General features: G+C 42.1%; 1 protein-coding gene across 1 annotated transcript; it reads left to right on the top strand.

The window, feature by feature from the left end:
- Positions 1–27054: 27054 nt before the first annotated feature.
- Positions 27055–56552, top strand: EGFL6 (EGF like domain multiple 6). Its single transcript, XM_059883899.1, is given in 11 exon segments — positions 27055–27304; positions 31030–31149; positions 33943–34062; positions 35659–35682; positions 35685–35792; positions 38069–38191; positions 45073–45384; positions 47359–47439; positions 49111–49215; positions 51263–51528; positions 55686–56552. Coding segments are annotated over 11 exon segments (1446 nt in total). The 5' UTR covers positions 27055–27213; the 3' UTR covers positions 55782–56552.
- The last annotated feature ends 15537 nt before the right edge of the window (positions 56553–72089 follow it).

The raw sequence follows: 72089 nt of genomic DNA, 5'->3' as shown, positions 1-72089 counted from the left end.
CCTACTACACTGTCAGTGGGAACATAAACTGGTACAGCCACTATGGAGAACAGTATCAGTTCAGTTCAGTCGCTCAGTCGTGTCCGACTCTTTGTGACCCCATGAATCACAGCACGCCAGGCCTCCCTGTCCATCACCAACTCCTGGAGTTCACTCAGACTCACGTCCATCGAGTCAGTGATGCCATCCAGGCATCTCATCCTCTGTCGACCCCTTCTCCTCCTGCCCCCAATCCCTCCCAGCATCAGAGTCTTTTCCAATGAGTCAACTCTTCACATGAGGTATGGAGGTTCCTTAAAAAACTAAAAATAGAGTTACCATATGATCCAGCAATCCCACTCCTGGGCATGTATCTGGAGAAAATTATAATTCAGAAAGATACATGCACCCCTGTGTTCATTGCAGCACTATTTACAATAGCCAAGACATGGAAACAACCTAAATGGCCACCAATAGAAAAATGGATAAAGCAGAAGTGGTACATATACACAATGGAATATTATTCAGCTATAAAAATGAATGAAATAATGCCATCTGCCACAACATGGAGAGATTTGCAGATTGTTATACTGAGTGAAGTGTCAGAGACAGACAAACACCATATGGCATCACTTATATGTGGAGTCTAAAAAAGGGGGAGTGGTAAAAATAAACTTATATACAAAATAGCAATAGAGTCACAGATGTAGAAAATAAACTTGTGGCTACCAGGGGGTAAAGAGGGGGTAAGAGTTTTATAGTATCCAGCCTTACATTTAAGTCTTTAATCCATTTTGAGTTTATTTTTGTGTATGGTGTTAGGGGGTGTTCTTATTTCATTCGTTTACATGTATCTGTCCAGTTTTCCCAACCGTGTGTACTTTCTTTTTATTAATCTGTCTTTTGTTTCTTAAGTTATTTTTATTAGAAAAATTAACATTGTCTGTTTTCAGGTGCACAATACTGATCTAGTACATCCCCAAGCCCCCAAGGAAGCCAGCTGTGCTTAACAACTCCCCCAGAGGAAACCCAGAAGACATGGCTGAGGAAGGCTTCTTGTAGCACAAATTGTTTCCATGCCTTGGCTATTGTAAGTAGTGTTGCTATGAACTAGCATATATCTTTTAGAATTATATTTTTGTCCAGATACATGCTCAGGAGTGGGACTGCTGGATCATATGGCAACTCTATTTTTAGTTTTTTTGAGAAATCATTTGAAATTTCATGTGTGCGTTCCCAAGGCTTTTTGTGCCCCGTCTCAGAGGTCTGATGGCTTAGGAGAACTTGTGCACATGCTTGTTGGGGCCTGGAGCTTTCTCTGAAGATAAGCCCTAGACTCTGCCCATTTCCCTTCTGTGTCATGTCCTTGCTACCAACAGGCTGAAATGGGATTTCTGCTTTAAACCATGACCTTGGATCCCAATCTTGGCAGGACCTTTAAGAATATAAGGTGACTGAGGAATCTGAGCACATTGGGGGCTCCCCATTATTAATCAGAGTGTGTGGGGTAATTCTTTGGAGAAAAGTTAATAAGTACATACACGGGCTTCTCCAGTGGCTTAGTGGTAAAGAATTTGCTTGTAACACAGGAGAGGTAGGAAACCCAGATTTGATCCCTGGGTTGGGAAGATCCCCTAGAGGAGGGCATGGAAACCCACTCCAGGATTCTTGCCTGGAGCATCCCATGGGCAGAGGAGCCTCGTGGGCTACAGTCCATGGGGTCACAGAGTCAGACACAACTGAGGGAGCATGCAGGAGTTGATGGTGCTACACAAATGCACTGATGTGCTCAGGGCAACAGAACTTTCTGGTGCTTTTTACTCTTCCTGTAGCATCCTCAGCTCACACTGACTTTCTAGTTGCAAGTGCCTTCATTTGTCACCTGTTGCCCACTCCCCTTTCCACAGGCCCAAATTAAGAGGATCCAAGTTCCCAGGGGGACAATGAATAATCCTGCTGAATCCAATATTTCTCATAGCACATTTCAGAGTGTGTGCTCTTCCAAGCACAGAGGCGAGGCTTTGTGAGAACCACGTTACATGTTCACGAGCTTTCTCTGAGGCTCTCATACAACTCATTGAACACGTGTGATTTTTGTTTTTGTTTTTTTTTTCTGGTTTCAAATATTTTTAAAAATCTTTATTGAAATATAGTTGATTTACAATGCTATGTTTCAGGTATATAGCGAAGTGATTGAGTTATATTTATTTTATATATATATATATATTTTTTTATCAGATTCTATTCTCTTATGTTATTACAAAACACTGAGTATAGTTCCCTGTGCTCTACAGTAGGGCTTTATTTATCTATTTGGTATATAGTAATTTGTATCTGCTAACCCCAAACTTCATTTTTTTTTTAAAAAAAGTAAAAGCATTTATTTTTATTTATTTATTTGGTTATGCAGGGTCTTAGTTGTGGCATGTGGAATCTAGTTCCCCGACCAGGGATCAAACCCAGGGCCCCAGCACTGAGAGCTCAGAGTCTTAGCCATTGACCACCAGGGGAGTCCCTAACCCCAAACTTCTAACTTGTTCCCTCCCTTCCCCTTTGGTAACTGTAATTTTGTTTTCTGTCTATCGATCTACCTCTGTTTTGTAAATAAGTTCACTGGTGTCAATTTTTTAGATTCCACATATATACAATATCACATAATATTTGTCTTTCTCTGTCTGACTTCCTTTTCTTAGTATGGTAATCTCTACACGTGGGTCATTTGTTACTTTGCTTTCCCCTATATACTAAGGACAGAGTGTTTACTAAAATGACAGTCATCTATTCTGGGTGTACAATGGGGAAAGCATCTTGACAGGAATTTGAACATTGCCCATGATGTCTGATGAGGCCCTCACTCTCAAAATGTTTAACACCCAGTTAAAAGTTTGAAATTGTCAGTTTGAATCACCTACTGTTCTGTCCCTGATTACCTTTCACAGCTAAATGTTCAAATGGTTTTAGACTTTCCGGTATCCTCATTCTCCAGAAACTCAGACGAATGACATGGTTACTCGTTTAAGTTTCAGTTTCCAAATATTTTTGTGTTCTGATTCTATTTGGGGTGGGGGAAGGGTGTATATTTGGAATGGTTTCATTAATTTCGGGAAAATAATCTTCCCTTCCAATCTGGAAACAAGATTGCTGGGAGAAATATCAATAACCTCAGATACGCAGATGACGCCACCCTTATGGAAGAAGGTGAAGAAGAACTAAAGAGCCTCTTGATGAAAGTGAAAGAGGAGAATGAAAAATTTGGCTTAAAACTCAGAATTCAGAAAACTAAGATCATGGCATCCAGTCCCATCACTTCATGGCAAATAAATGGGGAAACAACGGAAACAGTAAGAGACTTTACCTTGGGGGGCTCCCAAATCACTGCAGATGGTGACTGCAGCCATGAAATTAAAAGACACTTGCTCATTGGAATAAAAGCTATGACCAACCTAGAGAGCACAATAAAAAGCAGAGACATTATTTTGCCAACAAAGGTCCATCTAGTCAAAGCTATGGTTTTTCCAGTAGTCATGTATGGATGTGAGAGTTGGACTGTGAAGAAAGTTGAGCGCCAAAGAATTGATGCTTTTGAACTGTGGTGTTGGAGAAGACTCTTGAGAGTCCCTTGGACTGCAAAGAGATCCAACCAGTCCATCTTAAAGGAAATCAGTCCTGAATATTCATTGGAAGGACTGATGCTGAAGCTGAAACTCCAATACTTTGGCTACCTGATGCAAAGAACTGACTCATTGGAAAAGACCCTGATGCTGGGAAAGATTGAAGGCAGGAGGAGAAGGGGATAACAGAGGATGAGATGGTTGGAAGGCATCACTGACTCCATGGACATGAGTTTGAGTGAACTCTGGGAGGTGGTGATGGACAGGAGGCCTGGTGTGCTGAATTCTGTGGTGTCACAAAGTGTCGGACATGACTGAGCAACTGAACTGAACTGCACTGATTTACATTCCCATCAACAGTAGACAAAGGTTCCCTTTCCTGAGCATCTTGGCTAACACTTGTTATTTGTTGTCTTTTTGATAATAGCTATTCTGACAGGTATGAGGTGGTACCTCATTGTGGTTTTGATTTGCACATCCCTGATGATTACTGATGTTGAGCTTCTTTTCATGTACTTGTTGGCCATCTATATGTCTTCCTTTGAAAAATGTTTATTCAGATTCTCTTCTCATTTTTTAAACTGGGTTGTTTGCTTTTTTTGGGATGTTGAATTATATAATTATTTTTTTGTATATTTTGGACATTAATCCTTTATCAGGTATTTTGTGTATTGTTTACTTTGGTGTGCAAAAGCTTTTTAGTTTGATATAGTCCCATTTATTTATTTTTGCTTTTCTTTCCCTTGCCTGAAGAGACATATTGAAAGAAATATTAGAAGTCATGTCAAAGAGCTTATTGCCTATGTTCTTTTCTAGAAGTTTTATGGTTTCAGGTCTTACCATTTAAGTCTTTAAACCACTTTGAATTTCTTTTTGTGCATGGTGTGAGAGAGTAGTCCAGTTTGATTCTTTTGGCACATAGCTGTCCAGTTTTCCAAACACCATTTATTGAAGAGACTGTCTTTTCTCCATTGTATATTTGTGCCTCCTTTGTCATAGATTCATTGCCTGTATATGTGTGGGCTCATTTCTGGGTTCTCTATTCTGTTCCCTTGATCTATGTGTATGTTTTTATACCAGTACCATACTGTTTTGATGATTAGGTTTGAGGTATAGTTTGAAAACAGGGAGTGTGATATCTCCAGTTGTTTTGGCTATTTGAGATCTTTTCTGTTTCCATATTTACTTTAGAATTATTCGTTCTAGTTCTATGAAGAATACCATTGATAATTTGATAAGGATTTTGCATTGAATCTGTATATTGCCTTGGTCAGTATGAACTATTTTTTTAAGAAAAAGATAACATTTACTAGCTCCTTTAATTGATTAATTGAGAGGGAATCTTTCAGATGAGGCTTTATTCTAGGCTCTAACGATGTCTGTGACCCAGTTTTTGTTTTCATTTCCCCCCCATCTCCATTAAAAAAAATTTTTTTTTAAATTGGAGGCTAACTGCTTTACAATGTTGTGTTGGATTCTGCCATACAACAGCGTGAATCAGCTGTTAGTATACATATATCCTCTCCCTCTTGAATCTTCCTCCCAGCCCCCAGTATGGACTTTTTAACAATAATCATTCCTCCAGTCCTTAAATGGGTTTCCCTCATAGCTCAGTTTGTAAAGAATCTGCCTGCAATGCAGGAGACCCTGGTTTGATTCCTGGGTCTGGAAGATCCACTGGAGAAGGGATAGGCTACCTGTTCCTGTATTCTTGGGCTTTCCTGTGGCTCAGCTGGTAAAGAATTCACCTGGAATGTGGGATACCTGGGTTCAATCCCTGGGTTGGGAAGATCCCCTGGAGAAGGGAAAGTCTACCCACTCCAGTATTCTGGCCTGGAGAATTCCATGGACTGCATAGTCCATGGGGTTGCAAAGAGTCAGAGACAACTGAGCAACTTTCACTTTCCCTTTCCCTCTGTTTCTCTCATCCTTAATTTCTTTCATCAGTGTCTGATAGCTTTAGATTTAGTCCTAGGCATTATTCTTTTTGATGCTATATGATATATTAATTTTATTTTATTTTTGATATACTAATTTTAAAATTAAATTTTATTATCTCTATTTGAACAAATTTGAGTGGGAGAGATATTTTGTATTATTCAAATTTAAGAAATATATTTGAGTTAAGTGGAAATAAATTGTGACCAAGAAAACTGATTAGGGAATCTAAGTTGATAAAAGTAACATAGACTAGAACAACAGCAACTGGGAATGTTTTAGTTAATAAATCTATGCCTCACAAATAAAATAAAACTTAAATATATGTATACATATGTATGTTTGTATTATATCTCAAATATTTCAACTAATATGTCAGATAGCTCTTATTGTAAAGGCTAAGATTAATTAAAAGATAATTTTTTAAAAGGTGAAATGATAAAGATATAAACACATGTTAAAGATTTTCTTTAATTGCTGTGGGAGCTAGGGAGATATGACAACTAGTTCAAAGGAGAAACCAAAGAACAGACACATATAAATCAGAAATGTTGAAATGAGCTTGCAAATGGAACCAAAACTGTCCTCTTCCACCATGAGGGAGGGAAGTCACTTGAATCTCCAGAAGACAGGATGTACATGTCTGTAGATATGAATGACTTTGCATTGTTATATTAGTAACTTATAGCTTGCAACAAAACAGCTCAAAGACAATGAAAGGCTAGACTCAGAAAACCAGGAAGGGTATGATCTAAACAGTCTTTTCACTGAAGCATAAATGTTTCTCTACACCACCATGAGATAATACATGTTTTCCATTTACTATTTTTTAAATTGAAGTATAATTCATTTACAATGTTGTGTCAGTCTCTATTGTACAGCATAGTGATTCAGTTATATATATATTCAGTTTTGTATATATTTACATATATTCTTTTTCATATTCTTTTCCATTATTGTTTATTTTATTTTTTTTTATTTTTTAACTTTACAATATTGTATTGGTTTTGTCATATATCAAATTGAATCCGCCACAGGTATATATGTGTTCCCCATCCTGAACCCTCCTCCCTCCTCCCTCCCCATACCATCCCTCTGGGTCGTCCCAGTGCACCAGCCCCAAGCATCCAGTATCATGCATCAAGCCTGGACTGGCGACTCATTTCATATATGATATTATACATGTTTCAATGCCATTCTCCCAAATCATCCCACCCTCTCCCTCTCCCACAGAGTCCAAAAGACTGTTCTATACATCAGTGACTGTTTTGCTGTCTCGTATACAGGGTTATTGTTACCATGCTGCTGCTGAGTCACTTCAGTCATGTCCGACTCTGTGCGACTCCACAGACGGCAGCCCAGCAGGCTGCCCCGTCTCTGGGATTCTCCACACAAGAACACTGGAGTGGGTCGCCATTGCCTTCTCCAATGCATGCAAGTGAAAAGTGAAAGTGAGGTCGGTATCATAGGATATCCTTACCATAGGATACTGAATACAGCTCCCTGTGCTATAGAGTAGGACCTTGTTGTTTACTGTTTTATATATAGTAACTTGAGCTCTTTTATACCTGTTCCCCTCCCTTCCCCCTTTGGTAACTAGAAGTTTGTTTTCTATGCCTATAAGTCTCATTCTCTTTTGTAAATAAGTTCATTTATGTCATATTTTAAATTCCACATGAAGTGGTATAATATGATATTTGTATCTCTTTGTCTGACTTACTTCCCTTAGTACGATAACCTCTAGGTCCAGATGGCATTGTTTTGTTCTTTTTTATGGCTGAGTAATATCCCATTGTATTATGTACTGCACCTTCTTTATCCATTCACCTGACTTTGGACATTTAGGTTGCTTTCATGTCTTGACTAGTGTAAATATTGCTACTATGAACCTTAGGGTGTATGGATAGTACACACTTTTGGACTGAGTTTTCTTTTTTTAGAAATAACATTAAAAAAAAAGAAATAACATTTTTTATTTGTTTGTGTTTTGGCTGCAGTGGGTCTTTGTTGCTTTGCATGGGCTTTCTCTAGTTGCAGCAAGTGGTGGAATAGAACAATAATGGAAAAGAATATGAAAAAAAATATATGTAAATATATACAAAACCGAATATATATATATATATATATATATAAAACTGAATCACTATGCTGTACAATAGAGACTGACACAACATTGTAAATGAATTATACTTTGTTACAATGTGCTGACTTCTTATTACGGTGGGTTCTCTTGTTGCATAGCACAGGATCTTGGCACATGAACTCAGTAGTTGTGACATGCCTCCCCTAGAGCATGTGGGCTTCAGTAATTGCAGCTCACAGGTCTGGTAGTTGGGGCTTGTGGGTTCTAGAGAGCAGGCTGAGTGGTGTGGCATACAGGCTTCGTTGCTCCTCAGCATATGGAATCTTCCCAGACTGGGGATCAAACCCATGTCCCCTGCATTGGCAGGTAAATTCTTTTCCACTGTGCCACAAAGGAAGTCCTAGACTGAGTTTTTTATTGGCGTGATTGTGTTTAGGATCTAACATAGCTGAAGAATAAAGCTTTAGAGGATTTATTAGAGAAAATAGAAGGCTAAAGAAGACAACTTTTAAATAATCTTTTTATGTTAGAAAGCATTAGCAGAATTCTTACATTTAATATTGGTGTTGTATTTGTCATTATGCACAAAATTAGGTCTACCAAATACATACCTCTTTGGTGTCCAGTTCAGTCCCTCAGTCATGTCTGGCTCTTTGTGACCCCATGGACTGCAGCACACCAGGCCTCTCTGTCCATCACCAACTCCCATAGTTTACTCAAACTCATGTCCATCGAGTCAGTGATGCCTTCCAACCATCTCATTCTCTGTCATCCCCTTCTCCTCCTACCTTCAGTCTTTCTCAGCATCAGGGTCTTTTCCAATGAGTCAGTTCTTTGCATCAGGTGGCCAAAGTTTTGGAGTTTCAGCTTAGCATCAGTCCTTCCAATGAATATTCAGGACTCATCCCCTTTAGGATGGACTGGTTGGATCTCTTTGCAGTCCAAGGGACTCTCAAGAGTCTTCTCCAACACCACAGTTAAAAAGCATCCATTCTTTGGCGCTCAGCTTTCTTTATAGCCCAACTCTCACATCCATACATGACTACTGGAAAAACCATAGCTTTGACTAGATGGACCTTTGTTGGCAAAGTAATGTCTCTGTTTTTTATTATGCTGTCTAGGTTGGTCATAGCTTTTCTTCCAAGGGACAAGTGTCTTTTAATTTCATGGCTGCAATCACCATCTGCAGTGATTTTGGAGCCCAAGAAAATAAAGTCTGTCACTGTTTCCACTGTTTGTCCATCCGTTTGCCATGAAGTGATGGGACCAGATGCCATGATCTTAGTTTTCTGGATGTTGTGTTTTAAGCCAACGTTTTCACTCTCCTCTTTCACTTTCATCAAGAGGCTCTTTAGTTCTTCTTTGCTTTCTGCCATAAGTGTGGTATCATCTGCATATCTGAGGTTATTGATATTTCTACTGGCAGTCATGATTCCAGCTTGTTCTTCACCCAGTCCAGCATTTCTCATGATGTACTCTGCATATAAGTTAAATAAGCAAGGTGACAATATACAGCCTCTTTGGTATACTAATCAACAATATAACTGGGAGGTGAACTTCTGTTTAAGCCCCAAACTCCAAAACCAACATTAGTTTTATATTGTGGTGTTATGGAAAGAACTTTGGGCTGGGAGTCAGAAGTCCTGGCTGCCTTTCTCTAGTTGTGGGCCTTGGATACATCTCTTAAAAAACATTTCCAACCCCAATATCATCTAACACTGAGTGCGTGCTTGCCCTGTGCCAGGCACCATTCCAAGGGCTGTGTATGAGTGCTAAGTTGCTTCAGTTGTGTCTGACTTTGTGACCCTATGGACTGTTGCCCGCCAGGCTCCTCTGCCCTTGGGATTCTCCAGGCAAGAATATTGAAGTGGGTTTCATGCCCTTCTCCAGGGGATCTTCCCACCCAGGTTTTGAACTCGCGTCTCCTGCACCTTCTGCATTGCAGGCAGATTCTTTACCACTAAGCCACTGGAGAAGCCCATTCTAAGGGCTGAGTTTATATCAACTCATATAACTTCTCAATGACTTTGCAAAGTAGCTTCTTCCTGTTTCACAGTTACGGAAATTAAGAAAAAAACCAATGCATCCCATGCGATACAGTTAGTAAGAAGTGGGGCTTTAACCTCAGTTCCTTATTTGTGGAAGTGATCCAGATCGTGCACAAGGTGCCATCTAGCTCTGAAATTTTATGTCATAAAGTCAAAACAAAATAATGATGGAGGATAATCAGGCAAAATGAGGTCTACTTCTATAGAAGTTTATTTTCCAAAGTTTGTCTTAGAATTCATTATTTCTCATGTCCATGCCTTTATGGATAAGAGTGGAAACCAGAACTTCCAGCTGGCCTTGCATCAATTTGAGTAGGACAGAAAGGGAAAAGCACAAGAAGAGATTAAACCATGGATAGCAAACTTGGGGAACTTCCCAGGTGACTCAGTAGGTAAAGAACCTGCCTGCAATGCAGGAGACACAGGAGATACGAGTTCAATTCCTGGCTTGAGAAGATCCCTTGGAGAAGAGCATGGCAACCCACTCCAGTATTATTGTCTGGAGAATCCCATGGACAGAGAAGCCTGGTGGGCCCACAGTCCGCAGGTCACAGGAGTCGGACACAACTGAAGCAACTAAGCACAGCAGAGTACAGCAGACTTGTCACCTCCTTCAATGACAGTGTCTCATATCTATTTGCACTTACACTCAAATCAGAGTACAAAATTCCTAAATGTCAAACATCTAAGAGTACTCATTGACCCTCTAAACTGGTGAAGAAATACCATGATCAAACAATTCACTTTCATGAAGAATTAGTAGCGGCTTGAGATAGATCCCAGAAAAACATCTATTTCTGCTTTATTGACTATGCCAAAGCCTTTGACTTTGTGGATCACAATAAACAGTGGAAAATTATGAAAGAGATGGGAATACCAGAGCACCTGACCTGCCTCTTGAGAAACCTATATGCAGGTCAGGAAGCAACAGTTAGAACTGGACATGGAACAACAGACTGGTTCCAAATAGGAAAAGGAGTACGTCAAGGCTGTATATTGTCACCCTGCTTACTTAACTTATATGCAGAGAACATCATGAGAAACGCTGGACTGGAAGAAACACAAGCTGGAATCAAGATTGCCGGGAGAAATATCAATAACCTCAGATATGCAGATGACACCACCCTGATGGCAGAAAGTGAAGAGGAACTAAAAAAGCCTCTTGATGAAAGTGAAAGAGGAGAGTGAGGAAGTTGGCTTAAAGCTGAACATTCAGAAAATGAAGATCATGGCATCTGGTCCCATCACTTCATGGGAACTAGATGGGAAAACAGTGGAAACAGTATCAGACTTTATTTTTCTGGGCTCCAAAATCACTGCAGATGGTGACTGCAGCCATGAAATTAAAAGACGCTTACTCCTTGGAAGGAAAGTTATGTCCAACCTAGATAGCATATTGAAAAGCAGAGACATTACTTTTGCCAACAAAGGTCCATATAGTCAAGGCTATGGTTTTTCCTGTGGTCATGTATGGATGTGAGAGTTGGACTGTGAAGAAGGCTGAGCGCCCGAAGAATTGATGCTTTTGAACTGTGGTGTTGGAGAAGACTCTTGAGAGTCCCTTGGACTGCAAGGAGATCCAACCAGTGCATTCTGAAGGAGATCAGCCTTGGGATTTCTTTGGAGGGAATGATGCTGAAGCTGAAACTCCAATACTTTGGCCACCTCATGCGAAAAGTTGACTCATTGGAAAAGACTCTGATGCTGGAGGGGTTGGAGGCAGGAGAAGGGGATGACAGAGGATGAGATCGTTGGATGGCATCACCGACTCAATGGACATGAGTTTGGGTGTGCTCCGGGAGTTGGTATTGTACAGGGAGGCCTGGTGTGCCGCAGTTCATGGGGTCGCAAAGAGTTGGACATGACTGAGTGACTGAACTGAACTGAATTCTAAAGGCATTTGACCTTATTTGAGAAGTAGGAAGTCTTGTGCTGCTTTATTGCTGAAGTTTGCACTTTTATTATTTTCTCTGCATTTCCTGATGAATTATCCATGACCAGTTGGAACTTAGTAATGTTAAGCTTTGGACAGCTATTTTGCATGAGGTCCAAAGTCACATTTGAAAAGTACACATGCTGTGATTAATATCCCTCTCCGTGTCTCCAAAGGAGACCAAATGAATGTTTCGTTATTTTAAAAATCTTAATTAAAATGTTCCTTTGTAAGACAGGTTGTTTTTCTTCCCCCAACACCATGCAACATGTGCTGGTCTTAGTTCCTTGCCCAGGGATCAAACTCAGACGCCAGTATTGGAAGGGCAGAATCTTAACCACTGGGCCACCAGGGAAGTCCTTAAAGATGAGCTTTAAAAGCAGTTGCCATTTAAATAAATGATGTGTAAAGCCAAACAGAACTTAATGACTTGACTAATATCTCCAATTCTGTTTTCCTGTGATTTATAAAGCCAAATCAAGAGAGGGCCTTGGTATGTAACAAGATGTCCAGATTATTTAAAAATTTTCTACACCTAAAAGCACCTTATATTACTTGTGCATTTTTGTACTTGGTTTTAATTTTTATAGTTTTTTTAATGAAGTTTATTTGATTTATAGTGTGTATTAGCTTCTGGTATACAACAAAGTGATTTCAGTATTTTGGTAGATTATATTTCATTATAGGCTGTTACAAGATAATGGATATAATTCCTCATGCTTCACACTATATGCTTGTTGCTTATGTATGTATGTATTTGCATCTGCTAATCCCATATACCAAAGTTGTCACTTCTCCCCTTCTCTCTCCTCTTTGGTAACCACAAGTTTGTTTTCTATATTCTGTGAGTCTGTGTTCTGTTTTTGCATTATACATTCCTGTTATCCTTCAGATTCCACATATAGATAATATCGTTTGTATTGTGTTTTTCTCTGTCCAGCTTATTTCACTAAGCATAGTATTCTCTAGGTCCGGCCACATTGCAAATTGGTAATATTTTCGTTCTTTTTTATGGCTGAGTAGTATTCCATTGTGTGTATATATACACACACACAGACATATATATATATGTGTGTGTGTGTGTGTGTATATATATCAGTTTCAGTTCAGTCGCTCAGTTGTGTCCGACTCTTTTGCGACCCCATGTATCACAGCACGCCAGGCCTCCCTGTCCATCACCAACTCCCAGAGTTCACTCAAACTCACGTCCATTGAGTCGATGTTGCCATCCAGCCATCCTCATATACCTTGTGTGTGTGCTAAGTTTCTTCAGTGATGTCCAGCTCTATGTAGTCTTATGGACTGTAGCCCTCCAGGCTCCTCTGTCCATGGCGTTCTCCAGACAAGAATACTGGAGTGAGTGCCATGCCCTCCTCCTAGGGGATCTTCCTGACCCCAGGACTGAACTCGGGTCTCTTAAGTCTCCTGCATTGGCAGTGGAGTTTTTGCACTAGGGTTCACCTGGGAAGCATATATATATATACACTACATCTTCTAAACCTCATTGTCTGTTTATGGACACTTGGGTTGCTTCCATGTCTTGGCTATTTTAAATAATGCTGTTATGTATATTGGGGGGCATGTATGTTTTTCAAATTAGTATTTTTATCTTTCTGATATATACCAGAGTTGTATTGCTGAAATCATATGGTGCTCTACTTTTAGTTTTTAAAGAACTTTCATACTGCTTTCCAGACAGTGACTGGAATAGTGGCTGTGCCAAATTACATTCCTACCAATGAGTGATAGTATGGGAGGGTTCCCTTTTTCCACATCTTCTGCCAACATTTTTTCTTTGTCGACTTTTTGATGATAGCCATTCTGATGGGTGTGAGCTGATACCTCATTATGCGTTTTGATTTGTGTTTCCCTAAATGAACAATACTGAGAATCTTTTCATGTCCCTGTGGCCATCTGTATGCCTTTCTTTGGTGAAATGTCTGTTTATTTCTTCTTCCCATATTTGACTGAGTTGTTTGGGTTTTTTGATATTGAGTTGTATGAACTGTTTGTATATTTTGTATATTAACCCCTTGCCAGTCTCATCATTTGCAAATATTGTCTCCCAATCTGTAGGTTGTCTTTTCATTTCATTGATGGTTACTTTTGCTGTGCAAGAGTTTAATGAGGCCCCATTTATTTTTATTTCTTTTGCCTTAGTAGACTTACACAAGATAATATTGCTACGATTTGTGTCAGAGAGTGTTTCACCTATGTTCTGTTCTCAGGGTTTTGTGGTTTCAGGTCAGTTAGGTCTTTAAATCATTTTGAGTTTATTTTTGTATATGGTATGAGAAAATGTTCTAATTTCATTATTTTACATGTAGCTGTCCAGTTTTCCCAATACCACTTGTTGAATAGACTGTCTTTTCTCCATTGTATATTCTTGCCTCTTTTGTTGTAGATTTACTGTAGGTGTGTCAGTTTATTTCTAGGCTCTCCACTCTGTTCCATTAATATATCTGTCTCTTTTAATGGCAGTACCATGCTGTTTTGATTATTGTAGCTTTGTAATATTGTCTGAAGTCTGGGACGGTCATATCTTCAGCATTGCCCTTGTTTAAAATCAAGATTGCTTTGGCAATTTGGGTCTTTTTTGGTTCCATATAAATTTTAGGATTATTTGTTTTACTCATGGGTATTTTTGATAGGAATTGCATTAAATCTACAGATTGGCTTTGGGTAGTATGGCCAGTTTTAATAATTTTAATTCCTCCATTTGAAGGGCATGGGCTATCCTTGTATTTCTTGAAAATCATCAGTTTTCTTCATCAATGTTTTTAAGTCTTAAGAGTGTAGGTCTTGTACCTCCTTGATTAAATTTTATTCCTAGAGATTTGTCTGACTACTGTGGCTAGGACTTCTAATACTATGTTGAATAGAAGTGGTGAGAGTGGGCATCCTTGTCTTATTCCTGAATTTAGTGAGAAGGCTTACAGCTTTTTACTGTTGAATATTACATTGGCTGTGAGTTTGTTGGTAAATGACTTTTATTTATGTTAAAATTATGGTCCTGCTCTACCCATTTGGGGAGTTTTTAATCATGAATGAATATTGAGTCTTGTCAAATGCTTTCCTACTCCTGTTGAGATGATCTTGTGGTTTTTTGTCTTTTGTTGATGTTGTGTATCCACTGATTGATTTGCCTACGTTGAGCTATCCTTGTGACCTTGGAATAATGCAGCTTGATCATGGTGTATGATCTTTTTTAGGTATTGTTGGGTTTGGTTTGCTTTTATCTAATTGTTAATTGCCTGCTTTCCCTCATTATAAGGAAGCTCCCAGAGCAGGAATTTTCTCCTGTACCCTGCTTTGTCCCATGGATCTGTGCCATGTAAAGCTTTATTGACTGAAAGCAAACAGCATAGACTTTTTAACAGTAAACTCTAGGCACTGTCACATGTTTCCATCAGATCTATATTGTATTGTTAATTCTTGAGACTATGCAGTCATCTAAAATGTTTAGTAATTAAGTCATCTTAATGGAGCCTAGTAGCAAACATGGGATAAGCTTATTTTTATAATCTGAAGAGTAGTTAGCATCAAAAAAAATTACATATTCTTTCCTGTTTATCAAAGAAATATATAATAGCTGTCATATTGTGTTTATACCATATGCTTCTCATTACATAAATTCATGTCCCTGGCATCCAAGCAGTACCATGAGTTTGACAAAAGAAGGAAATACCAGAATTCACATATGTCATAAATCTGTCATTTAGGGAATTTATAGTGTACTTTGTTGCACTGAAAACAAAATTTAAAAGATGTGTTTTCTTCATTTTCACACCATACTAATTTTATACCATAGAGAAAATACCACATTCTTGTAAGTTCACTAAATGAAAGGTGTGTGACCAAACAATGAGTTTAGGATTAGACCCATGGGTTTTATTCCCTTGGTTATAATCAGACTAGAATAAATGAATGGATCATACCAAATGACCACTTTTCCATCTAAAGAAGAGCAAAACACCCCACTCTTCTCAAATTGGCCCTGGGGAGCCTCAGGGCTCACACATACAATATAATTTATGCTAGATGGAATTAAAAGGAGATTTGCTTCCAAAACTGCCATAAGACATAATTCAAAGTTTGAGTGGAAATTGTTTCTACCAGAATATATAAATGTCTTGTTTGGGGTTTCCTGGAGGCAAGAAGGTGAATGCAAGCAGGTATTTGGAAGGTGATTCCTGGAAACACTGGCAGGGGAGGGTAAAGTGAGACAAGGAAAAGAAGGAAGCCATGGGAGAGTAAGTTATGAAGCCTGTTTCCTCTCTGGGCCTCTGGACATCATTCCCACTGGGGATCGCTAAGGGAGCATGTATGATATGACTCAGTTTTCTCAAACAAGGGGTGAGGTGGCTGGGGTATTGACTCACCAAGTCCCTATCCATCATTGGTTTTGGGCTGCCACCAGTAACTAAGAAACTGTCAAAGAGTTGCAGGTGTTCACAATAAGAAGCCTTTGGCAATTAATGGATTCAGAAATCTCGGTGTCCTTAAACACACATATTTGATCATGTATCATGTTCAGTTCAGTTCAGTCACTCAGTCGTGTCCGACTCTTTGTGACCCTATGGACTGCAGCACACCAGGCCTTCCTGTCCATCACCAGCTCCTGGAGTTCACTCAAACTCACATCCATCGAGTCAGTGATGTCATCCAGCCATCTCATCCTCTGTCGTCCCCTTTTCCTCCTGCCCCCAATCCTTCCCAGCATCAGAGTCTCTTCCAATGAGTCAGCTCTTCGCATGAGGTGGCCAAAGTACTGGAGTTTCAGCTTTAGCATCATTCCTTCCAAAGAACACCCAGGGCTGATCTCCTTTAGGATGGACTGGTTGGATCTCCTTGCAGTCCAAGGGGCTCTCAAGAGACTTCTCCAACACCACAGTTCAAAAGCATCAATTCTTTGATGTTCAGCTTTCTTTGTAGTCCAACTCTCACATCCATACATGACTACAGGAAAAACCACAGCTTTAGTTGGCAACGTAACATCTTTGTTGGCAAAGTAATGTCTCTGTTTTTTATTATGCTGTCTAGGTTGGTCATAGCTTTTCTTCCAAGGGACAAGTGTCTTTTAATTTCATGGCTGCAATCACCATCTGCAGTGATTTTGGAACCCCCAAAATAAAGTCTGTCACTGTTTCCATTGTTTCCCCATCTATTTGCCATGAAGTGATGGGACCAGATGCCATGATTTTCTTTTTTTTTTTTTTTTTTTTTGGGAATATAGTATATTATTTATTTTTTTTTAAATTTTATTTTATTTTTAAACTTTACATAATTGTATTAGTTTTGCCAAATATCAAAATGAATCCATCACAGGTATACATGTGCTCCCCATCCTGAACCCTCCTCCCTCCTCCCTCCCCATACCATCCCTCTGGGTCATCCCAGTGCACTAGCCCCAAGCATCCAGTATCGTGCATTGAACCTGGACTGGCATCTCATTTCATACATGATATTTTACATGTTTCAATGCCATTCTCCCAAATCTTCCCACCCTCTCCCTCTCCCACAGAGTCCATAAGACTGTTCCATACATCAGTGTCTCTTTTGCTGTCTCGAACACAGGGTTATTGTTATCATCTTTCTAAATTCCATATATATGCGTTAGTATACTGTATTGGTGTTTTTCCTTCTGGCTTACTTCACTCTGCATAATAGGCTCCAGTTTCATCCACCTCATTAGAACTGATTCAAATGAATTCTTTTTAATGGCTGAGCAATACTCCATTGTGTATATGTACCACAGCTTTCTTATCCATTCATCTGCTGATGGGCATCTAGGTTGCTTCCATGTCCTGGCTATTATAAACAGTGCTGCGATGAACATTGGGGTACACATGTCTCTTTCCCTTCTGGTTTCCTCAGTGTGTATGCCCAGCAGTGGGATTGCTGGATCATAAGGCAGTTCTATTTCCAGTTTTTTAAGGAATCTCCACACTGTTCTCCATAGTGGCTGTACGAGTTTGCATTCCCACCAACAGTGTAAGAGGGTTCCCTTTTCTCCACACCCTCTCCAGCATTTATTATTTGTAGACTTTTTGGTCGCAGCCATTCTGACTGGTGTGAAATGATACCTCATAGTGGTCTTGATTTGCATTTCTCTGATAATGAGTGATGTTGAGCATCTTTTCATGTGTTTGTTAGCCATCTGTAAGTCTTCTTTGGAGAAATGTCTATTTAGTTCTTTGGCCCATTTTTTGATTGGGTCATTTATTTTTCTGGAGTTGAGCTTTAGGAGTTGCTTGTATATTTTTGAGATTAGTTGTTTGTCGGTTGCTTCATTTGCTAGTATTTTCTCCCATTCTGAAGGCTGTCTTTTCACCTTGCTGATAGTTTCCTTTGATGTGCAGAAGCTTTTAAGGTTAATTAGGTCCCATTTGTTTATTTTTGCTTTTATTTCCGATATTCTGGGAGGTGGGTCATAGAGGATCCCGCTGTGATGTATGTCAGAGAGTGTTTTGCCTATGTTCTCCTCTAGGAGTTTTATAGTTTCTGGTCTTACATTGAGATCTTTAATCCATTTTGAGTTTATTTTTGTGTATGGTGTTAGAAAGTGTTCTAGTTTCATTCTTTTACAAGTGGTTGACCAGTTTTCCCAGCACCACTTGTTAAAGAGATTGTCTTTAATCCATTGTATATTCTTGCCTCCTTTGTCAAAGATAAGGTGTCTATATGTGCGTGGATTAATCTCTGGGCTTTCTATTTTGTTCCATTGATCAATATTTCTGTCTTTGTGCCAGTACCATACTGTCTTGATAACTGTGGCTTTGTAATAGAGCCTGAAGTCAGGTAGGCTGATTCCTCCAGTTCTATTCTTCTTTCTCAAGATAGCTTTGGCTATTCGAGGTTTTTTGTATTTCCATACAAATTGTGAAATTATTTGTTCTAGCTCTGTGAAGAATACCATTGGTAGCTTGATAGGGATTGCATTGAATCTATAAATTGCTTTGGGTAGTATACTCATTTTCACTATATTGATTCTTCCAATCCATGAACATGGTATATTTCTCCATCTATTAGTGTCCTTTTTGATTTCTTTCACCAGTGTTTTATAGTTTTCTATATATAGGTCTTAAGTTTCTTTAGGTAGATATATTCCTAAGTATTTTATTCTTTCCGTTGCAATGGTGAATGGAATTGTTTCCTTAATTTCTCTTTCTGTTTTCTCATGTGAATGTTGAGTTTTAAGCCAACTTTTTCACTCTTCTCTTTCACTTTCATCAAGAGGCTCTTTAGTTCTTCTTTGCTTTCTGCCATAAGTGTGGTATCATCTGCATATCTGAGGTTATTGATATTTCTCCTGGCAATCTTGATTCCAGCTTGTGCTTCATCCAGCCCAGCATTTCTCATGATGTACTCTGCATAGAAGTTAAATAAGCAGGGTGACAATATACAGCCCTGACGTACTCCTTTCCCAATTTGGAACCAGTCTGTTGTTCCATGTCCAGTTCTAACTGTTGCTTCCTGACCTGCAGACAGATATATCATGAGGCAGGTCAGGTGGTCTGGTATTCCCATCTCTTGAAGAATTTTCCACAGTTTGTAGTGATCCACACAGTCAAAGGCTTTGGCATAGTTAATAAGCACAAGTAGATGTTTTTCTGGAACTCTCTTGCTTTTTCGATGATCCAACGGATGTTGGCATGTATCCTGTTAGTCCCTGTTTAAAGTCCCTCCATGGCTCCCAGAGCCCATAGGATGAAGTCCAAACCCTTCAGCCAGGCTCATGAAGCTCGTCAGCATGCTATGCCAGTGGTTCTCACCAGGACAGTGCCACTTTCATGAGGGTGTTTTGAAAATTCACAGTGGCTTTAAAGGTAAGCGTGATGACTGGGGGCACTAATGTCAGTTAAGCTAGACATCCTGAACTTTATATCACCAACACCAGGCATTGTGCCTGGCCCCAAATGGATACTCAACAAATTAATGTGTACATGTAACAGCTCTCACAGAATGTGGAATAAACTCTAGAAGCAAAGCAGGATGGATCTTAACCACAATGGATGAAAAAATCCAGTCATTTCTCTATCCATTGATTCTTGAGATCAAGATTCCTTTGCTGAAGTTAACCCAACTTTGCCATTTCACATATGGTCTCTGGGGACAGAGATGATTTTTTTTCCACCCTCCTCCAAAACAAAGTGTTTGAATCAGGCAACTTTGGAGAAAGACAGTGAAGGGTCCAGAATCCTTTTGTTGTTGTTTAGTCACTCAGTCATGTCCAACTCTTTTCTGACCCCTTGGACCATAGCCTGCAAGGTTCCTCTGTCCATGGAATTTTCCAGGCAAGAATACTGGAGTGGGTTGCCATTTCCTTCTCTAGGGGATCTTCCTGACCCAGGGATCAAACCTGCATCTCTTGCATTGCAGGCAGATTCTTTACTGTCTAAGCCACCTGGGACAGAGAAGGCAATGTCACCCCACTCCAGTGTTCTTGCCTGGAAATCCCAGAGACAGGGGAGCCTGGTGGGCTGCTATATATGGGGTTGCACAGAGTTGGACACGACTGAAGTGACTTAGCAGCAGCAGCAAGCAACCTAGGAAGCCCCCAGAATCCTTTGCAAGCACAATATAGATGTAGAAAGTGAGACCCAATCAGGCAGACTGGATTGAACTTGGCACTAAATTCTGATTCTTCTAATTTCTAGTTCCAGGCTTTTTTTTTTTTTTTTTTAACCAAATAGTGCCTCACTCAAGAATAGCAGAACTCCTGTGAGTCAGGACAGTGGGTTTGGGGCAAGTTATTATCTGAGTGAATACAGTTGTCAGGGTTTTCTATTTTCTAGAAATCTTGCCATCTAAAAATCATCTTATAAGACGACTCATGAATTCAGGGGGTCAAATAGGGACAAACATTTGCATGTAGAGAACACAAAGAATTTATCTTTCCCTTTTTTATTTCTGAGGGCTTTCCTTATGGCTCAGCTGGTAAGAAGCAGCCTGCAATAAGGAAGACCTGGGTTGGATCCCTGGGTTGGGAAGATCCCCTGGAGAAGGGAAAGGCTACCCACTCCAGTATTCTGGCCTGGAGAATTCCATGGACTGTATAGTCTATGGGGCTGCAAAAAGACACGACTGAGCGACTTTCACTTTTTTATTTCCACAACACCCTAAAGTACTTCTTTACAACTTAGGTTATTTATTCTAATAGTATATTTACATTTCTGTCACCTATGGGTAGGGTGTATGTCTTAGTCATGTTTATACCTCAGCCAAACACTGTCTAGCCCATGATGGCCAGAAGACATTAAATCTTTGTTAAAAGAATGAATAAATCTATAAACCATGTATGAGAACTTTTTGAAAATAGAGAGGTAAATATGTTTAAAAATTTTTTGTTTTAACAAATTTTCCTATTTTTACCTTTTTTTAAAAAAAGGTCACAAATGTAGTTCTAATCTTAGAATTCACAGAATATTTCTCAACCCAACTTTCCCAAATCAAGTTGGAGTGACTTTGAGTAAAAGCCTTTACTCTTAAGCCCTATCTAAACTGAGTTTCCTGGCTTTAGCTCTCAGAAATCATTCTATAGGGTTTACATAGGAAAAAGTAAATAGACAAGCCTGGTAGGTGTATGCCAAGTTATTATTACATTCAATTGTGAACAAGAAAATAGCAAAAGATGTTTACACATGGGACAGGAAGGAAGTGCTGAGGATGAACTCAAGCCATACCTTCCCCCAATAAAGAAAGAAAAGCCCCTGATGATTGAGTGCCTTAAGTTGGAAACATGAACTTGGTAAAAATCAAGGGAGCTCACATGCAGACAACAAGATTTTATTCACAGACAAGGGGATTTTTCTATATGGTAACCACATTTAAAGGGTCATCAGTTCAGTTCAGTTCAGTGCAGTCGCTCAGTTGTGTCTGCCTCTTTGCGACTCCATGAATCCCAGCACGCCAGGCCTCCCTGTGCACCACCAACTCCCGGAGTTCACTCAGACTCAGGTCCATCGAGTCAGTGATGCCATCCAGCCATCTCATCCTCTGTCGTCCCTTTCTCCTCTGGCCCCCAATCCTCCCAGCATCAGAGTCTTTTCCAATGAGTCAACTCTTCGCATGAGGTGGCCAAAGTACTGGAGTTTCAGCTTTAGCAGCATTCCTTCCAAAGAAATCCCAGGGCTGATCTCCTTCAGAATGGACTGGTTGGATCTCCTTGCAGTCCAAGAGACTCTCAAGAGTCTGCTCCAACACCACAGTTCAAAAGCATCAATTCTTCGGCACTCAGCCTTCTTCACAGTCCAACTCTCACATCCATACATGACCAGAGGAAAAACCATAGCCTTGACTAGACGGACCTTTGTTGGCAAAGTAATGTCTCTGTTTTTTAATATACTATCTAGGTTGGACATAACTTTCCTTCCAAGGAGTAAGCGTCTTTTAATTTCATGGCTGCAGTCACCATCTGCAGTGATTTTGGAGCCCCCCAAAAAAGTCTGACACTGTTTCCACTGTTTGCCCATCTATTTCCCATGAAGTGATGGGACCGGATGCCATGATCTTCATTTTCTGAATGTTGAGCTTTAAGCCAACTTTTTCACTCTCCACTTTCACTTTCATCAAGAGGCTTTTTAGTTCCTCTTCACTTTCTGCCATCAGGGTGGTGTCATCTGCATATCTGAGGTTATTGATATTTCTCCCAGCAATCTTGATTCCAGCTTGTGCTTCTTCCAGTCCAGCGTTTCTCATGATGTACTCTGCATATAAGTTAAATAAGCAGGGTGACAATATACAGCCTTGACGTACTCCTTTTCCTATTTGGAACCAGTCTTTTGTTCCATGTCCAGTTCTAACTGTTGCTTCCTGAGCTGCATACAGATTTCTCAAGAGGCAGATCAGGTGGTCTGGTATTCCCATCTTTTTCAGAATTTCCCGCAGTTTCTTGTGATCCACACAGTCAAAGGCTTTGGCATAGTCAATTAAGCACAAATAGATGTTTTTCTGGAACTCTCTTGCTTTTTCCATGATTCATCAGATGTTGGCAATTTGATCTCTCATTCCTCTGCCTTTTCTAAAACCAGCTTGAGCATTAGGAAGTTAACGGTTCACGTATTGCTGAAGCCTGGCTTGGAGAATTTTGATCATTACTTTACTAGCATATGAGATGAGTTCAATTGTGTGGTAGTTGAGCATTCTTTGGCATTGCCTTTCTTTGGGATTGGAATGAAAACTGACCTTTTCCAGTCCTGTGGCCACTGCTGAGTTTTCCAAATTTGCTGGCATATTGAGTGCAGCACTTTCACAGCATCATCTTTCAGGATTTGAAATAGCTCAACTGGAATTCCATCACCTCCACTAACTTTGTTCGTAGTGATGTTTTCTAAGGCCCACCTGACTTCACATTCCAGGATGTCTGCCTCTAGGTGAGTGATCACACCATTGTGATTGTATGGGTCGTGAAGATCTTTTTTTGTACAGTTCTTCTGTGTATTCTTGCCACTTCTTCTTGATATCTTCTGCTTCTGTTAGGTCCATACCATTTCTGTCCTTTATCGAGCCCATCTTTGCATGAAATGTTCCCTTGGTATCTCTAATTTTCTTGAAGAGATCTCTAGTCTTTCCCATTCTCTTGTTTTCCTGTATTTCTTTGCACTGATCACTGAGGAAGGCTTTCTTATCTCTTCTTGCTATTCTTTGGAACTCTGCATTCAGATGCTTATATCTTTCCTTTTCTCCTTTGCTTTTTGCTTTCTGGATTGCTGACCTCCAAACAGCAAGGGTATTAATATTCACAACTTCTCCTCTCTTCTCTTTGGCATTTATCCTGTGCTGTCCTGTCTGGGCTACATTGAAAATAACTTTCCAGGAAGCAATCAGAAGTCTTGGGGGCTTAAAAAAAAAGGTTTATTTTTCTAACATTTAGAGTTAAACCTGCATCTCCAAGAACGTAACCATAACAAAATAGACCCTGGAAATCCAATTCTATCTCGTTTGCCTCCAAAAGTAGAAGAACGTTGGTGGGAAGCGTGTTTTCCCCTTCCTTCTCTCACTTATGATCTACTTCAAGCATTGAAATATTTCCCTGTTTAAAGTTCTACACTTACTGTTTGTCATTCAAAACTATTTCAGTGTCTAACATGTTCACACTATTACATGCAGGAGGAGAAACAAAGGTGAGTGTTTATATCCCTGTTCTGAAAGCACTTAGCATCAGATAGTAGATAGAAGTCAAACACAGAGGCAAAATATCTGGCTAGTTCTTGAATCAGATGAAGATATCAGTTTCGTGGGAGAAGCCTGCCAGAGTTCTGTGGAGTTCTCAGAGATGAGCAGAAGTTCATGTGTGGTTGGAGAAATCTGTACAAGCTTCTGAAAGGAGGGGCCCTACAAGGTAGTCTTTGAAGGATTGTTAGGATATTAACCATTGGAGTGGTGGGGAGGGGTGCCGCAGGGTGGGGTAACAATAGAGAAGGGGTAAAAAGTGCAGAGTAGGTCAGAAGAGCAGGGAGTCTGGTTTGACCTCATCATTGCCTGGGTTCAGGGAACAGAGTAAGACTAAAAAAGGCAGAGGCCAGATCATGGTTATGACCTCTGTCCTGGATTCAGGACCCAGCAGAGATTATTTGATGACTTCTAGGCAATTAAATCGGTCCTGATTATTCGTTGAAAGGACTGACGCTGAAGCTGAAACTCCAATACTTTGGCCTCCTGATGCAAAGAACTGACTCCTTGGAAAAGACCCTGATGCTGGGAAAGATTGAAGGCTGGAAGAGAAGGGGACAACAGAGGATGAGATGGTTGGATGGCATCACTGACTTGATGGATGTGAGTTTGAGTAAGCTCCAGGAGTTGGTTATGGACAGGGAAGCCTGGTGTGCTGCAGTCCATGGGGTTGCAGAGTCAGCCACGACTGAGCCACTGAGCTGAACTGAACTAAACTGAGGCATCACATGGCATCATCAGAGATATATATCTGGAATATCTCTTATTGTCACATTGGACATCGATATCCTAGGAGCAGTACCTGTGAAGGTGATTCTTGCACAAATATCCTGTTGAGAGGCACTTGGGAGAAATCTGTAAGGGACTGAGGGAGCTGGGGAAGAAGCAAGGCAAAGATGTGACTTCAAGAGAAGTTTGGCTTCATCCTGATCCCACAGTGAGCTCTGGACTGTTAATTCCAATGGAGCATTTGTCCTGCCCAGAAACCAGGGGCTAGGCTGTTAGAGCCATGCATCAGCCAAGCCCCGGTCACAGACTTAGGTGAGGAAAGTGAAGAGAGAGAGGCATGCAACAAGTCTCCCAGACATCTATGAGCAAAGTGGTTCCCAGCAGCTGGATTAATATTGGCTTGGCCAAAAAGTTTGTTTGGGTTTTTCTGTAAGCAAGTGTAGAGAAACCCTAACACACTTTTTTGGCCAACCCAATACTTACTCAAGGAAATTGGTGGTAGAAACAGGGATAGAGGGGTAGGATACTCTGGGTGATTGTTTGGGGAACAAGAATAAATAGAGACAGCTGGGATTTTGAGTCCAGGTAGCTGGGAGGTGAATGGTGACGTTAGCAAAGGTAGGGTTGAGTCAAATGGGAGCAGGCTGGAGTCTTTAGGAACAAGCTTGCCTAGGGGTGGACCTTCTATGAGCCAGAGAATCAATGTGCAGAGAAGTAAGCAAGCATTTCTCGCAATTGCTGAGTCATCCTTTCATATGCTGGCTGTTTCTGGGACTCCTAGTAGATCCAGAAAATGTGAGAGTCCATGATTCCCTACCTGCCTAGTTTCTCTCTCATTCATTGCTTTTTCTCTCATTCCCATTCATGTCTTTGGGCTCTCCCATTTTCCTTTCTTCCTATCCACAGCGTTTTCTCCCTGTCTCCTCCTTATGAGCCAGACTCAAACTTTCCACCATCTTTGACTACGCTTTCTTGCCTAATGCAATCTGTTATCCATCCCATCCTTGTTTCTCCTGACACTTCAGGCATCCAACAAATATTTATTGAGTTCCTAGTTTGTGTCAGGTGTCTGGATACAGAAGTGGATAAAACAGAAAACGAAATCCTGCCTTTGGCATGCCTCTATGACCACCACTATCACCATCACCATCATGCTTGTGGTTCCCATCCTTGAGACCGGAGGCAGCGTCTCCCTGCCTCCAACCTGTGCTTTGTTCATTTTGGCTGATAACACACAGAATGTAAAACTTTTAATTATTCAAAAGAGAAATGGGGAAATAATACAGAAGAGAAAAAAAAAAAACAGTAGAAAGGGGGAGAAGGACCTTGGCCCAGTATAACTATGGAGTTTCTTCCAGCTCACAACTCATTTTCCTTTAGTTAAATCTTTTGTGTTTACATACAAAACTGGCTAATTGTGATGTAGGAGGCTTTTTTTTTTTTCTTTGAATGCCACTGGAGGTGTGGCAGTGCAAGGCAAAGTTACGGTCAACTTGTACTTGTGGGTGAAGGGGGTGAGGAGATGGGGGCTGGTGATGTCATTCAGAAGCGAAGTACTACTCAGTATTTTCAAGGTGAAAATAAACTGGAGAGGAAACAGATCACCCTCTGTATTGTATGTCACCATGGATTTCTCTGCCACACAAAAGGCGGCCAAGTTTAACATGTGTGCATTTCACTGGGCTGACTGTTTTTTAATTTGTTTATAGAAATATAGTTGACTTACAATGTTGTGTTGATTTCTGCTCCACAACAAAGTGATTCAGTTATACATATATATTTGTATTCCTTTTTAATATTCTTTTCTATTATGGTTTATCACAGAATATTGAATATAGTTCCCTGTGCTCTACTGTAGGACCTTATTGTTTATTCATCCTATATATACTAGCTTGCAGCTGCTACTCCCAAAGGCCCAGTCCTGCCCTCTCTCATCCTCCCTTCCTGTTGGCAACCACAAGTCTGTTGTCTATGTGTGTGAGTCCATTTCTGTTTTGCAGATAAGTTTATATGTCTCATATTTCAGATTCCACATGTAAGTGGTATCATAAGGTGTTTGTCTTTCTCTTCCTGACTTACTTTAATTAGTATGATAATCTGTCTAGGTCCTTCCATGTTGCTACAAATGGTATTATTGTATTCTTTTTCATGGCTGAGTAATAGTCCATTGTATATATCTATCATGTCTTTTTCACCTTTTACCTTTCAGTGGATATTTTGGTTATTTCCATGTCTTGGCCATTGTTGATAGTGCCTGTATGTATCCTTCCAAATTAAACTTTTGTTCAGATAAATGCCCAGTAGTGGATTGCAACTCTATTTTAGCTTTTTTGAGGAACTTCCATACTGTTCTCTCTAGTGGCTGCACCAATTTACATTCCCACCCACAGTGTAGGAGGGTTCCCCTTCCTATATACTCTTTCCAGCATTTATTATTTGTAGACTTTTTGATGATGGCCATTCTGCCTGGTGTGAGATGATACCTCATTGTAGTTTTGATTTGCCTTTCTTTGATAATTCTGATAAGTCTGAGTAAACTCCGGGAGTTGGTGATGGACAGCGAGTCCTGGCGTGCTGCGATTCATGGGGTTGCAAAGATTTGGACACGACTGAGTGACTGAACTGAACTGAACGGATAATTAGCCATGTTGAACATCTTCTCATATACTTATTGGCTCCTATTCTTTAATTGTCAAAATACCTTTTCTTTCAACAGCTATGTGTGAACCTGGATGCAAGTTTGGTGAGTGTGTGGGACTAAACAAATGTAGATGCTTTCCAGGATACACCGGGAAAACCTGCAGCCAAGGTCAGTACTATAGACCACGGTGGTGATACAGACCTACCCCAGGGCTTTCAGAATCAACTCAGGCAGTGCAGTCGTGTTTGGGACACAGTATAGCACTCAGGATTCTGTAGTATGTAACTCCGATCTTTAAACAAAAGTGTCTTCAGAATAAGATTTTTCAATCTCTTCTAAAAAACCTCAAAGTCATTCTGATGCTTTTGTTAGGATGCCAGATAAAAAACAGTATTTTCCCTCTGAACAAATAATGTTTATTGTTTTTTTTAAGCTAAGGAAGCAATGCATATATTTTATTTAAGAAAATCCAACAAAAAAAAAGGATATAAATTAAAAAGTGAGTGTGAACATCCACAGTCCATCCTCCACCCATAGCTAAGAGTTTGACCTCCATCTCTGCAGTTTATTTTCTGTTATAGTTACAAATATGGATATTTCTCATGGGCATTTTTGCATGTCAGCACAAAGAGAGCTGTCTCATACTTTTTAAGGCTGTATCCTAGTCCCTAGGGCAAATGTTTGTGTCATTTACGTAAATATACTTTAACCACTATTATAGAAGTTGCCCCCAATATTTTGCCACTACAAATAGCACTATATCAGTCATTATCCTATGCATATCCTTGCACCTTTGAGTATTTTTATAGGGTAAATAACTAAAAATGGAATTGTTGGGTTGAATGACATGCATATTTTTATTGTAGTTGATATATTTTAAAAGGCAATTTATGACTTTTGTCATAGGCTGTTTATCTGAAGATAATAAAGCAGTTATAATATTAAGAACAGTGGTTCTTAAGGTAGCCAGTTTTGTCCCCTAGGAAGACTTGCCAGATAAAATACGTATCCCTAGTTAGATTTAAATCTTATTTTCAAATGCAATTTCACATAAACAACAAATAATTTTATAGTGTATGTAGGTTGCAAATATTGTATGGGACATTTACCCGGGCATCCTGTATTTTTATTTGATAAATCTGGAAGTCTTACCCCCGAGGTCATCTGGCGGTGCCTGGAGACATTCAGAGGGGTTTCTACTGACATCTAGTGGGTAGAGCCCAGCTGAACATCTATAGTGCACAGGGCAGCCCCCCTGCTAAGGGTGATGTGGCCCCAGATGTCCACAGTGTGGAGGAGCCTAGGCACCAAGAAACCTGTGCTAATTAAGAAAGGGTCCCCAGTTCTATAACACAGTTAAGCAAAGAGCAGAAAATCCAGTTCAGCTGCCATTAGGAAAGATCCCTTCCAGGGTTCTAGAAGGGAGAATGGAATTCCAGAGGAAGCCAGGGGTCTGTCCCACTCTGTCCCCCTGCCCCCAGCTCACTGCCAAGGCCAGATGCTCACATAGCCTTTCTCTGTGCTGGCAGACCTGCAGGCTCAGGGAGGAGCCTCTAGCTCTCCTGTCCCGACCCCAGGACGGGAGCCAGCACCGCCAAGGGGCTCCTTAGAACTGTGTCCAGAAGGCTTGAGGGAAGTGCGGCAGGAGCCATGCTCTCAGAAGTAATAATTCAATCATGTCCCTTACCAGAGCTTTTCCCACCTGAAGACCTGGTTTTCCATATGTCTTGGATTCTGTACCAAGATACCTTCTCAAGAGAGTTGGAATGGAGAAGGTGTTTTTTCATGCTGCTTTTCAAGTCCTGGCAAAGTATTCACTTTGAGGGAGTGTCCAGTGGCTCAGATGTGGGGCTGTCTGGCTTTTCCCCACAGCCTCCCTGCCCCAGGGCCACCTGATCAAAGTCCATATATATCCACTGATGGCCACAGGCCTCAACCCAACTGATGTCTTTCCCCAAAGTGCTTCTTGCAAGAGACGCCTCTGACTTAGCTCCAAGTGATGGGATATCCCTGGCTTTCGTGTTATGTCCAACCAGCATTATTTAATTCATGCATTTGAAGCAGTTAGGATCCATACAGGAGATGGTAGTGTACAGGGGACTGGCAGTGGAGAAGGGGGTTCAAGTTTCCAGCTAATGTGCTGGAAAAATCTCCATGGAAGGTTCTTCTCAGAGGTGAAAGCAGCCACTTACTTAGTTTCCAGAATGGCCTTTGCCATTACTATGTTGAATTTTGGTCTTGATTGGAATTTGGTTCTTTTCTCCTTTCTATATCTGCCTTGGGAGAGATACGACATGTGGGACCCACATCACCATGTGCCCAAAGACGAAACCCATGATGGCTTTACAAGATTTTTCCTTATGTATCATTTTTTATTTTAATAAAAGCTACTTCATTCTTAATGTTTCATGTTTTAATCCCTGAAAAGCTCAGAGAAGAAAGCCCCTCTCAATCTTCCCAGGAGGTAACCATTATAAATGTATAGAGCCTGGTCTCCCAAGGTTTTTTTCCCCTGCCTGTGCCACATTGCTTGCAGGATCTTAGTTGTCCAACCAGGGATAGAATGCAGACCCCAGCTGTGAAAATGCTGAGTTTTAACCACTGGAATGCCAGGGAATTTCCCTAGGAAATTTTTCCTATGCCTATTTTAAAAATGTGGTATCTATATACATATTTTTGTAACCTTCTTGTGTAACAGCATCCTCTGAGCACCTTGATATGGGATTAAATATTGTCCTGTGACCTGACCACGAGTAATAGCTGCCTAGCAGGGCTCCCTCAGGAAAGGTGTGAGACAAGGCCATTTGTCCATCATGAGGCCGCTCAAAATAATAACTGAAAGGAGATTGTGCTGTTGGCATCTGTCACAGACTACCTGGAAGAGCTTTAAAGGCAGCAGTATCTAGATTATGTTTTAACTTTTTATTCAAGTAGGAAACACAAAATTGTACACCTGTCAACAATGTACAACTGCATGAATGCTAAAGAACACCCATGGAGCTGGCATTCAGATCAAGAAATGGAAACTTAGCCTCCCTGAAGACCCCTCATGCTCCCCTCCATCACTTGCCCCCAGCCCCCAACAAGGGACTGTACCTTGTCTCTCACACCAGAGTCACTGTGCCTGGATTGTTTTGTTTCTTTCACTCATGCCTGGTTTTCAGTGTGCGCATTTGTGTCCAGCTTCTCCCAGTCAGGATCATGTTTGTGAGTTTCATCCACAGTTGTTTGTACTTGTGGTTTGCTCAGCCTCACTGCTGTACAGTGTTCTATTGCATGAGTGTACAAGTCATTTATCCATCCTTTTCGGAGGAGAGATTTAGATTCTTTCTGGTTTGAGACAATTCAGAATAGTGCTACTGTGTTCATTTTAGCATGAGATTTATGGTGGTTTAGTTGCTCAGTCGTGTCCAACTCTTTGCGATAGCCTGCCAGGCTCCTCTGTCCATGGGATTCTCCAGGCAAGAATACTGGAGTGGGCTGCCATTCCTTTTCCAGGAGATCTTCCTGATCCAGGTATCGAACCCGGGTCTCCTGCATTGCAGGCGGATTCTTTACTGACTGAGCCACCAGGTAAGTCTGGTGGGCATGTACCCATGTTTCTGTTGGATATTTGCCCAGGAGTGGAATGGCTGGCTCACGAGTGTCTGTATCTAGCTGCCACACAGTTTTCCAGAGTGGTTGTGCCTATATTTGCATTCCCTTCAGCAGTGTTAGATGATTCAGTTTGGTCCACATTCTCACCAACACTTTAATGATGGTTGGAGAAGAGGCAAGTCACCACCCTTTGTACCTACCTCCATAGCTGGCGTCCAGGGAGGCCAATCCCATTCCACATCTGGGTGTTTCCTCCTTCAGTTCACCTTTCTTCATTTCCTGACTGCCCCCTGCAGATGTGAATGAGTGTGGATTCAAACCCCGTCTGTGCCAACACAAATGTGTGAATACACACGGTAGCTACAAGTGCTTTTGCCTCAGCGGCCACATGCTCCTGCCGAACGCCTCATGTTCCAGTAAGTTTCAGCAGCTGGCCTGCTGTCAGTCAATCCAGAGGCTTGACTTTTGGCATTTAATGCTTGGGACAAAGTTAAATTAAGTTATTGGAGTGGAAACACCCCCCCACCACCACAGAGACTATCACATCACCCTAGACTAAAACATCTTTGCGCACTTATTTTTTTCAATTTATTTATTTTTTAATTGAAGGATAATTGCTTTACAGAATTGTATTGATTTCTGCCAAACATCAACATATATGTGTGTGTGTGTGTGTGTGTGTATGTATATATATATATATATATATATACCCTCCCTTTGGGACTTATTTTTAATTGTAGTAAAATACGTATATTGTGCAATTCACCATTTTGACAATTTTAAGTGTACTTCAGGCATTTACACATTCACAATGTTGTGCAAACCATCACCGCTCTCCAGAATATCTCCATCACCTCAAAAGGAAACCCTGTCCCCATTAGCGGTCAGTCTCCACTCATCTTCTCCTCCACCCCAGCCCTGCATTCTGTCTCTCTGGATTTGCCTGTTCTGGCCTGGTCGTTTTTAAATAAAAAGACTAACTAAGGGGAAAGATACATTGAGTCTCTCTATATATACACAGATGAATTAGAATTCTTAATGAAAAAATATACATACTGAAAATATAAGCATATTGTTTCAGAAAGGTGATAAATCTCAGTTCCATCTCAGGACATCAGTTCTTCCCACCAGCTATCTTTCTCACGCCCCTTGCCCCATGCTCAAAGATTAGTGACTCTTGTTGGAAGTCCATTCCAGCTCACATTCCTGGAAAGAAAAGCCCTTCTCTGAGAAAGAGAACCCGTGTCCTGTGGGAGCCTAAATGTCTATATCCGTTCATTTATTGAGAAGGAAGGCTTTTCAGATTTTATGTTGCAGCTGAAAACCAAATCCATCTGCCCTGCCACCCCCAACAAGCCTGCAGCTTATGCCTTCTGCCAGCTTCCCATGGTTGCAGGGTCCTCTGACTCCCCAGCCTATCCTGGGCTCTCCCTCCATTGGTTGTAAAATCCAGGCTCCTGCATAGCTCACTTCCCCCACCCCTGCCTCACCCTTGAGCTGCTGGCTCCACTTGGCAAAATGCCCCAACACCACTAGAGTCTCCATTAGCAAGCATGTTTAAGAAATAAAGCAGGCATTCAGAGAGTTTTTTTTTTTTAATTTTGAGTATTTTAAAAAAATATTTATTATACATTAAACAGAAACCCCCAAGAAACAAATATGTAGCTTAATGAATTCTCATAAAGCCAGCATCCATGTAACCAGTACCAAATAGAACTTTGCCAGAACTACCCCCTTCACCCCCCAGCCCCTTGGGAACAACTGTCCAGGGTTTTCTAGTCATCACGTAACATTTTTAAAAAGATACATGCTAATGGATGTTTCTGAAACATTCCACAAAAGCCTTTTTAGTGCCAAAAAAGATATCTTTCTCCAAATGGAAGAATGAAATGAGGTAAATTTCGAAGATTAATTTTGAAAGGAGACAACTAAAGAGAAAAGGAATAAACTAGAAATATAACCATTGGTCAGTGTTTGCTACATTACCATGGTCTGTGTGTCTGTCCTGGTGCCCTCTTTGTCTATTACTATACATGTGAGGGTTGCCTCTGCCTCCCTGTTTATAGCTTCCAGTGGCCAGGTGGCCCTGAGTGTCTCTCACGGATGCTGATTTTACTTACCCAGCCCTTTGCAGTCTCCTTCGTCCAGCTGGTTGACTGGCATGTTATAGATGCGGGTGTATAAAGAGAGGATATTCACTGCGCTCCCCTGTTATAGGCACTTTTGATCCATATGTACTGGAACCCTACTCGGGATATGTGTTTTTGTGAGATATGGTCTATTTAGCAATGAGTGACAGAAAAATCGAACTAAATTGTCTTTACTTTTAAAAGCTGGAGGTAAGCAGTTCCAGAACAGGTCAGCAAGGACTCTTCAGGGTGAGATGGCCTCTGCCATCTTCAGGGTATTGATTTCATCCTCATGCTTGTGGCCTTGTGGTCACAATATGGCTGCCCTAGCTCCAGATATCACACACACATCAAAGGTAGGCAAGACAAAGGGAAAAGGAGAGATGCCAGGAAACAAACGCCTCTTTTGTGTCCATTGTCTAGTCATGCAGCAGGATCTTTTCCAGAAACTCCAACAGACTTATCTTAATATCTCTTTGGCTATAACTGAATCATATGGCCACTCCCTTGTTGTTGCATGGGAAGCTAGGAAAGAGATGTGTAACTGGCTTTTCAGCCTCAGTAATGGGAATGGCTTTTGGGTAGCTGATCAGCCTTATCTGCTGCGTGTTTTAATACATGCACCTAAAAGACAAGGTTTAATGATTTGAGTGACTCTCACAAAGGCTAGATATGAATGGAGAGGTGAGTAGAATTGGCATCTTTTTACCCTATTTATTCAAATGAATCATCTCTATCAGAGGTTGCATTTCAGCCAATAGTAGAGACCAGCCAGGTGACTTAAAGGAGCTTGTATAGGAAGAGAGAGAGAGGCCATCTTTGATGACTGAGGGGTGCATGCTCTGCCTAAAGACAGTCAGGTGCAATGCATTGGCCAACAGAATCAACCATGGGGCCAAAAAGACACCACTCCTGCACAGATTCCATTTGGATCTCGATCTGGGGCTCAGATGATGAAGCTTATCCTCTGATACCATTCCACGTGTTACATTTCATATCTCAGGGGTCAGGGATTGTTCCTTAGTGAGCATTTTTTTATCATCTCCTGGGGAAAAGGCTAACCCATGCCTCTTTTCACAGACTCTAGGACGTGTGCCATGACCAATTGCCAGTACAGCTGTAAAGACACGGAAGAGGGACCATGCTGTCTGTGTCCATCTCCAGGCCTCTGCTTGGCCCCCAATGGAAGAGCTTGTCTAGGTAGAGTATCTGGAGTTACCTGCTCCCCTGACTTCTCCCTTTACTCCATTCCTCCTTTTTCATCCTTCACAACCTACTTGTTGACTAGACATCGAAAGTTCCTGAAATGACAGATTTATGTCCATTTCCATGACATTTATAGCACGAATGTTCTAGATGCACTTTGCTGTGCTAGAGGAAACACTTTTCTATAATTTGTTGGGTTGCCTCATGCCATAATGGAAAAAGATACAAGTAATTTTATTTTTGTGTATTTACCCTGCACTTTTTACTTCAACTACCAAGTTGTATATACTCTTAGTGTATTTAACTATATTGCACTAAAGATAGATAATATTATGACCAAGTTAACACATAGCATTAATATGGGATGTCAGACCAAACAGAATGTTGAAAGAGTTGTTAATCTTTTTTGATGGAAACAAGCAAATAGCACTATGATTTCATATTCTAACTTCTGGACTACAATAGAAATATTTTTCAGTTGAGGTGGTTGGTGTTTATTTACCATAAATGTATTGATACATAACTTGATAAACCATATTTAGAAATCTCACTCAAATAGATCCTAAATCAGTTAACCACTTTAATAGAAGTCTGTATAAATTAACATTTTGGTTCTGCTTTTTGAGAGCAGGCAAATATTTAATCCAATTCACAGGGTTTAATGCTCTTCAGTAAAATCAGATTTATGTCAAGGCTAATTCTTGACCAAATGAATCCAAGTGTTCACCCACCTCTTTGATTTGTCGAGTGCCATTTGCATTGCAGGAGAAACTTGATGTACATGAAAGTGATCCCTGAAAAATAATTTTGGTCAATCCAACACTTACTCGTTAATTATATCAAGAATGCAAAAAGAACAATAAGCCAGCACCAAATTTCTTGTTTAACCACTGTTTCAAAATAATGATGGTTCCAAATTTACTTGATTTGACATCTGAGAGTTAAGGCAAAGTCTGAGTCTTAATGGTTTGGTCAGCATAGCTGTCAGCCCCTCTGTGATGTGACTTTCCATGGTAGCAAAGGAAGGAAGCCTCTTGTCTCCTAAGTTGCATCATGGCTTCATTCCACTTGACCCACAATTTATGTATCACTACATTCTTTAAAAACCGTGTTTCTATGATTTGGGACAATATGACAGGATTTGGAGGTGGTTGCTAATGAAATAATTCTTTCATAAAATGCAAGCTTTGAATGTTTGTGTATTAGGTTTGCCATGCAATATCCATAGCTGGAAGAATATTAATTCCTTCAGCAAAATGGAGCATCTGTGTACCAGGTGTTGCCGTATGTTCCCTGCCCCAGGAAAGGCAGGGCCTAATGAGAGAGAAAATGTGAATAGAAGTAATGCCATTACAGCAAGATAATACCTCTAAAATAAGCTGTACAAAGTGATAGAAATCCAGTGAATGTGCCTCGGGGATCCAGAACTCTTCCCGGGGGATAGGACGTTGGTAGCAGAATAATCAGAGTTTCCAGTGAAGAAACCACACGTGTGTGTGTGTGCTGTGTGCTCTGGGTGTGGGCACAAGAGTGTGTTGGAGAGAGGGTGCTTTCTTGGTGTGTCTGACGTGTCCTGGTTCTCCATCCTAGACATCGATGAATGTGTCTCTGATAAAGCCTCTGCCCCTACAATCGAAGATGTGTGAACACATTTGGAAGCTACTACTGCAAATGTCATGTTGGATTCAAACTGAAATATATCAGTGGCCAGTACGACTGTGTAGGTAAGAAGCCTAGAGACTTTCTAACAGGTATTTATACATCAGTTCAGTCTATTAGTTGCACCATCTACTGTACTGACCAGCTTAACAACACAAAGAAAGCTATATTTTTCTAAATTTTGTCATTTGGGAACTCTGATGACATGAATTACATGAAGCCAGGTTCATCAAAATTTAAAGTAAAGGATCGCAGTCTCTGTAGCTCTATTATGGAGATAAATAGCTTGAGATGATTTTTGTGGGTTTTTTGAAAAAAATTGATTGGTATCCTTTTGTTTATATTTTTGGTTCTATCTCCAGGTATAACTAAAAGTGCTGTTACTTCAGTTGTGTCCAACTCTTTGTGACCCTATGGACCGTGGCCCTCTAGGCTCCTCTGTCCATGGGATTCTCCAGGCAAAAATACTGGCATGGGTCACCATTTCCCCTTCCAGAGGATCTCCCCAACCCAGGGATCGAACCCACATCTCTTATGTCTCCTGCATTGGCAGGTGGCTTCTTTACCACTAGCACCACCTGGAAAGCCCTGAAAATGAGGACAGTGAAGCATATTTATATTTGATAAAAGAAGGAATAACAAGTCCTGCTTAATCTTGACCTCAGTGGCCCTTGCCTAAGTCTTCCTCAGGAGTGGCTTTAGAAAAATGAATGAAGGAGGTGCAATGTTCTCTTTCCTCACTCCTCCTTTAACCCTTCCATGGTTCCAGCTCTATGTCCCCTAAGATGTTCGCTTTCTGGGGTCATCAAGATGACTCTATGATAAGACTGAGGTATTTCTCAGCTCTCGGCCCGATACGGGTGAAATCAGAAATCCTGTCCCTTAGGGAAGGAATTCCAAGTCTCAATGAGCAAGTGAAGTGGGGTGTTTGGGGAGCCCTTGCACGGCTTCCCATTGCCCTTGATAGAGCGTGGATGGGGCTGGTCCTGCAGACATCTCGGCCCCCTGGGGATTCCTGTATACATAACGTGCCCATGACACACATGTGTGCATAACACGGAAAGCTGACAGCAGCAGGGAAAGTAGGGTTTCTTTCCACCCTAAGCTCAGAGCTGACCAGGACATGTCCTGTGTAATTGTGTTGGGGAAATATCCATTCCTGGGTTTTGAACACATTGTATGAAGCCTCCATAGCTCTTCCCTCAAGCCTAAAGGCCATCCTAATCCTGCTTGGAACATCCCCACTTCTTGTGAGCTGGGATCCTCCAAGATGCTCCAGAACCCACCATCTCTGGTGTCCATCTCCAGGCTGTGTCACAGAGTTGGAGCCTGTTTCCTGAGACCTAGAGGGAGATGCCACAGGACAGGGTGGGAGTCCACACGGGGAGCTGTCAAAGGAAGCAAATCTTTGTGATTTAACAAGTGATTAAGATCAGCATCTGAGCCCCCTTGTGGCTGAGGTAAAAACAATAGCCTAGGGGACCTCCCGGTGGTCCTGTGGTTAAGACTCTGCACTTCACGTGCAGGGTGGCACAGATTCAATCCCTGGTCAGCTAGCTAGGATCCCACATACCACATGGCATGGCCATAAAGAAATTAATTAATTAAACAAGCAAACAATAGCCTGTTTTGTGTGCATATTCCCCAGGCAAGAATACTGGAGTGGGTTGCCATTTCCTTCTCCAGGGATCTTCCCAACCCAAAAATCCAACCCATGTCTCCTGCATTGGCAGGTGGGTTGTTCACCATAAGTGCCCATGGGAAGCCCTGGAGAAGTATAGCAAAAAAGCAGGAGGGAAAAGAAGGCCAAGGAAGTTGTCACATGGGTGGAATTCAGTAAACTTTCTGAGTCTAAACCCAACAGATGAGCTCAGACCGGCCTAACCCCTGCTCCTGGCAGCCTGTGAACAAAAGGTTCACATTTTTCAGATGATGTCAGTGCTTCCTAGCCCGTCTTGTTCTTTGTGGGCAAGGAGTCCCAAGCCCTTCCATGTATAGAATTTACTTTCTGATATTGTTATTTAGTGGTAAGTTTGGCTGATGACAATGTTATGCAATCAAGCCTGAACAACTTAGAGATGTCAGGAGCCTTGATAAGCAGGAGAGGAGGTTTCTGTGGGGGAGGTGAGCTGCAGACACCCTCCCTCCATACCGGGCAGCAAGCAAAGCCAGGGCTTTGGGCCAAGGTGCCAGGCATCCTCGGCTCTTCTCAGCTCCCTGGCCACACAGGGTTCACTGGCTGAGTGGAGTGGTTGGCCCTGGAGTTACTCAAGTTCAGGGAATAGTCTTTCAGCAAGTGCTGTTACCACAAGATGATTCATGCGACTGTTCACATTTTCAGATATAAATGAATGTGCTGCGAATACCCACACGTGCAGCCTCCATGCCAATTGCCTCAATACCCAAGGATCCTTCAAGTACAAGTGCAAGCGGGGGTATAAAGGCAGCGGACTGCAGTGCGCCCGTAAGTACACTTGGTCACCACATCTTCGCTCTTCTCTATAAAGCATTTGCTCCTTGTCTCCTTCCTCCCTTCCTTCTCTCTGCTCCTTCCCCTCTGGTGTGTTGGGAGCAGAAGGGGAGCAGGATGCCTGCATATAGTGTTTGGAAACTTAACTCTGCCTCCGACTGGTCTTCTCAGCTAATCAGACCACACCTCCTGTTCTCACAGAAGTTGTAGGCGCTGCAATTAAAGCACCACAAGGATTCTGAAGGTTCTTCTGCTCACGACATGTTTTCAAATACTGAAAATAAAATTTGAGGACGATGACACTGAGCAAATGTATCAGTCAGGACAGGCTCGGTTATGGGGCAATACCAAACATTCCTGAAGAGTCAGTGGCTTAGAACCGGAGAAGGTTTTTAACCATGTGAGTCAGGACTTTTTTCAGAACGTATAACTGAAAAAAAAGTACAATGAAGTGAACCTCCCTTTGTCATCCTCCTCAAGCCTCTATTCACTTTTTTTTTTTTTTTAAAGTAGAGTCAAGTCTCATGGTTTTGGCTGATGAATTCTTTAATGCTCAGCTGGTAAACTCTGAAACAGTCAATGAAAACATCACTGCTGTCAGAAGCTGCACCAATAATCACAGTTTCTTTTGCCACTTGTGCTATACCCAGAGAGAGTTGTCAGGGAGTTTCTTGTCCACATTGTCACTTAGGAATGCAGGCTGACAGAGGTCCCACTGTCTTATGGTACCATGGTGTCAATCCGAGGCTGAGGGTTCAACACAGCAGTTAAAGAAGTGTGGACAATCATGATTAAGCTTGGAAGCAGGGGAAGAAATATATCTAATTCTGTCACGCTTCCTGAAAGAGAAGAAAACTAGAAATCATGGTGAGCACCCGGAATATCTTCCAAGACCAGCCAGCAAAGATTACAGGTTGGTCACGTGCATGACCAACCGTGTCCCACTCTGTTTAGTCACCTGGGCTTATCCTTTGATCATGTCCCTTTTAGCATTGGCTCATTGTGTGCCAAGACTTATTGGCCACCCTGACTCTACTCTCTCATAGATGCCTTAGGAGCATAGCCACATATTCCAATAAATATGGCTGTAAGTCGTCCCTTGACCTGTATCCCATCCTCTACCCCCACCTGGCTGTTACTCCTGATGACGACAGAGCTGAACTCAGTGATGGCAAAAATAAACAGCCCACACACCATGATGGACTCTGAGCACCACACTCATAAAAGATTCATCATACCCCAGCAGCACTGGATGAAATGATGTACACAAGAGTATAAGCAATGAAGATGAAGTATAAGCAATGAAGAAATCACATTCTGTGAAGAACTGCCAAAAGAACTGGGCAGCATTTAACCTGGAAGAAAAAAAAAAAAAAAGGTGTGGAAAAGCAGACACAGTGCCTGTCAATATTTTGAGGAATGTAAAGTAAAAAAGCCAACTCACTGGAAAAGACCCTGATTCTGGGAAAGATTAGAGGCAGGAGGAGAAGGGGACGACAGAGAATGCGGTGGATAGATGGCATCCCCGACTCAATGGACATGAGTTTGAGCAAACTCCAGGAGTTGGTGATGGAAGCGAGGCCTGGTGTGCTGCAGTCCATGGGGTCACAAGGAGTCGGACATGACTGAGCGACTGAACAACAACAAAAGTAAAAGTGCTTTCCCATAGCCGAAGTAGGCCAAGGGCGGGACTGCATTCTCTCTGACAAATTTCCCCATCAGGGATCTCAGAGTGAAGAGAACCTGTGGAGTGGGGACCATGGCCTCCAGGAGGGCCCCCGCTTTGGTTAGAGATGGGATTCAGCAACTCCTCGGTCTCCAGTAGCTTGTTGCTGTGGTTTCCATCCCTCTGTGTAGACGTGCCCATGGTGTCCTTCTGGAACTTTATTCAAAGAAAGGCTGAGAGACTGGCTTCCTGTGCAGGGATGTGCATGGGTAGGTGGGATGGCGGGAAAGATGCCATAATTTTGAAAGACCTGCAGAGAAGGGATGGAATCAGTAAACCTTCCACACAGTATCAGTGGTCAAGGGCTCCCTCACGCCACCAACTTTGCACATGTCCATTCTGGCCTCGCTGGTCTCAGGTCGTCTGGTCGACAGCCCAGCTTAGGGCTAGGAAGGCCTGAATTTGAATCTGAGCTGTACCCCGTGCTGCCTGTGGTCTTTGGCCAGGTGCTTCACCTCTCTAAACTCAGTGTCTTTCTATCTGAAATGGGCCCCGTGGTGGCCCTTTAGCGAGTCCTCAGAAGGGGCCAGGCCACCATCCCTTGGAGACCCCTGACTCCAGTGAGGTGGGGGACAGTTCTGTGCATGTCCCAAGCCCCAGTGCAGTGGACTCTGCCTGCATTTTGGCCTTGCGCCTTCCTCCCAGAGCTAAAGCCCCAAATTCTCACCCCCAAGGATAGTCAGTCCTCAAGCCGTGGGGGCCGAGGATCTACACCTCAATCCCCTAGCCTCCCCCGTGCAGCGGGACAGCTCTGAGGTGGGTTCTGTGCTGGTTCCCAGATGTCCCTCGACACCCACAGTGATTACCTGTCCATCGAGGCACCATTTTCAACTCTCCTCCCTTCCTGTCTCGCTGTCCCTCTTACCCCTCTTCTACCTTCTGGAATCACCTGTTAAGTAAACCACCTGCATCCAAATCCTTATCTTGGGTTATGTTTGGGGGCCCCCACATTCCTCCCAATACTTCTCTCATAGGTTCATTGAGACTTTAATGAGGTTGTATAGACAGAGAGCTTAGTTCAGCTGGACACATAGTAGATGCTCAATAAAATTAGCTCTGGCTCAGACTGTTATTAGCACAGTTTCAATCATATTCATTAAGGTCTAGCTCCTCCTGACTCTGAAATCCTGTAAAAGTAAATGAAGAAAAATGCTGTGCATAGAGAAAAAAGAAGCACTGGAAAAACACTTGTGTCAGTAAGGGAGCAACTCAACTCACCTCCACGTACTCATCCCTGTCCCCAGACCAAAGAATCACAGAGATTAGGAAGAACTGGCCAAAACAGACCTGGAGTGCTCTTCCTTCTTAATCACTGGCTCCCTCTTGAAACCACAGTGTGTCACCAACGTCCAAATGAAGGCACTGTTTGTAAGCGAGCAAGTGGGTAGCTGTTTGCAACCCGTGTTTTGTTATTGTAGCCCAGTGTTTAGAGATTTTAAATCCCCCATCAACCCAAACAGTTTTTTAATTTTAGTTTGTGTACAGTGTTGTATTAGTTGCAGGTGTACAGCAAAGTGACTCAGATATATATGTGTCTATATATATATATATATATATATATATATAGTAGTGAGTGTATGTTAATCCCAGCCTCCTAATTTATCCACCCCTCCACTTTTCCCCTTTGATAACCATAGATTTGTTTTTGAAATATGTGAGTCTGTTTCTATTTTGTAAATAAGGTCATTTGTATCACTTTTTAAAATTAGATTCCATGTATAAGTACTATCATATGAAATTTGTCTTCCCCTACCTGACTGACTTCACTTAGTATGATCATCTCTTGGTCCATCCATGTTGCTGCCAATGGCATTGCTGTGTTCTTTTTTGTGGCTGAGTAGTTTTCCATTGTATATATGTGCCACCTCTTCTTTATGCATCCCTCTGTTGATGGGCATTAAGTTGTTTTCAGGTTTTGGCTGTTGTAAATAGTGCAATGAGCTTAGCACTGCATGTATATTTTTGAATTACAGTTTTCTCTGGATATATGCCCAGGAGTGGGATTGTTGGATCATATGGTAGTTCTGTTTTAAGTTCTTAAAGTACTCTCCATACTGTTCTCCACAGTGGCTATATCAATTTACATTGCCACCAAAGTAAAGTATAAAGTATACTCCAAAAATATAGGAGGCTTCCCTTTCCTCCATACCCTCTCCAGCATTTACTGTTTGTGGACTTTTTGATGATGGCCATTCTGACTGGTATGAGGTGATACCTCGTTGTAGTTTTCATTGCATTTCTGTGATAATTAGTGATGCTGAGCATCTTCTCATGTGGTTTTTGGCCATCTGTATGTCTTCGTTGAAGAAATGTCCATTTTTCTGGTTGGCTTGTTTTTTTTTTGACATAGAGTTGCATCAGCGGTTTGTTAATGAGCTGTTTGTTATTTTGGTCAACTTAACATTTCTTATACTAAGAAAACTTTTTTTTCTTTGGTCACCCAACTCTAAGCTTATTTAGGGGAACAGTTTAAAATAAATTTTTCTTGATTCTTCAAAACCTCAAACTTATCACAATGTTCTGTTTGATATCTGAAAACTCATTAATTTTGTTGCTATCCATTCTGCAGCAGAATCATTTCTCTAGTCTTTTGCCAAAATGTTTATTTACAGAAGAAAACTATCTTCAGGTCACTCACTATGTTATTTTCTCAGTCATTTCCATTCTGCTTTGATTGATTCTCTGTAAAATAAACAGCCATGTCTCTTTTCAAAATTGATCTTAACATCTTAACACACATTGCTTAAAGCATGGCCAAAATCCATCCTTACATGCAAAGAAAAGTTATAGAAAATTGAGAGAATCACATCTAATCAGTGTTCAGCATTATAAAATGCTGTGTTGTAAAATACATTTGTATCTGTGTGAACTGCTTGTATATAATAATAAAGTAGCTTTTATTATGAGTGTATTGTTTTTGAAAAAGTCCAGACCCTAGATGGCAGTACAGAAGAGGAGTTAGTCAATTATCCTTATGCCCCATCTGTATCCAAAGAACAATGTGACCTAAATGTGGATGTGTGTATTCTTTTACTGCTCTTATACGTATGTGTATGTATTAGTCTCTCAGTCATATCTAACTCTTTGCAACCCCATGGACGGTAGCCCACCAGGCTCCTCTGTCCATGGAATTCTCCAGACAAGAATACTGGAGTGGGTAGCCATTCTCTTCTCTAGGGGATCTTCCCAACCCAGGGATCAAACCTGGGTCTGCTACATTGTAGGCAGATTCATCTGAGCCACCAGGGAATATGTGGGTATTAATAATGCACCATTAGATAATGTGGTCTTAGTTTGACAGCAGCTAATACATCATTCTAAGGAAATCAAAACTCTAGTACTACCCAGCTTGGTTAGTAACAGTCAATTTAAGAAAGGACACTGTGTCATTTAGTTACCAAGAGCATGGCTTCTGGAATCAAATTGCCTTGGCTTGATTGCTGGCTCCCTAGCCTACTGCCTATGGTCTGAGAGCAAACTAGCCTTTCAGGATCTCAGTTTCTCTCTTCAAAATAGTGTGTGCATGCATGCTAAATCGCTTCAGTCATATCAGACTCTTTGCGACACTATGGACTATAGCCTGCCAGGCTCTTCCGTCCATGGGATTCTCCAGGCAACTGGAGTGGGTTGTCATGCTCTTCTCCAGGGGATCTTCCCAGCCCAGGGATTGAACCTGTGTCTTTTATGTCTCCTGGGAAGCCCATAATAGTATCTGACCCTTAATACTGTTTTGGCTACTACATGAAATAATCCATACATAATAAATAAGCATCCATGTGTAGGGCTTGACTCCAGCCCAGAATGTATTAAATGCTCTATAACCATGCACTCATAGGAGGTGTAATAGTGACAATGGCTTCTTTACCAAAATTCAATCATGGTTCCCATTGGAAAGCAGCTTCTTTAGTCATTGAACATATGCTTTAATCATTAGGAGTTCACATTTTACAGAGCATATTCAAGAATATAGGTGTGAATACAACGAGGCCATTCCAATACTTTTTCCTTCAGTAATAACATAAGCAGAAGAGGTATGATCTGGAAAAGAATTTAACTTAGTAGAAGATTTTCGATATTCTGGTGATGAATTCTAAAAATAATAGTAGACACAGGCCCAATATATGTTGGCCACTGATCTTAGTAATTGACATGTATTCACCCATTTTAACCTTATAAATGCCCTCTTTTTAACCTAGCATTTTTTTAAAGTCAACTTGTCATTTATTTATTTATTTGGCTGTGTCAGATCTTAGTTGCAGCATACAGAATCTTTCATTGCAGAACACGGAGTCTCTAGTTGTGGCATGTGGGCTTAGTTGCTCCATAGCATGTGGGAATCTTAGTTCCCCGACCAGGGATTTGTGCTATATAGTAGGGTCCTTATTGATTATTTTACATATAGTAGTGGTGTGTATCTGTTAATCCCAAACTCCTATTTTATCTCTCCTTCCCTTTCCCCTTTAGTAATCATAAATTTGCTTTCTATGCCTGTCAGTCTATTACAAAGATGCATTTTTAAAAAGAATTTAATTTAGTGGTGAGAAATACGAAATGAATGTAAAACTAAATATAGATGCCTCTCTATAAATAACCAATAAGTAAAATCATTTAGCTTTTGATACTAGTTGGTTGAGGTGAAGAAATTCAACGATACGTATACACTGAATCAAAAGTCAAAAATTTGTAGGTCACAAATGACTCATTGTAGGCAATGTACGTATGGTTCAACATAGTGCTAGCTATAATTTTTTAACATCACATTTAAACAAATTACAGGGCTCCCTGGGCAACAGCAGCTTTGACAAATACCAATGTGAAAGCGGAAATATTAGAGGATTCTGGAAATTTCATCACGTCGTGATCTGTAACCCAGCTTGGTAGGAGCAGGTATTTCATCATCATAGTTTATGAAGCAAAATGAAGGTTTGTCTTTGAACAATTAAGGGAGTTAAGATTCCGCTGTAACCATTGGAACCACTTAAAACAGATGCAAATGCAGTTCTTTCTAAAATATCAGATGATTGAGCCTCATATGTGTTGATTCCGGAAGCATTCATTGACTGCACTTTGACGTTTTTTAAATGCTCTGTTTTTGTGAGAGATCTGATTATTGGTCAATGTGGAACTTCTCTTTTAATGTTGGTTTTAGTTATCCCCGAGAATTCTGTGAAAGAACTCCTTAGAGCACCTGGTACCATCAAGGACAGAATTAAGAAGTTGCTTGCTCACAAGAATAGCATGAGAAAGAAGGTAAAAATGAAAAACATCACAGAACCCAGAGGGACGCCCACCACAAAGGTTGACTCGGAGCCCTTCAGCTCTGAAGAGAGCATTTCCAGAGATGGGAACCCTCACGGAGAAAAGAATAGGAATGAAAACAGAAAGAAAGAGAGGCTGGAGGATGAGAAAAGAGATGAGAACCATGTGGAGCAGGAACAAAGCCTTCATGGAGATGTGTTTTGTGAGTATCAAGTATGACTTTTGTTAATTTATGCATCTTATGAAAAGTGAATTGTAGTTTTCCCTGGCAAATGACAGGAAAGAGGAAGATGCCGTAACTAAAACAGTGAAGTGAAGTGTGACAGTTAGTCGCTCAGTCGTGTCCAGCTCTTTACCACCCCATGGACTGCAGTCCGCCAGGCTCCTCTGCCCATGGAATGAGTAGCCAATCCCTACTCCAGGGAATCTTCCCAACCCAGGGATCGAACCCTGGTCTCCTGCGTTGCAGGTAGATTCTTTACTGTCTGAGCCACCAGGGAAGCCTATGTAAGATAGGGTCAGCTTTAAATCTGAAGAAGCAAGGTTCTCTATACGGTCTGGAAACTAACATCTTCTGCAGATACAAAATCACATTTGCTGCTGTGGGATGCACAGAAGGTCAGCCCTTTCAATTTACCTGGGAGGTGTCCTATTTGATGCAGCCCCTCCTGCTCCTGACCAAGGAAGCCTGCTTGTCCTTCCAGCTCAGTCATCTGGCTGCCCAGCTGTGGGTGCAGCACACTCCTAAACCCCAGAGAGATCCCGCCCACCCAGGTAGATCTGCTAAACTCTACCTTTTTCCTTCTTGAAGGCACTTTTTACAGACACACTCAGTGAAAGGAGAATGTCAGAGTTGTGTGGTTATAATTTTAAAAGGTAAAATAGAGGAACACTATATATAGAGCTTAAGCTTCCGTTTTCTACATGAGCCACAGAATCACCATTGTCACCGGTGACTGTACAGAGCCATCATCAGCCTCGGCCCCTGCAGGGGGATTTCCATGTTGACCCAGCCTGGGACTTTCCCTTCCATTCTCACCAGGCATCTGTTGCTCCCTCTCTATTTTGCCTTGTCTGTGCTCGCCCCATTGTTATTGTTATTGTTGTTCACTTGCTCAGTAGTGTCCAACTCTTTGTGACCCCATGGCCTGCAGCATGCCAGGCTTCCCTGTCCTACATCTCCTGGAGCCTTCTCAAACTCATGTCCATTGACTCAGTGATACCACCCAACTGTTTCATCCTCTGTTGTCCCCTTCTCATTCTGCCTTCAATCTTTCCCAGCATAAAGGTCTTTTCTAAGGAGTCAGTTCTTCCCATCAGGTGGCCAAAGTATTGGAGCTTCAGCTTCAGCATCAATCCTTCCAATGACTATTCAGGATTGATTTCCTTTAGGATTGACTGGTTTGATTTCCTTGTGGACCAAGGGACTCAAGAATCTGCTCCAACACCACAGCTTGAAAGCATCCGTTCTTCAGTGCTCAGCCTTCTTTATGGTCCAACTCTTAGATCTATATATAACTACTGGAAAAACCATAGTTTTGACTATATGGATCTTTGTCAGCAAAGTCATGTCTCAGCTTTTTAATATGCTGTGTTTAGGTTAGTTAGGTGATGCCTAATGGGGTCCACTGGGGGCACCTTTCAAAAAAGATGTTCTAGATGTGGAAACTGGCACCAATATGAATGCTTTGGAAATGTTAGGGAAACACTGCTGTAACATAATCTGTAAGTAGAACACAGCTGTCCCTTAGTATCCCCGGGGGATTGGTCCCAGGCACCCCCACAGACACAAAAATCCATGAATGCTCAAGTTTTATATAAAATGGTGCAATATTCATATATAACCTAAACACATCCTCCCCTATACTTTAAGTAGTGTCTAGATTACTTAAAAGACCTAAAACAATGTAAATGCTGTGTGAATGGTTTCCTGGTATGCAAGGCAAATTCAAGTTTTGCTCTTTGGAAATTTCTGGATTTAAAAAAAAATATATATTCAACCTGTCATTGGTTGAATCTGTAAATGTGAAGCCCATGGTTACGAATGGCCAGCTATATATGATAAGCCATATATGATAAACCCTCTTTGTTCATTGATTCATACCTTCTTAGTATGTGGGGCTTTAGGGATTTTTTTTTTTTTTTTTTTTTTTACTGATCAAGTGTTCATTGTTAGCTCCTAAGGGGAATGAAGCGAGTGAAGTTGATCTGGTTCTGGTCCAAAGAAAAACTACATCATCCCATCTGAAACACAAAGGTGAGTAACATATATTAGGAGTGAGTATATTTTAGGAGTAATAGCACTCATAAAGAATATTGAAGAATGGAAGCAAGCATTACCTGGCATCTTTTAATTTTAGAATTTAGACAGAAATAAAATATCTTTTCTGGAATAGGGGAAAATAAGGGTTAAGAAGAAAGGAAAGTGAGAGAAGAGGCCATGTGTTTGTACTGGCTTAAGATAAATGTAGATGGACAGCCTGGATTCCAATCTAGTTTAGGAGTCAGGTCTAGTTCCAGCCCTCAGTGTCTGGGGGACTTGGTCAAATCACTTGTGACTCTCAGTTTTACTTTCTTAAAAATGGTCATGATTGTAGAATTTTTGTGGCAGCCACATCAAATGATGTAATGTACGTGAAAATGCTTTGCAAATCATTAATGCATCAACAACAAGTTGCTGCCCTTTATCTCTTTAGCTTTTCCCCTTTCTTTGCCCTTCCTTTATTCCTTAGTATAAACTGCAAAAGCCCCCCATTCCAAGCCAGAGTCTGGGATTCATTACAAATCAGAAACCTCTCAGTCTTCCCTCTTTTTCCCGGTGGTAATTTCTGGCACCTACATCACAGGTCAAGACTTTTTTCTGTAAAGGGCCAGAGGCTGAATATTTCAGGCTTTGTGAACCGTACACTCTCTGTTGCATCTGTCAGCTCTATCACTGCAGCTCAAAAGCAGCCACAGTCAATATGTAAATGAATAGGCTTGCTGTGTTTCAATAAAACTTTATTTGCAAGAACAAGCAGTGGGCCAGGATGTTAGTTTGCTGACCCCAATCTACATAAAAGTAACTGGAGGCACTGGGTCAAAGGTTGTTCTAGCTGACCCTGTAGTCCACGCAGTTGTTAGGATTTGTTAAATGAACATTTGTTAGATGGAGCCCCTGGGTGCCAGATGGTTCAACAAAAGACCACAAAATAAATTGAAATAGACAAGTTTATTATCCAGGTCTTGGGGAACGACATGGCATGGCCTCCAGGGGCCCTAGAGGGAAGTCCAGGCAGAACATGGGGCACACGCCTCTCTGAGGGTCCATGTGTGTGTAGTGCTTTGGGCTTGTTGGGCTAAGGTTGCATTGATGGATTCCAATGAAAACATTGGGGTGTTAGTAAGCTTCAGGGGGGTCTTATCTAAGGCAGACACAAGGCCCTGGGAAGCAGGAGAGGGTTTCAATCACAGGGGACATTGGGAAAGTCATATGAGGAACTCACTTTTACAAGTGACTCCATGGGCTTGCACTTGCGTGAGGGCTAATGCCAGTTTAAGGCCCTCACAGATTGCAGGGCCAAACAAAATGGATACCAAGATGGCCATACTTAGCTAAACTTTTTTTTAATTGAAATATATTTGATTGACAATGTTGTGTTAGTTTCTGCTGCACAGCAGAGTGATGCAGTTATACATTCATAGGTATATATTTATGTTTGCATTCTTTCCCATTATGGCTTGTCATAGGATATTGAATATAGTTCCCTGTGCTATGCAGTAGGACTTTGTTGTTTACCCATCCTATAGATAATAGTTTGCATCTTTTAGTCCCAAATTCCCTAAACTCTTGACAGCAACTGCAAACATGGCCACGCCTTCCAAAGCTCCCAATGGTAAAACATTTCCTAATCCGCTTAATGATGCTGAAATGCACCCTTTTTCTTAGTAGATTTAAATATCTCAGTTGACTGCACCTTTGACCATGGTGTCTGTGACTGGAAACAGGATATAGAAGATGATTTCGACTGGAATCCTGTGGACCAAGATAATGGTATGTAGTCTTCAGTGATCCATGTCTTGTGGTCTGGCCCTAGAATTAAAGGTATCCAATGATTCGAGCATAATTGTTCTCATGGCTTGTGAAGTCAGGGTTGTTTGTCACGTTTAGAAGCTTTTAGACCTTCCCAAGTCTCCCCTGATAAATGATTGACTTAGTCCATTTCCCACCCACCTACCCCGTAAAAGATTCTCCAGCAAACCTCTTCCATATTCACTCCTCTGCTGCTGAGACACAGATGTAGGGCTTTGTATGAGTTTTAAGAGTATTTGGGAAAAGGTAGAAAGAAGTTGTTTCTTTTCCCCAGTTTACCAGCTATGGTGCTCCGTGGTTGTCTTTTGAGTTTAGGAGGAAGGGGAAAGGAATCTGGAAAGGAAATATTAATATGACCTCTCCCTAACCCTGGAGTTTTAGGAGCGTCACCCCTCAGAGCACTGAAATCATAATAAGCAGCAGATCAGCACTCTGAACTCCTGGACTGGACTTGCCCACCTATTGCTGGAGGATTTCTTTCATTCCAATTAACCTTGAATTTTTCTCTGCTGACGCTCTGAGTTGCCTACTTTCCACTGTCTACTATTGATGGCCTCTAACTTCCTTTGAGGCAGAGCATTTGGACGGCAGATCCCATTTGGATCATAAATAGAATTTTGGTCATTTAAGGCTGACTCTGTAATTAGAAATAACTGTTATACTTTCAGGAAATCTGGTTCTTTACCCATCAAAGTGTTTCTTTGGAGAGGTATATGCCCAGCCCTCAGGTAAAAGATACTTCTAGATCCTTCCCTGACACTGATTCCTCCCTGAGAGCCTTCCTTGCAAGCCCTTACATGCAATCAGGAAACCTGGGTATCTCCTGACAAAAATTCCTTTAGAACGTGGGATTAAGGGAAAGGATAGAAGTTCCCTATTTACAAACACCTGATTTGCAAATAACCCTGAGGTTCACTCAACATGGGATGAATCAGCATTTTCAGAAGGCTGAAATCTCAAGGACAGATCAAAGTGGGCTTGAACTGGACTAAAAAGGAAAGCTACCACAGTGGGTCACAAAAGACTGTAGCTAGTAGAGCTGCTAGATAAAATGTAGGATGCCTCAATTTCAGATAATCAGCGCATGCTTTTTAGTATATCTCAGACATGTTGTTTATGTGAAATGCAAACTCCACAGGGCATTCTGTACTTTTATTCTCTGAATCTGGCAAATTTACTAACTGGGGAAGTAGACCAGACAGTCTCTGGGTCCAGTGAAAACTAAAGCAATGTCAATCTGGGCCCTGAGAATGTCTCTAGGAGTTGGACTACCAGAAAACTCCACCCACCCACCGTGTCTTTCTCCTGGCTTCTAGAGGAATATCTCCTTTCTGTCAACTTCTTCAAAGCCCACCCTATGAGAGTTTTTGTCCAAGTCCATCAAAGCCACAACCAGAAAGCTGCAGATGAGCAAACATCCACTACACTGGTTACAAAATTCTTGGGAAAAGGTTCTGAGAAACAGAAGGTAATCTGTGTTCCTGCCATCTTCAAACAGAACTTGGAGTGATACATTGCACATTGTGGCTCAGCTCCATGATACCGTTAGTACAAATTCATGTATGTTGTGATTTAAATACCACACTGTGGACCCACCTAACCAGCTAGCCATCGTACCTACAACTCAGTGGAGAAATGCATTCCAGGATCAAACAACCAAGGTGGAAAGTTCTGGAACACAAATTTTCTGTTAGCTGAAAATTATCTACAGTGATCAAAGATCATTAAGTTAGATTCTTACCCCATACCTACTACTACCAAGCTTTGTGAATGTGAGCAGATTCTTCAGTTTCTCTCTCAGTTTCCTTCTCTACAGAGCAAAGAATTTCAGCCCTAGGATTCTAAAATTCATGTTAGCATGAAAATTTTGTTCCTAAATATTTGAAATGAAAAGGACTTGAGCTTTCCCCGTAGGCACCTAGTGTTCATTTTTTAACAGCTATTTTATTCACTGTAGCCAAACCCTTTGCAATGGCCTCATTAACTGTGGGTATTTCTTCTCTTCCAGCTGTTGGCTACTATATGGCTGTTTCAGCCCTGACAGGTCAGAAGAAGGACATAGGCCGTTTGAAACTTCTCCTCCCCAACCTGCAACCCCACAGCAACTTCTGTTTGCTCTTTAATTACCGGCTGGCTGGAAACAAAGTAGGGAAGCTTAGAGTGTTTGTGAAAAATAGGAACAATGCTCTGGCTTGGGAGAAAACCAGGAGCATGGATGAACAGTGGAGGATGGGGAAAATTCAGCTGTATCACAGAATTGATACTCCCAAAAGCGTAAGTAGAAAACTATATAAAATGAGATATTTACATTCTTTTTCAGTGACTTAACAAACAAAGCAAAACACTTAACTGAAGTACCTAGGCCTTGGGGCTACAGAGATGAATAAGACTTTCCCCTCCACTTAAGAGCTTATATTCTGGAGTGAAATAGGCAAGGTATTTAACAGCACAACTAACGATATTACTTGTCAGATGCAGGCATATCATATTCTGTGGAAATGAAATGCTCATGTGTCAGGCTCCTCCCACCAACTTCCTTCCAAACCAGGCTCTAAATTCCTTACTACATAAAAGCACATCCTGCTCATTGACTTTATGCCCAGCACTTATCACAATGAATGGAAACTAGAAGGTCATTTTCCAAAATACTTATTTTATTCAAGTATAGTTAGTTTATAATGTTGTGTTCATTTCTGCTGTACAGGTGATTAAGTTCTACCTCTGTATACAGTAAGTCCCCTGCATATGAATGAGTTGTGTTCCTAGAATGCATTTGTAAGTCCAACAAATTTAGCCAAGGTACCCATCTAACTCAATTGGCTATATAGTACTGTACTGTAATAGGTTTATAATAGTTATCACACAAATAATACATTAAAAAACACAGAAAATAAAGAAAACATTTTAAATCTTAGTTTAGTTCACTTCAGTTCAGTCACTCACTCGTATCCGACTCTTTGCGACCCCATGAATCACAGCACGTCAGGCCTCCCTGTCCAACACCAACTCCCAGAGCGCACCCAAACTCATGTCCATTGAGTCGGTGATGCCATCCAACCATCTCATCCTCTGTCATCGCCTTCTCCTCCTGCCCCTAATCCCTCCCAGCATCAGAGTCTGTTCCAAAGAGTCAACTCTTTGCGTGACGTGGCCAAAGTACTGGAGTTTCAGCTTTAGCATCATTCCTTCCAAAGAAATCCCAGGGCTGATCTCCTTCAGAATGGACTGGTTGGATCTCCTTGCAGTCCAAGAGACTCTCAAGAGTCTTCTCCAACACCACAGTTCAAAAGAATCAATTCTTCAGCGCTCAGCTTTCTTCACAGTCCAACTCTCACATCCATACATGACTACTGGAAAAACCATAGCCTTTACTAGACGGACCTTTGTTGGCAAAGTAATGTCTATGCTTTTGAATATGCTATCTAGGTTGGTCATAACTTTCCTTCCAAGGAGTAAGCGTCTTTTAATTTCGTGGCTGCAGTCACCATCTGCAGTGATTTTGGAGCCCCAAAAAATAAAGTCTGACACTTTCCACTGTTTCCCCGTCTATTTCCCATGAAGTGATGGGACCAGTTGCCATAATCTTCATTTTCTGAATGTTGAGTTTTAAGCCAACTTTTTCACTCTCCTCTTTCACCTTCATCAAGAGGCTTTTTAGTTCCTCTTCACCTTCTGCCATAAGGGTGGTGTCATCTGAATGTCTGAGGTTATTGATAATTCTCCCGGAAATCTTGATTCCAGCTTGTGCTTATTCCAGCCCAGCATTTCTCATGATGTACTCTGCATAGATGTTAAATAAGCAGGGTGACAATATACAGCCTTGACGTATTCCTTTTCCTATTTGGAACGAGTCTGTTGTTCCATGTCCAGTTCTAACTGTTGCTTCCTGACCTGCATACAAATTTCTCAAGAGGCAGGTCAGGCATCTGAAGATGTTATTCCCATCTCTTGCAGAAGCAGAAGCAGAAGCAGAAGATATTAAGAAGAGGTGGCAAGAATACACAGAAGAACTGTACAAAAAAGATCTTCATGACCCAGATAATCACAATGGTATAATCACTGACCTAGAGCCAGATATCCTTTAATGTGAAGTCAAGTGGACCTTAGACAGCATCATTACGAACAAAGCTAGTTGAGGTGATGGAATTCCAGTGGAGCTATTTCAAATCCTGAAAGATGATGCTGTGAAAGTGCTGCACTCAATATGCCAGCAAATTTGGAAAACTCAGCAGTGGCCACAAGACTGGAAAAGGTCAGTTTTCATTCCAATCCCAAAGAAAGGCAATGCCAAAGAATGCTCAAACTACTGCCCAATTGCACTCATCTCACACGCTAGTAAACTAATGCTCAAAATTCTCCAAGCCAGGCTTCAGCAATATGTGACCCGTGAACTTCCAGATGTTCAGGCTGGTTTTAGAAAAGGCAGAGGAACCAGAGACCAAATTGCCAACATCCACTGGATCATCGAAAAAGCAAGAGAGTTCCAGAAAAACATCTATTTCTGCTTTATTTACTATGCCAAAGCCTTTGACTGTGTGGATCACAATAAACTGTGGAAAATGTTACAGTACAGTACCTCAGAAAGCACAGTAGTGCAGTACAACAGCTGGCACATTGGGGCTGGCATAAAGTGGACAGGCAAGAGGAGTTACTGATGGAGGAGGGAGAGGAGGTGGGAGATGGTAGAGCTGAAGGATTGTCAGCAATAGGAGACAGAGGACGAGCTGGAATGTCACTCACGCCTGACATGAATGGAACGTACGTTTGCATCTCTGAAAGCTAGAAACTTGAAGGCTCATATGTAGGGGACCTAACTATAATTCTTCTTAATCTTTTCCATTATGGTTTATCACAAGGTACTGAATAGAGTTCCCCATGCCCTATAGTAGGACCTTGCTGTTTATCCAGTCTCTAATAGTTTGCATCTGCTGTTGCTGCTGCTGCTGCTGCTGCTGCTAAGTCGCTTCAGTCATGTCCAACTCTGTACGACCCCATAGATGGCAGCCCACCAGGCCCCGCCATCCCTGGGATTCTCCAGGCAAGAACACTGGAGTGGGTTGCCATTTCCTCCTCCAATGCATCTGCTAATCCCAAATTCCCAATCCACCCTCCCCCACTCCACCTTGGTAACCGCAAGTCTGCTTTCTATGTCTGTGAGTCTGTTTCTGTTTTGTAGATAGGTTCACTTTTCTCATATCTTATTTTATTTATTTTTTGGCCCCAATGTGCCACATGCAGTATCTTAGTTCCCCAACTAGGGATCAAACCCATGCCCCCTGCATTGGGAGTGCAGAGTCTTAACCACTGGACTGCCAGGGAAGTCCACATTTGTGTCATATTTTAGATCCCACATGTGACTGGTATCATATGGTGTTGGTCTTTCTCTGTCTGACTTACTTCATTTACTGTGATATTCTCTAGGTCCATCCATGTTAGTTCCTGGACCAGGGATTGAACCTGGGCCCTGAGAGTGCAAGCTCCCAGTCCTAACCAAAAGACTTTTAGGGAATTCCCAGTTACTATCTTATATATGATAGTGTATGTATATTAATCCCAGTCTCCCAATTTATCCCTCCCTACCCCTGTCCCCTTTGGTAACCATGTTTGTTTTCTATGTCTGTGGCTCTGTTTTGTAAATACATTTATATGTACTATTTTTTCCCACTATTTTTTTTTACATTCCATATATAAATCATATCACATTTTTGTCTTTCTATGTCTTACTTCATTTAGTAGGACCAACTAGATCCATCCATATTGTTGCAAATGGCATTATTTCATTCTTTTTTATGGCTGACTAATATTCCATTACACCACACCTTCTTTTCCCTTCATCTGTGGATGGACATCTAGGTTGCTTCCATATCTTGGCTATTGTAAATAGCTCTGCAATGAACATTGGAATGCATCTGTCTTTTTGAATTACAGTTTTCTCAGCACCCAGGAGTGGGACTGGCCTATCATACAGTAGCTCTGTGTTTAGTTTTTTAAGGAACTACCATACAGATCTCCATAGTGGCTGTACCAATTTGCATTCCCACCAGTGGAGGAGGAGGGTTCACAACGATAATTAAATTTCTTCTAGCCTGGGTTTTGAGAAGAAAACAGTATTATTCCTTTAGTTTTGCTTTTTTTTTTTCTTCTAAAAGGGAAGGAATTCCAAAATTTCCTCTTAAACTTTACTATTCTCAGCTTTCAGGGCTTTTCAGATTCTTTTAGGTGTTGCAGGAGCCCTGTTTTCTCCAATTGTAATTCAGTCAGTGTAGATACCAGGCATCTGGAAAATACATTACCATATATTCAATGTCAAAGCCTGTTTCTATGGAATAGGGGCATATGAATTGAATTCAGTTTAATAGCAATTAAATAGTGGGACTTTATCATTGCATTAAATACTTGCAAGTAATTTTTTATTCCCTCTCCATTATTAGATCATTTTTGAAGCTGAACGTGGCAAGGGCAAGACTGGAGAAATTGCAGTGGACGGTGTCTTTCAGGTCTCAGGCTTATGTTCAGATGGCCTTTGACCTGTGGATGGTTGAATGCTACTGTTATCTTTTATATCTTTATATTTGGCTTTTACGTCAGTTTTCTGTTTTTTGACAATATATCATAGGTCACCCCCCTACATTTTAGAAATTGTGGTGTTCAAATAGACTCATTATTGTAAGATACCTTTCTTGTATATGATATACTGATATTTGCTTTAAATATAGTACCATTGTATCTTCTCATTCATTTCTGAGTCTATAAAACTTGGATGCATCAGTTCAGCCCTCCCCACCCCAGTACATGTGATGTGTCTACATGACTTGGTGAACCACTTTATGTAACATTTCTAGAATTACCCAAAAAAAAAAAAAAGCAACACAGAGAAATGTTTAACTATTTGATTTTTATGGCACTTCTTGGAAACTATAACATCATGCTGCTGCTGCTGCCACGTCGCTTCAGTCATATCCGAGTCTGTGCAACCCCATAGATGGCAGCCCACCAGGCTCCCCCATCCCTGGGATTCTCCAGGCAAGAACACTGGAGTGGGTTGCCATTTCCTTCTCCAATGCATGAAAGTGAAAAATGAAAGTGAAGTCGCTCAGTGGTGTCTGACTCTTATGACCCCATGGACTGCAGCCCACCAGGCTCCTCCATCCATGGGATTTTCCAGGCAAGAGTACTGGAGTGGGGTGCCATTGCCTTCTCCTAGACTTTTACCCAAGAGGCTTAGCCAGATCTTTCACAACCAAGTTTGTATATTTAAGTCCTTTGTAATAATAATATCCAAATAATCACCTTGTGTCATGGTTTAAGTTTGTCTAAGTAAGAAAATGTGTTGTTGATTGTATGTTTAATTATGTGTATCGTTATTTGCTTTGCTAGAAAATGTGTTTTATATTCTTTTTTCTGTGAAAACACATATTATTTTTAACTTATATTATTAAAAATTCTTAAAATTACTTGCTATTATGGAAACACACAACTGCTTTCTTAGGCCTCATAACTATGATGCCAATTAGCTTAAGTTGTTGAATTAAAGGTCTCCAAGAATTATCTAAAATCAAAATTATTCTAGTAACCAGGTTCCAAAAGACTATTTTGTCTTTTTCTCTTGTCTATTTCTCTTTTCTTCCAAATTCAAGAACTTCTTTGTGTGGTAATGAATCCTGAGTGTACATTCCTGTGGATAAAAGTATATTCTGTTTTAAGATTCTAGGTTGGAAGGTGGTTCAGGACAGCTCCCAAACAGAAGATTCCCCAGATATTTGCCTGTTAGCCCTGGAAGTGACAAAGGAATTGACCTGTAAAAGGAAGGAAAGCGAGAATGTGTCCACCTACTAACCCTAAAAATTTGTAGCCTTTTTCTTAGAGTTTTTTTTATATTGAAACTTATAGTAATCCTTCTTCTTCTTTGTCTTTTTCTTTTAAATAAGAAGGATTATTTAAAAGAAAAAAAAAAAGACAAAAGGAAGGATTACCAAGGGTTTAAATCAACCTTTTAAGATGGTGGGAAAAAATACATTGTTTTCATTTAGTGTGAAGTTCTTTTCCCATAGAAAGTCGACACAGGACTGTGGGATCTGTTAGGATAACTACTAGTTACAGAAACCCCCAAAACAGTGTTTCTAGTGAGACCAGATGAAGAACTTCCTGGCTTAGTGAAATCAGCCCACAGAATTGTAAGACATAATAACATTATAAAATGGTTGTGTTAAGGTGCGAAAATGAAAATGTGGGGTGGTTTGTTACATGGCAAAAGTTGACCGACACAAGTGATTTCTATTATATGACGGTGCTAGAACCTGAAGAAGACCTCCCCCACTGTGTCTCCTCAGTGACCAGGGAAATTTGAGAGCATAGTCATGGCTTAGAGTAAAGAAAGATAGAGAGGAGACTGTGCAGTGAAGGCCAGTCAGTGCCCCAGTAACCCATGTGATAGGAAGAGATGTTAAACTGAAATGAAATAGGGAGGCCTGCAATTATGTTACATATAGGGAGAAAATCAATATGAAGCTGATTTAAATCGAATTTAGTAATATTGCACATTTCTCTAGTATCTGTAGCAGAGACTTCTAGTTGCCTACCCAATAGCCTTTCTCACCTTTTTCCTTACCAGTATGACCATGTATAAATATATATGGGGGGACTGCAATATGTTCAACTAAAAGGCTGTGTTTCCCAACCTCTCCTACAGATGAGGGGGCTCACTGAAGTCATTGGTGAGGCTTCCAGGAAGGATCATTAAAGAAGGCTCTCAGCTGGCAGCTCCTTTTGCCATTTCCCTCCCTCCTTCCTGCCTGCAATGTGATTGTGAAGGCAGGAGCTCTGGGAGCTGCCTTGTGACCATGAGGGCAAGGGCCACAGCCTATGGTGGAGTACACAGCTGGAGGAAAGCTGGGTTCCTGATGACATGGTGGCATGTCTACACTGTCCCACACTGGTCACTGCTTGACGTTACATGAGACAAAAAGAAATCCTCTCTTGGCCTATCTAGGATTCCAAACAAAACACAATCCGATGTCATGTGACCATTCTTCTTGAGCCCCAGAGGGCTGCCTTGCCATGTCCACTGCAAGAACACAGTCTTTGGGACCAGCTTCTTGGACGTTAAACACCAATATCTTGTTTCGAATTCCAGTCCACAGCCTATAATCATGGATCTGTAGCCTGCAGCAGCACGGAATCCCATTGGATTCCTTTGGCGAACCTAAGGTCAAATATTTCAGCCACGACTCCCATACCTGTGGACCCTGGCCACTACTCAACATGGAACTCCCCTTGTCATTCATCCTCTCCCACTCTCTCCCCCCTCGCATTATGGGCTCCCTCCTCTGGACACTAACTCCCACTCATTTCTGCCCCTTCCCCATCACACCTGCTCCTCTCCTAAACAAGGAGGAATACCTTCAGCTCGGGCACTTGATGCGTCCCGAAGACTGCACTGATCTCTAGCGTGGCCTGATGTCACCTATATTTTTGGTGCTCTTCTTTTTTCCTCAGGCACAGAATACTTGTGGGATTACTCTGGAATTCTTTTACCTGAAGATGTTTTCAGATGTCAAGAACCGTAGCCCTACTTGCAAAGCTAATAAGTTGACCTGTCACAGTTTTATTAGGTATCAGTAGAAAAGACAAGCCTCCTGGGTCAGAGACAGACTTTATTTCTCATGGGACAACAGGTAGCATGGGCCTCGGTCAGTCCACTGCCCCTTACCCCCCACCCCGAGTCTCCCAGCGGGTGGGCCAACAAAGAGGCCCATCCAGAAGGATGCCAGGTACAGGGTGAGTTTGTGTCCCAGCTGAGGAGTCCTGAGTTAAGGAAAGCCCCACACTTATAAGGGGACCACTAGCCCACCTGCCCAAACTTTGCCCTAGAAGGAGACTGTTTTTTTGGCTTTGTCAGGAAACAAATCTGCTCTTGAGAAATAAGATACTATCTCTCTTCTCCCAGGCTGTGTGCCGCACCACTCTCCTTGATAAGACAGCACAGAACAAAAGCTGCCAACGCCTTTGTACGGAAAACGGGCAGAAACACACGAGACCCATGGAGAATGGCCTCCCGACAGCAGCCTCTTAGGACCTTTCAGGAGTCAGTTGGGTGAGGGGATGGCAGTGCGAAAAGCTGGGTAGCAGTGTGGACTCCTGAGAAGTTTAGAACTTGGCAGTTAACATTCTCACCTTTGATACTACTGCTTTCTGGAACTTACTTTTCCAGGACCAATGTTTAAATCTTTTTCCAATCAGACTGGAAGAAATAAGGTGAATTAGTTTCTGCAAAATAAACAGACATAAAGTAAAAGCATTCTATGTTCTGAGAGAGAACTATCAATTTTTTTAAATTTGTTTGTAATTTTATTTGTATTTTACATTGGGGTAGAGTTGATTTACAATATTGTATTTCAGACGTACAGCACAGTGGTTTAGTTAAACATGTACATATATCCATTCTTTTCCAGATTCTTTCCCCATATAGGTGATTACAGAATATTGAGTAGAGTTCCCAGCACTATACGGTAGGTCCTTGTTGATCATCTATTTTATAGAAATGTGTATATGTTAATCCCAAACTCCTCATTTATCCCTCCCCCTCACCTTTCCCCTTTGGTAACCATAAGTTTGTTTTCAAAGTCTGTGAGTCTGTTTCTGTCTTATAAATAAGTTCATTTGTATCACCTTTTTAAATTCCACATGTAAGTGGGATATTTTCAACCTTTTTCTTTTTTCCTCTTCAAGTCAGCGAAACAGTGACTACAAATGCCAGATCACTGTGTTTGGTCTCCACGCAAAGCCTTATCCTGTGCTACATGGAGGCAGCTTCATTCTATGTGGCCAGGGAACAGCAAAGCAGTTAGCAATTTGGGATTTCTGTAAATGTGTACAGATAGGGGTTCTTCCTTCCTGTGGAAAATTGAGTTGTAGATTGTAATAGTTATTTATGACCTGTGGGGAACTCTTACATCTCTAAATATGCTAGCCTGCTTCATAAAAATTCCATCCTTAGCACACATGTGAAAAAATTCTGTACAACAGTTTGCAAATCGACTTTTATCTAAGAGGCAGTTGTGGGGCGGTGAGAGCCCCTCCTGGAGCGGAGGAGGGCTCCCCGAAGTGGGTTTAGAATGGAAAGGTTACATCTGCCTATTTTGGACCGAAACCTGTCCTATGTATATCTCTAGTCGGTTTAGGAGTGTTATAGAAATTGTTTTCCATTTCTAGGTCATGGTTTTGTTTGTTATGGTTTCTCCCACTCTGTGGCCACTTTCTAGACGATGATGGGTGGCGGATTCAGTGCAATTAGGTGAGAACCAATTACTCTTTCCTTCTCAGTAATTTCTTTGAGAGCCTATATGTGTATTTCACTGGCAATGTTGCTCAAAAAACATTTGGAAGTGCCTTTTTAGGGTACAAAAATCATACAGAAGACTTTATATGTCAACTTATGGTCACGCATCATTTATGACCAAAAACAGCACTCCACTCCTAGGTAAATATTCCATAGAAACACATGATGGCACTGTGTATAATAGTCATACTAAAACAACTCAAATATGCATCATGTCCCTTTTGAGTAGAATGGATAAATAAACTGGTATATTTATTCAGGGAAATATTAGCAAGAAATGAGAATGAACAGACTAATACTACTCACAGGAACACTGATGAATTTCTGAAATATGACATTGATCAAAAGAAGCCTGGGAATTCCCTGGTAGTCCAGTGGTTGGACTCCATGCTCTCATTGCCGAGGGCCTAGGTTCAATCCCTGGTTGGGAAACTATGATCCCAAAAGCCACACAGCACACTCGAAAAGTAAACAAACAAACAAACAAACAAAGCACATACTGTATGGTTCCATATATATGTTCCCCCCAACATACACTTATATGAGTTTTGAGATCAGATGCAATGAATCTAGGGTGGCGAAGTTGGCATTGTGTTTACCCTTGGAAAGGGTGCCAGGAAGGAACACAGGGGGACTTCTGGGGGTGGTTATTGCTTCACATAAGTGAAAGTGTTACCCCTCTTTAAGATGAACCTCATCAGTGTGACTTGGGGCCTGCTGATGGGACATGAGTTCATCTCTCAATACAGGCAGGTTGTGACTGTAGTTCCACAGACTCATGCATAATCCAGCCATTGATGACTTTGACCTTGGGGATGTCCCCTAGCCTGCCATCCAGGATACCCAGGGACCTTGGCCTGGAGATAAATGGCTTTGGAACCCACCCCCAGCTCTTCTTGGCCATGCTACACAGCATATGAGATCTTAGCTCCCTAATCAGGGATGGTGGAAGCATGGAGTCTTAACCACTGGGCCACAAGGGAAATCCCAGCATTGGAATCTTGAGGAGTGAGTTCAACAGGCCCAGGGGTTCAGGCTTGAGGGTCTTCTTTCCCGCTGTTGGGTGCCTGGAACCCCCATCTCTGCCCCATTTGTTGGTCTTTCTGGACACTGATAAAAGTTTCCACATCCCCCTTTGTTCTCCCTGTCACTGTCCTTTTAGAATGCTTTTCCTCCTGAATTTGAGCTGGAGTCCCCGAGCTCCCCTGCTGAAAGGGACAGTTGGTCCTTGCCTCCCTTGGTTTCCAGCTCCTCTCTCAGAGTTCCCGCAGTGCCCTCTTGTGGCAGCTTCCCTGTGCGTGCGTGGCTGCCAGCAGGCAGAAGTCAAAGAGGGCTGTCTTCAGCATCTCTTGCTTCCTCTTCATCCCATTTCTCCTCTCCCTAGTATTTTGTGAATTCATGCTTCTTTCTGGGTACCCAGAACCTTCCAGTCACTCGCCCCTGAGCTCTTGGAAATCCAAGCTTGCAGGCCTCTCATTCTCTCCCTGTTCACCCCGTCAACATTGACTTGTCCTCTGTCCCTTTCTGTTGATCTCTGACAAATGAAAAGGAAACCGCCCTTATAAAAAAAACTCAGGCTTAAGGAATAAACAGCTGGAACTGTAACCACACTAAGTAATTGTTGTTGTTGTTTAGCCACTGAGTCGTGTCCCACTCTTTTGTGATCCCGTGGATGGTAGGACGCTTGGCTCCTCTGTCCATGGGATTTCTGAGGCAGGAATACTGGAGTAGGTTGCCATTTCCTTCTCCAGGAGGTCTTCCTGATGACCCAGGGATCGAACCTACAGGTCCTGCATTGACAGGCAGATTCTTTACCACCAAGCCACCAGAGAAGCCCAAATAATATTTACTCTTTTGTAATAGTAGCTTCCACTGCCTTAATACCAAGAAACAGGTAAGAAGGCACTTTCAGCACTGTGTAAGATCAGAGATTCTCCTCTGATGATTCAGATCACACAGCTGCATTAAGATGGAGGCTGAGTCAGTGTTTGCTGGTAGCCAGTGACAGAAAACAGACCTCTGCTAACCTACAGTAAAGGGAAGTTACAGTAAGGAAAGACAAGTGTGTAGGATGGAAAGCCCAGCAACCCAGCCTTGGAAATAAGCTCCAGGGCTAGAAGTGGATGGGAAAAAGCCACTGTCTCTCAGGAAGCCACCATCTGCTGGAAAAATCTCTTACCAAGTTACTCTCCATGTTGTTCCACAAAAGTCACTTTCCAGGGAGGGGTGTGCGATCAGGCCACCTTGGATCATGTAGCTGCCCCCTGGCTAGCCACGGAGCAGGGCACCTGATGGGCTGTTCAGAAGGTGGGATGAAAGCTGGGTTGCAAAACCTGTCCGAGTCCACCACATGAACGCCGTCACATAAAAGCTGGTATTGAGTACATGTAATTGTCCCAGCCAACATAGCAAGCTAAGTGATTTACTCTTGTCATGACAAGGAGTTGAACACATTCATCGTCTTCAGCAGCTAGAAACCTAGGTGGTGTTTGGGTCAGGTTTGAAATGAATAATAACAGAAATACTATTGTATGCACCAAATGATGTAGCAACTACAGTGTGGTAGGTTGTTATGGGGGGAAAGTGAGGCTAAAATGCAAAAACTGCTTCTCTCGGGCACCATAAATCAGAATGGTATACTTCTGGGCAGATGCATCTCAGAAGACCTGGGATGAGCATGGTTCTCCTTCATATTCTCGTTCCTGATGAATGGCTGCTTCTGGCAGCACGCCCTTGGGATGTGGGGAAAGGGGGTCTGTAGATGCTATGTACGGTGGTGAATCTGGGACAGTAAGCCTTCAGGCTGTGGGGTACAAGCACAAAAGACCAAGGAAGCAGCATACGTTAATGGATTTTAGTTCACTGCTTACATCTTGGGCTTCCCTGGTGGCTCGGATGGTAAGGAATCTGCCTGCAATACAGGAGACCTGGGTTCGATCCCTGGGTTGGGAAGATCCCCTGAAGGAGGGCGTGGCAACCCACTCCAGTATTCCTGCCTGGAGAATCCCCATGGACAGAGGAGCCTGGTGGGCTATAGTCACAAAGAGTCAGATGTATGTTGCTCCTCTGATGAAATGCTCTTACAAAACGACATCCTTTTGAAAGAAAACCGTGAGAACCAAATGCAGTGGGGGCTCTCATAGAATAGTCCACATCACAGGTAGGCGCGTTCCTCATGGTAACAAGTCACTGACAGAGTGACGTTCCAGGGGGTGGGCTTCGGATCGAACTTATTAACAGCAATGCGGGAGTCAGCTGAATAGACAGGCGGCGGTATTTGAGTTGGTCTCTTTTTATCCATCTCTTTTTGTACTTTTTCTCTATTTTTCTGATTACATGGATTGTGAAGCCCTCCCCTGCAAACAGTGACCAAGTAGTATCAATGTTGTTTCTCTGCCTCTTGAATGATATGTACCACCAAGTAATGGGAGCCTGGCTTGTGGATCCTTCATTGTCTCCTACTCTGTTGCCACAAATCTGTGGTAGAACTTCCCTTCCAGAGAAAGGGCAGAATGGACAGAAGGTGTGGGAGAGGAGAACAAGAGGTATGGAAATGACCTCCGGGTCACCCCTGGGGCAAGAGGATATTAAACGGGAATTTCCTGACTTTGATTTCACCTAGATCAGAGCTCAGTGTTTAAGTACCTGCTGGGCACTCTTCTAGAGAGACAGTCTACATGGGGCTATGTGGGGAGCCCAACACTACATCTGCCAACCGTGGTTTGTCACCCCTTTTCAGCTGATGCACAAGAGAAGACAAAATTAGAAGATGGTTGTTAGAATTCTAGAAACTTCCTCCAGCCTTCCCGGCAAGTGGAGGGGAACTTGAGAGAACCACTCAAGAGAGACTGACAGATGCTCCTGAACTGAATTGAAAGGGCACAAGGTGCTTGATTCCCTGGAAAAACCCTACAGGTGAGGAGCTAGCAGGGGCTGCTTAAGTCTACCTCTGATGGCAGAGGGAGCAGCCTCTGCTTCCAGGGCTTGTGGTAGAGTGGGGAGGGGGACAGAGCTGCTAGGACTTTCCCAAGGGCTAAGTGCATAGCAAGCAAGTAGCTAAGGACCTCATTTAAGAGGCCTGTCTGCAGGTGACCTGACTCAACAGAAGGCTGGGTGCAGCATGCCACTAAATGCAGGAGCTGGTATTCAACCACTGTACCGTCTGAACCAGAGAATGGGTGAGTAGGGGCCCCCCAGCAAGGGGGAAATCTCCAAAAAGTATCCCCAAAGTGAGCACACAAAAGAGGCAGCCTTTGAATATCAGCATCCGGAGAGCTCCCATACCAGGTAACACCATCGTTAATTAGTTTCCTGTGGCTGCCATAAAAAACTGGGTGGCTTCAAACAACGGAAATCTATTCTCTCAGTTCTGGAGCTACAAGTTCAACCTCAAAGTGTTGGCAGGACCATGATCCTCCAAAAACCTCTGGGGAGAATCCTTCCTTGCTTCTTGTGGCTCTAGGAGTCTCTTGGCTTGTGGTTGCATCACCCTGATGCCCACCTTGATCTTCAATGGCTTCTCCTCTGCCTCTGTGTCTTCTCTTCTGTCTTTTCTAAAGATACTCATCACTGGGGTTAGGGTCCACCAAGGTCATCCGAGATGATCTTATCTCAGGATCTTTAACTTAATTATATCTATAAAGAGCCCCCCCCCCCACTTAAAAAAAAATAAGGTGACATTCATAGGTTCCAGTGTTAGGAAATGAGTATATCTTTCTGGGGGAGGTGGAGCACCATTCAATCCACAATACTAATCAGATAAAAGTTTTTACCTCTCCTTCTTCCTGTCCTTATCCTGGAGAGACCAGAAGATAGCACAGGAAGCCAAGAAAGGGTACAAGAAGGACAGTGAAGGAATAGATTCCTGTGTCATTTGCTGGTCCACAGAGTTACAGATCACACCTGAACTGAGGGAGCATTGGTGTTTGAATTGGTTAAGTAATCGAAGATCTGATTAGAATGGACTTTTTAACAACTTAAGATTGTTTCTTTATACTGAAAGTGACTAGAAAAATCTATGAGGAGGCAATGGGAAGGGGAATTGGATAGAGGTAGTCAAAACACACAAACCTCCAGTTACAAGTTAGCTGCTGCTGCTGCTGCTGCTGCTAAGTTGTTTCAGTCCTGTCCAACTCTCTGCGACCCCATAGACGGCAGCCCACCAGGCTCCCCCATCCCTGGGATTCGCCAGGCAAGAACACTGGAGTGGGCTGCCATTTCCTTTTCCAATTACAAGTTAGCAGTAGGGCTATAATGTACAACTGTGATAAAGATAATTAACAATCACTGTATGTTGAATATGAAAGTTGTTCAGAGTAAATCCTGGGAGCTTTCATCACAAGGAAAACAATTTTTTCCTTTTATTTTTATATGAGATGATGGATGTTCACTAAGCATACTGTAGTCACCATTTCATGATGTATATAAGTCAAATCATTATGTGTACATTTTAAACTTAAACAGTGAAAGTGAAAGTTGCTCAGTCGTGTCCAACACTTTGTAACCGCATGGACTCTACAGTCCAAGGAATTCTCCAGGCCAGAATACTGTAGTGGATAGCCTTTCCCTTCTCCAGGAGATCTTCCCAACACAGGGATCGAACCCAGGTCTCCCGCATTGCAGGCAGATTCTTTACCAACTGAGCCTCACGGGAAGCCCAAACTTAATACAGAGCTGCACGTTAATTATGTCAATAAAACTGGAAGGAAAAGAAGAGCTGTGGGATTTGCTCAAGCCTCAAGCTCCAGCCCTAGAGCAGCCAAGATGTAGGAAGAGAGCCAACAGAGAGTGTTTCAAGGCAGTGGTGAGAAAAACTTTAACGTTTCTCCTTACTTATACCCTACAGAGCTGGGGCGGTTCATTAAATTAGATTAATAGGTTTCTCACTTTGTTCTTGTGCTGGAAACAATTTCACAGCGATAGCCTTTTGAAACTAGTCTCCTAGATTACATCTAGGATAAATCTGCAGTTCTTCAAGTTTTTAAGACGGAGTCGCTGCTCCTGCGTTACTGATTACAGTTTTAGTCCTGGTCCTGTCTCCCCTCCTTCTAGGTAATGTTTATCACGTGGCTCAATCATACAGACACCCTGCTTCCTTGAACCATCCCCCAAGATACCCTAGAGTAAAGGATCAGCAAAGAAGGCTGCCACTTTCTCTAGTCCTACCATCAGGGTGTCTTTACGGGATCCTGGCAGGGAAAGAATGTGTGGGGTGGGACACGCAGCATGCACAAGGCTCCTTAATGAATGTCTTCTGCTTTCATATCAACCGATGCATGCGAGGGGTGCAATAAGTACTTGTTGAATTAATTACCACGTTAAGTAAACTCATTTTCGTCCTAAGTGTTGTCAACATTTCACCGAGCACTGTCTTGATGGGAAACAGAAAGGGTAGTTCAACAAACTTCGATGCTCAAAAGCAACAGTGGGGCTATTTGTTTATTTCTTTTTATTTTTTTCAATTCGTGGCTGGCTGCAGATTGCCGGCTCCAGACCAGGACCAGATTTGGGAGCTGCGGGGGGTGGGGGTGGGGGTGGGGGTGGGGGTGGGGGTGGGGGTGGGGGTGGGGGTGGGGGTGGGGGTGGGGGTGGGGTGGGGGTGGGGGTGGGGGTGGGGGTGGGGCCGGCCTCTTGCCGGCCTCTTGCCGACCTCTTGCCGGTCCATCGCTCTGTGCAGACGCCACTTTCCTAGCATGCATGCATTGAGTTCTTGTTCTCCAGTCTGAGGGATGATTGGTTGAGCTTCCATGGTCCCGCCCTGGGACCAGAAGCCCTCTCAGGCACCGAGGACACTGAGGACTTCCGGGTTTCGCATGTGCTTCTCGGTGAGTGGAATTCAGGTTTCGCCAATGTCTGTTTGGCTGCACACAGGCGACCCAGTTGGTCCCAGTGGAAGCCCACACCGCTTGGGGAGGCTCTCAGTGTGCCGGGGCCGGTAGACCCGGACGTGCTTTCGCCTTCCCCTCTGCTCCAGCCGAGCGTGGGTAGATCCCTCAGGGCCGCCACTCCCTGCATGCTAGGTGCCAGGCTGTCACCCTTGGAAGTCTTGCAGCCGACTTTGCTTGTCGCTCCACCCCACCCACTGGAACCCGAACCCAGGCCAGAGTGGGCCCTTGTGCCAGTCCCTTCCCCTCGTCCCTTCTGCTCGCTGCACATTTGCTATTGGTCATCATAAAGCGGAAGGGCGCTAGAGCGGTATTGTGCCACTTCAGAAACTGCGACGCTCCTGACAGCATCATTTCTCGCCATAGAGGAAGAGGCTGCCTGTATAGCCAGAGGTGTACCTGGGTTGTGACTAGAAATTTAAATTTTTTGTTTAGATCTTAGGTCTAAACTCTTCTATGTTATTCCTGATTTGTTACCAGCTTTGGGGCTTCCCTGGTGGCTCAGAGGTTAAAGCGTTTGCCTGGAATGTGGGAGACCTAGGTTTGATCCCTGGGTCTGGAAGATCCCCAGGAGATGGAAATGGCAACCCACTCCAGTAGTCTTGACTGGAGAATCCCATGGAGGGAGGAGCCTGGTAGCTAAATCCATGGGGTCACAAAGAGTCGGACAGGACTGAGCGACTTTGCTTTATTACTAATTTCACCTGTTTATTTTTTTTCTGTGGCCACTAGAGATTTTTAAATTCTTTGGCTTGCTATTATACTGCTGTTGGACAGCACTGGCTGCAACCAAATCCAGCCTTTCTGCCTTTGAAAAAGAGATTTATTGTAGCAAAGCCATATCCGTTCATTTATATATTGTCTGTGGCTGGTGTGTCTGACTCTTTGGGACTCCATGGACTGTAGCCCACCAGGCTCTTCTGTCCATGGAATTCTCTAGGCAAGAATACTGGAGTGGATTGCCATTTCCTTCTCCAGGGGATCATCCTGATCTAGGGATGGAACACGGGTCTCCCGCATTGCAGGCAGATTCTTTATGGTCTGAACCACCCACTAACACAATTTTTATTGTTTGTGGCTGCTGTTCTGCTACAAGAACAGTGTAGCTGAGTAGTCCATACAGAAGCTGGATGGACTACAGAGCCTAAAGTATTTACCATCTGGCCTTTTATAAAAAAGTTTGCTGAACCTCTGCTCTAAAACAAGGTCAGGTATGGTAGATACATGTAAACCTCTTCATTGTATATATAATGAATATATATTATTCCTCTTCATTGCTGTATAATCCTCAGTTGGGCTTAGTGTGTGACATAGTTCTAAGAACTTTGTAAGGACTATCCCTTTGATTTCTCATATTAATCGTGTGATGTTGCATTCTCCCTCCACCCCTCAACATACTCATCATACTTCTGGGAACTGTACCTTCTAATCCTTCCTTATCCCCAAATGACTTGACTCCTGGGGTCCTGATTAGCCCACAGGAGGCACTGTGCTGCTTTTGTTTTTTAACTCGAATATTTTTAAAGGATTTTCTAAACTAAAATTGAGATAAGTTTGGTTTCCCATGGAAGAAACTGACGGGCTTAGGCGCAGTGGGTACAAGCAAGCCAGTCTGTGGTTCAAAGGATGATGCTCACAAGCAGAGAGGAGATAACTTGTTGAGTAATAATGAGCCCTGGCCAGGTGTTTGCCAGATGTGTATCAGTGACTAAATCAGACATCATTCTTCTGTGGTCGTGTAGGAAAAGCAGACAAGAAAAAATTATTTAGTGTGATTCAGTTCAGTTCAGTTCAGTCACTCAGCCGTTTCTGACTCTTTGCGACCCCATGGACTGCAGCACACCAGGTTTCCTTGTCCGTCACTAACTCCCAGAGCTTGATCAAACTCATGTCCATTGAATCAATGATGCCTCCTTTGTCTTCCTCTTCTCCTACCTTCAGTCTTTCACAGCATCAGGGTCTTTTCCAATGAGTCAATTCTTTGCATCAGGTGGCCAAAGTTGGAGCTTCAGCTTCAGCATCAGTCCTTCCAATGAATATTCAGGATTGATTTCCTTTATTATGGATTGGTTTTGTCTCCTTGCAGTCAAAGGGACTCTCAAGAATCTTCTCCAGTGCCCCAGTTCAGAAGCATCATTTCTTCGGTGCTCAGCTTTCTTTATGGTCCAACTCTCACATCCCTACATGACTACTGGAAAAACCATAGCTTTGACGAGATGGATCTTTGTTTGCAAAGTAATGTCTGTGCTTTTTAATATGCTATCTAGGTTTGTCATAGCTTTTCTTCCAAGGAGCAAGCATCTTTTAATTTCATGACTGCAGTCACCATCTGCAGTGATTTTAGAGCCCAGGACAATAAAATCCCTTACTCTTTCCATTGTTTCCCCATCTATTTGCCATGAAGTGATGGGAGCAGATGCCACGATCTTTGTGTTTTGAATGTTGAGTTTTAAGCCAGCTTTTTCACTCTCCTCTTTAGTGTGATATGCACCATGGGGGAAAAATGTACAAATATTTGATGTTCTTAACAGGTTTCCTCCTCTGTAAGATGGCGGTAGCCCTGTACCTGTGAAGATGGAGATGAGCGTCTATAGCACACAGACTTACTCCATGTGCAGTGCTTTCTGCTGTTAGGAGGTAAGTGCAGGAATGAATGCAGGGGACTGGGTACACAGTGACACTGAAAACATTGCAGTCGCTGGTTGGAATTTGTAGAAAAGGTTTTCAGGCGAGTTGTGCATAGCACGTTTTTTGTTTTAAACATTTCACAATTTAATGAGGCTCCCTCCAGCAGAATGTGAAGTCAGAGAGGTGGTGTGCATTCAGCCCAGGAGCATATCGGGAACTGCCTTTGGGTGGAGGCCCACGAGCTGGATCAGTCCTGCTGCAGGAGAGGAGTTGTGCCTGTGTGCTCAGGGCCGTGGTGATGGCTCTGGTTTAGATCACAGTCACCTGGAGAGCTTCAATGTGCCCAGGCCTGCCTGCAGAGATTCCAATTCATTCTGTCTGGGGTGAGGTCCTGGCATTGTTTTTGTTTTGGCTGTGTAAGTTCTCCAGATGACACGGATTGGCAGGCAGGAGTGAGAACCACACACAGGCTCAGAGAGCTAGTGGAGCAAAGGCATTGAGCTGGGGGATGCAAGTGCCTGCCAGTGATTCAGTCAGATCACAAAGGACGCTGGAAAGGGGCTTTTCACTACTGGCCAGGGACCTTGGGCTCCATCCTGAGAGCAGAGGGGAACCTCTGAAGGGCCTTAAGCAAGAAAAGGAGGGAGCCTTTTGCTGAAATCTCTAAGAGAAGATGATCCCTCTAACAAAATGTCTTGTGTAGAGTGAAAGCAATAAGAACTGGAGCCGACCAGATAGCAGGAAGTAGAGGTTTGGTTTGTGTATCCCTCCTACGTGTGCCCCTTAGCAGCGGTGTCTGTCCTTGTATTTGCCAGTTTATTGTCTGTATTCTGCTGGGCTGTCAGCTCCTTTATGGCAGAGAGTATCCCATTAGGTCCAGCATCTATCGTGTATGAGATACATAGCAGATATTTATTCAGTGAACTGTGTAGAACTCTAAACTGGACACACAGCCTACTTCATCTTTTTATGGAAGTTCTCAAAATTTTATATCCCAGTTGCTTACATACTACAGCCTCCTAAGGCAATAAATTGCTTTCTATCAACATGACTGTCCTACCATGAGAATAGAAAGTTTGACATCATTGAAATGCTGCAGAAATTATGGAAGAGAGGCGCACAGTTCTTGAGGTACTAGCCTACTGTATTCCCTGTTTGCCTGGCAAAGTAATAAAGCCACTTTTTCCTCCAAAAAAAAATATATATATATATATGACAGTTTCTCGAAAAATTAAAAATAGGATGCCTATATGATCCAGCAACCCCACTTTTGGGTATACACCTGACAGAATTGAAAGCAGAAAGATATTTATGCATTCATGTTCATGGCAGCATTCTTGACAAGAGCCCAAAGGTGGAAGCAATTCAAGGGTCCATCAGCAGATGGATGTATAACACAATGTGGTCTACCCACCCAGTGGAATATTATCTAGCCTTGAAAGGAGGGAAATTCTGACAGACACTCCGATGTGGATGAACCTTGAGAGCATTATGCTGTGTGAAATAAGCCCGACACAAAAAAAGCAGATACTGTATGATTCCACTTATATGAGGTATCTAAAGTAGTCGAACTCAGACAGTAGAATGATGGTTACTAGGGAGTGCAGGGTAGAAAGAAGTGGAGAGCTGTTGAACAGGTGCAATTTGTTTTGCAAGACAACTAGCATTCCAAAAGCTGGTTGCACAATAGTGTCAGTGTACTTAATGAACCATCCATGTCAAAATGGTTAAGATCATAAATTATATGTGAATTTTTACCGCAATTAAAAATTTTAAAATGTAGAGGAACAGTAAATAAAAGGGTTATGAAATGAAGAGCAGAGTGCTTATATATATGAAACCTTTAACTTCAGTAGATTTCCATGAGTAAAGAAAAAGTTTCAACAAACAATGCTTCCATCTCCCTGAAGCCCTGAAGCTACAATTAACTTCGCCTTCTGAATCTCCTTAAAGCTCTGACCTTTCATTGAGAAATTCGACCTGAG

Source organism: Bos taurus, chromosome X (genome assembly GCF_002263795.3).
Source record: "Bos taurus isolate L1 Dominette 01449 registration number 42190680 breed Hereford chromosome X, ARS-UCD2.0, whole genome shotgun sequence".
Taxonomy (NCBI): domain Eukaryota; kingdom Metazoa; phylum Chordata; class Mammalia; order Artiodactyla; family Bovidae; genus Bos; species Bos taurus.
Note: the sequence above shows the minus strand (reverse complement) of the source record. Positions and strands in the feature narration are given on the sequence as shown.